The 71,893-nt window shown below is 40.6% G+C and overlaps 9 protein-coding genes and 1 pseudogene across 10 annotated transcripts; 1 reads left to right on the forward strand and 9 right to left on the reverse strand.

The window, feature by feature from the left end:
- Nucleotides 1-1,200: 1,200 nt before the first annotated feature.
- On the reverse strand, nt 1,201-2,657 carry LOC309355539 (olfactory receptor 14A16-like). Its single transcript, XM_081886481.1, has one exon. It carries the CDS (start codon nt 2,249-2,251, stop codon nt 1,316-1,318), a length of 936 nt encoding a protein of 311 aa, XP_081742607.1. The 5' UTR covers nt 2,252-2,657; the 3' UTR covers nt 1,201-1,315.
- Nucleotides 2,658-6,294: 3,637 nt separating this feature from the next.
- Nucleotides 6,295-7,266, reverse strand: LOC309354809 (olfactory receptor 14I1-like; the record flags this gene model as incomplete). Its single annotated transcript, XM_081885076.1, has 1 exon — nt 6,295-7,266. One exon carries the CDS (start codon nt 7,264-7,266, stop codon nt 6,295-6,297), a length of 972 nt encoding a protein of 323 aa, XP_081741202.1.
- A 4,863-nt stretch (nt 7,267-12,129) lies between these two features.
- Nucleotides 12,130-13,101, reverse strand: LOC309354810 (olfactory receptor 14I1-like; the record flags this gene model as incomplete). The annotated part of the gene is made up of 1 exon (XM_081885077.1): nt 12,130-13,101. The coding sequence occupies one exon, from the start codon at nt 13,099-13,101 to the stop codon at nt 12,130-12,132; it is 972 nt and encodes a 323-aa protein (XP_081741203.1).
- A 2,636-nt stretch (nt 13,102-15,737) lies between these two features.
- LOC309354811 (olfactory receptor 6E1-like) lies at nt 15,738-16,739 on the reverse strand (the record flags this gene model as incomplete). Its single annotated transcript, XM_081885078.1, has 1 exon — nt 15,738-16,739. One exon carries the CDS (start codon nt 16,737-16,739, stop codon nt 15,738-15,740), a length of 1,002 nt encoding a protein of 333 aa, XP_081741204.1.
- A 15,798-nt stretch (nt 16,740-32,537) lies between these two features.
- Nucleotides 32,538-33,488, forward strand: LOC309354812 (olfactory receptor 4D9-like; the record flags this gene model as incomplete). Its single annotated transcript, XM_081885079.1, has 1 exon — nt 32,538-33,488. One exon carries the CDS (start codon nt 32,538-32,540, stop codon nt 33,486-33,488), a length of 951 nt encoding a protein of 316 aa, XP_081741205.1.
- An 11,444-nt stretch (nt 33,489-44,932) lies between these two features.
- Nucleotides 44,933-45,940, reverse strand: LOC309354813 (olfactory receptor 6M1-like; the record flags this gene model as incomplete). Its single annotated transcript, XM_081885080.1, has 1 exon — nt 44,933-45,940. The coding sequence occupies one exon, from the start codon at nt 45,938-45,940 to the stop codon at nt 44,933-44,935; it is 1,008 nt and encodes a 335-aa protein (XP_081741206.1).
- A 4,801-nt stretch (nt 45,941-50,741) lies between these two features.
- LOC309354814 (olfactory receptor 4D1-like) lies at nt 50,742-51,674 on the reverse strand (the record flags this gene model as incomplete). The annotated part of the gene is made up of 1 exon (XM_081885081.1): nt 50,742-51,674. The coding sequence occupies one exon, from the start codon at nt 51,672-51,674 to the stop codon at nt 50,742-50,744; it is 933 nt and encodes a 310-aa protein (XP_081741207.1).
- A 4,497-nt stretch (nt 51,675-56,171) lies between these two features.
- Nucleotides 56,172-57,138, reverse strand: LOC309354815 (olfactory receptor 4D1-like; annotated as a pseudogene). The gene has a single exon. The product of its transcript is annotated as an olfactory receptor 4D1-like (transcript).
- A 4,061-nt stretch (nt 57,139-61,199) lies between these two features.
- LOC309354816 (olfactory receptor 4D1-like) lies at nt 61,200-62,147 on the reverse strand (the record flags this gene model as incomplete). Its single annotated transcript, XM_081885082.1, has 1 exon — nt 61,200-62,147. One exon carries the CDS (start codon nt 62,145-62,147, stop codon nt 61,200-61,202), a length of 948 nt encoding a protein of 315 aa, XP_081741208.1.
- Nucleotides 62,148-66,145: 3,998 nt separating this feature from the next.
- LOC309355511 (olfactory receptor 6M1-like) lies at nt 66,146-67,102 on the reverse strand (the record flags this gene model as incomplete). The annotated part of the gene is made up of 1 exon (XM_081886449.1): nt 66,146-67,102. The coding sequence occupies one exon, from the start codon at nt 67,100-67,102 to the stop codon at nt 66,146-66,148; it is 957 nt and encodes a 318-aa protein (XP_081742575.1).
- Nucleotides 67,103-71,893: the final 4,791 nt, after the last annotated feature.

The raw sequence follows: 71,893 nt of genomic DNA on the forward strand, positions 1-71,893 counted from the left end.
GCAAACTTGGCATTATCAGCGCACTGCTCTAACCACTGAATCATCCAGTATACATGAGCTAACAGTCTTCATGAGCTAACTTTCGGTTGATACCCTTACAATGTAGGGATGTGTTGCTGCTCCCTGCAAGAAATGAACCTGCAAACCTGGCATCATGGGCATAGAATTGAGACACACAGGGATTTCTGGGATAAAGAGCTGCTACAATGTGACTAAAGAGCTATGGGAGCTTTAAGGCTGCCACGCTTTGCTCTCTGGGAAGAAGGGTGGCTCATACTTGCCTTAGACACATGGGCCAATGTCCCCCGCAAAATGGCATTGGCGTGAGAATGGGATAGTGACACAGAAAGGGAAGGATGCTGGATGCTCTTCTTCACCCACAAAAGTGGCCCCTGGAGGAAGAAGGTGGCAACAGCCGTGGCCAAGCAAGGATCGCAGGTAAAATACTCAAAAAGGCTGCATTGCTCTGGCAAGGCACCACAAGAGGGATCCTTCAATGAGGCCTCCAGATGGTTGAAGCTGGCTAGGTAGGCAGTGGCAGTGGGCCGAAAACGAGTGTTCTTAACTGGTGCTCCAAAGGACCGATGCCTCCAGAGGTGGGATAAAGATCATGAAGGGATCTAGATCCGATGCTCCTGATGCTCTGGGCCAACTGTGCTGCCAGTGTCAGCTCTGGGCCCCTTTTTTGCTTCTGGAGCAGGCTGCTGCAGATAGGCAGAATGTGAATCGGGTTTGGTGGGAACCCACTAAGTACTGTGGCAGCCAGGAGAGCCAAGCAACGGTTGGCAGAACAGCGTGGCTTCAGGAGGATGAGGAAGTCGTGCCCTGTGCTGCAAACACCGCCCACTTTAGGACCATGTGAGCATCCATTTTCATATAACATGCACTAAATTTAAAATATACTTTCCGAAGTCTTTCCCAAGCTCTATTCTTAGCAATAGGCCCAATACACATCTTTTTATGAAGCACTATTACTATTTTTAATAATAAATGCATTTTTAGTCACTCTTTACCTAAGTACATTCTGAACAACAGGAGATGGGCTGGAAGAGTAGGGCATCACTCAAAAGTGGGCACTAGAAATTTGCACACAAAAAAATGTATATGTGCAAGACACAACTTGAGCACTCATGCGTGAAACATCATGTGTGAAACTTTCCTAATATATACATTTTATATGCAAATTTGCCCAATACACATCTATTTGCAAAGCACTATTATGCAGTATAATACATTACTATGCTATTTTCAATGGCATTTGCATTGTTATGCAATGCACAGGAATTGTGATGTGTATGAGACACAATGCAAGCAATCATGCCAGGAGACTTCTAATTCTTTTCGGTATTTTCAACACGGCCTCTTGGATGTCTTTGTTCCTAAAGCTATAAATAATGGGATTCATTAGTGGTGGCAAAACATTATACAATACAGCAGAGAGCAAATCCATCGTTGTAGAAGAAAGTGCTTTAGGTCTCATATATGAAAACACAGCTGTGCTCATAAATAAAGAAAAGACAGTCAGGTGGGGAATGCAGGTAGAGAAAACTTTATATCTGCCTTGAACAGAAGGGATTCTCAGCACAGCAGAGAAGATATAGCCATAGGAAAGAAAGATGAACCCTCCACAAAATGAATCTACAATAAACCCAATGGCAAAGATCAAAATTTGGTTAACCTTTGTGTCAGTACAAGAAATCTTAAGCAACTGAGGGACATCACAGAAATACTGCCGAATAATATTGGACCCACAGAAATGTAGCCTGAAAGTGATAATGGTATGTAACGATGAATGGATTGAGCTGCTGATCCAGGAAGCAGCTGCCATTTGGATGCAGGCATCCCAGTTCATGATCAGCTCATACTGTAGAGGATGGCAGATTGCAGCATAGCGATCATAAGCCATGATAGTGAGCAAGGCAAGCTCAGAACCTGCAAAAGTGAAAACTAAGAAAACCTGTGCGACACAGCCAGCAAAAGAAATCCTTTTGTCATCTGACAAAGAAGCAGCTATGGATTTGGGGATAGTGGCTGAGATGTAGCAAATGTCTGATAATGATAGGTTGACCAGAAAGAAGTACATAGGAGTGTGCAGTTTGTGGTTCAGGGCAACAGCAATAGTGATTAGGAAATTCCCCACTAAGGCTATTAAATAAATGGAGAGAAATATCACAAAGTAAAACAACTGTTCTTCTCGATTACTGGAAAACCCCACCAGAAGAAATTCTGTCACTGTAGATTGGTTGGCCATCTTAATTCTTTAGTATTTCTTAAAACAATTTCTTGAAGAGCAGCTCTGTTATTGTGTTTTAGCAGCACCAGCAGAGGTGTTTGTAACACCTAAAATTAGAAAGGAGTTAATGCAAGTCTGTTGGATGGGGAAACATGCAGGCAATTGTATGTGGGGTTTGCCCCCTATCCCAATATGAGGTAATGGGTTATGCCAGCAGTAGACATTCAACTGACACCATTCATTCTCCCCGGTACTAATAGAATTTTAGAGTTGAAAAAGAGCATGGGGAGCATCTCTGCAAAGACCCAACTTGCTTTCATGTTGAATCAAGATTGAGAAAGTAGAATCAAATACACACTACAGCTTATCAGAGCAACCTTGCTATTAGACGTAAATAAGCAGATTCTCATTTGTTTGTTTGCATAAAGGATCTTAATGATGGTGTTTTTGTTTGTTTTGTTGCGTACCATAATGCTTCTACTTTATTTTTAAAAAGCAAGTCAAACACTACCTAGCATTAATGAAACATCATTTGGCTTTGATGAGCGTTCAGAGTTTAAAACCAATAACCAGAATTTGGTAACACCCCTGTATTACCTTCTCTTACCTATAAATACTACCTATTTTTTCATAGAATAATCATGTCTTCATTAATCCTACTACTGTATTAAACGTTTTGTGGTCTTTTCAGAACTGAAATATGAGCACTAGATGTAAATAAATTTAAAAATCCTCCTTGGGGTGTGGTTGCATAAAGGAAATTTACACTTGATGTTTCGGTATTTTTGCTAACCATAATGCTTTCACACACCTCCTAGCATTAATGAAAAATCATGAGGCTTTTAAGCCCAATCACCAGAATTTTGAAACATGCTGGCAATTGTATGTAGGGTTTGCCTCCTTTCTTAATATGAGATAATCCTCCCTAACGCCAGAATTTTGAAACACCACTTTATTATCTTCTCTTACCTATAAATACTACCTATTTTTTCGTAGAATAATGTTTTCTTCATTAATCCTACTGCTGTATCAAACCTTTTACAGTCTTTTCATAACTGAAATATGAATACCTTCCAAGCCCTAGTCTACACTGAGTATGAAATAATAGGATTCTACTCACCTCTGTCTTTGTCTGGAAGAAGAAATGTCAAAATGTTGAAGTGTGGTCTGAAATATGAGCACTAGATGTAAATAAATTTAAAAATTCTCCTTGGAGTGTGGTTGTATAAAGGAACTTTACACTTGATGTTTTGGTATTTTTGCTAACCCAATGCTTTAACTTTCTTTTTAAAAATGCAAACTACACACTTCCTAGCATTAATGAAAAATCATGAAGCTTTTAAGCCCAATCACCAGAATTTTGAAACAACACATTATTATCTTCTCTTACCTATAAATGTAATCACTTTTTATCAGAGAAAAATCATGTTTGTATTAACTTACTGCTGTATTAAACATTTGAGATCTTTTCATAACTGAAATATAAGCACCTTCCAAGCCCTTGTCTGCACTGAGGATGAACTAATAGGATTCTACTCACCTCTGTCTTTGTCTGGAAGAAGAAAGTTCCAAAATGCTGAAGTGTGGTCTTTAGCAGATGATTTATAGTTTGTGACAAAGAGGATTCAATTGAGCCTCCCTGCTTTCTGTAGTGTTTCAGAGAGTCCCTCCTTGGAGAACATCACATGCGGACTTGCAAATCCTAATTTACAAAACAAGTGATGCAATTGTCTATATTTCCTACCATTATTTTCCCTCTATCTTTAAACCACTGACCCTTAACTTCAGTCTTATGTAAGGGATGCTTAAGAGTGACTTGCTAATGAATGGAGACAGAACGGCAAACTGATTTCAAAATCTAATTGGTTGTTATATCTTTTTTATTGATGTCAAGCTGCATCTCAAATTAAGAACTGAATCTGATTAACACAAGTAAATTATTCTGACTATTCTGAGCCAGTATAGTGTTGTGCTTAGAGTGTTGGACTAGGACTAGGGAACTCAGGTTCAAATCTCTGTTCAGCCATTAAGATAACTGGATGACCTTTCACCAATTTTCTCAGGCTAAGCTACCTTACTGAGCTGTCTGGAGGTTAGACTTGGGAAGGTGACCTTCAGTTCCTTGGAGGAAAGCTGGGATATAATGACAAAAAGTAAATATTGGGAGCAAACCATCTGAAACAGGTCTATGATTATAAACTTGAACAATAGTTCTGTTTAAAGAAACTTGGGAAGGATCCAAAGCAAAATGTTATGCTTTGAAATAGGATGTCGGTATGTTAGGTGTTCACACCTAGGGTGGAGATGAATTAGGAAAGGCTGAAGGACTCTAGATGGAATGAAGCTGGTTTGAGAAACAATACTGTTATGAGTTTCATCTTTATTCCTAGATCCCTTTCTAATCGCTGGATCTGGCAAGTGTTAAAATCTAAGCAAGGATTTTCATTCCTGGACTAGCCTCTGCTGTACCTCATTCCAAAGGAAACACAAACCCTGTTCATTTTGAAATGATTAACAATCTCTGAATTTAATTTGCATCAATTTATTACACTTTCTGAACACACACCTCCTGTAAAATACATATTTTTCAATTCTTTACATTTTCAATTCTTTACAATTAATTCTCCTATTAAATGTCCACTTTGTACTGTACATAAATATATTTTGTGAGGTCTTCTTGCATTTGGAAACCTCATTGCAAATGGCAGTGTTGGACACAATCGTGGATCGGCCTTAAGTATTGAGTCATGTTGTTGAAGTTATCAATGGGCTTGTCCCTACCTTTTCCAGTCCTCACTACTTTGACGATTGCTTCCATGATCTTTTGATGTGAACTACCAACACAGGAATTTTATTCAGCATTAAATGAGAAGAAATTTCACATAAGATAGTTTTCTGAGAAGCGTGTTGGATAATTTCAGCCCCTTCTCCCCCTCCCATCAGAGGTTACTTATGTTACAAATAAGCACCCACAAACAGCATAAGAGATTTTGGAAGAGCATTTCACATCAGCTTTTATTTCATTCACCAACCACTAAGGAGTCGCTTTTACGTTCGAAGCATTAATGTCTGGCATGGAAAACTATACGTTGACTTTCATTGCTGGAATTGGAAGTGCAACCCATACACATTTTTAAAGCAAAACTTGCTGTTACTAACCCAAGAAAGTGATGGTCAATGAATTCAAGTAACAATGACTCTGATGAATGAATCAAAACAGTTATCAAAAATTAGTTGCCAAAGGCTTTTATTTTTACTATAGGTTTATTAAAAATAAAATAAGAATATTTCTGACTTTCTATCCACAGTCATAACCTTCAAGACAACTGAATTTATAGTAAATATAATGAAATAAAGGTTTAAAAAAATCTGTTCTAGGAACAAGTCAATAGAAATTGTATCTCTTTATCTCTTTTCATACACTACACACAGCCTCAGCAGCAATAACCAGGAAACGCATAAAAAAGAGCCCAGATCATTCCTGTGGGATCCATTTCATATGCATGCTGAAATGTCATTACCGTAGCCTTACATCTAAAGACAAGCAGAGATGAAGCCAAAAGAACCTACCAGTAACACCATGATCTAGTCTAGATTAGTCACAATTACACAATCGTACGTGTCTGCCCACTTTATTAAAAAAAACAAAAAAAATGGGACACTGAGCAGAACAGGGTCATAGATTAAGACATAAGAACATGGGTAGGTATACTTCAAATCAGGGGAGCCGACTTGCCCCCACATTGAGGGAGCCCACTCATGTGATGCATTACATGATGGCACTGGGAGGAGGCAGGATGCATGGAGGGTGATCTGTGCCCTTTGTTCATCTCAGCCCCCGCCTGGGTCCCGGGTGAGGGCAGGGGCACTTGGAGGACACCGGTGGTGGTGGAGACTGGTTGCCCCCTCAATAATGCAGGGCTCAGCCCTCTGCCCACCAATACGGAGGGGGCCAAAGCCCCTTCCGGTCCCTATATGTGGCGCTCCTGCTTCAAATCATCTTATGTATGATGTGCCAGTCAGAAACTTCCACATCTGACTCAGGGAGTAGACATTCCTGTTTACATGTTATCCAACAGACCTATACAGCCACATTTTCCTTTGGTATGCTTTTTCCAGGATCTGCCATAGATTTTCCACAACACTGCTTTGATCTCCTTGTTTCTCATGCTATAAATTATTGGATTCATCAATGGGGGAAGAACACAGTAAGCCATGGCAACTGAACTGTCGAGACCCACCACAGATTTGGAAGTTAGTTTTAGGTTGGCGAAGATGCCAGTGAAAGTAAATAAGGAGACAACGCTGAGATGAGGAATGCAGGTAGAGAAGGCTTTGTCTCTACTCTGTGCTGAAGGAATTCTGAACACTGTTTTGAAGATCTCCACATAGGACACAACTATGAAACTGAAGCAGCCGAGTCCTAGACATGCACTCAAGCCCAGAGCCACAGCTTCAATAAGGTACAAGTCAGTACAGGAGAGCTTTAGCAGTTGAGGTATCTCACAGAAAAACTGATTGATGATGTTGGAACAGAAAGGAACAGCGAAGGTGGCTCCAGTGTGTAATGTTGCGAAAAGGAGACCACTGATCCATGTACTAGTCACCATTTGGATGCAGGCTTCCTTATTCACTACTGTTTCATAATGCAATGGGTCACAAATGGCAACATACCGGTCATACGCCATGACTGTGAGGAGGAAAAAGTCTGATGCCATGAAGAAAAAGAGAAAGAAGACTTGAGCGATGCACTCCGAATAAGATATCAACCTGGTGTTCATGAGACAGTTAGCCATGGCTTTTAGTATTGTGACTGAGATGTACCCAAGGTCCATAACAGACAAATTTGCCAGGAAGAAGTACATGGGATTGTGAAGATGGGGATCTGTGACCACAGCCACAAGGATGAGGATGTTCCCTAGCAATGCTGCCATATAGATCAGTAGAAAGATCACAAAATATACAAGCTGTATCTCCCGAACTTCAGAGAAACCCAAGAGGAGGAATTCCGTAATGGTGCTTTCATTGGACATTTTGTCCTTAACACATTTTGCCCTACAAAAAAAAAAAAAAACACAGGTAACATAACCAAAGTTAGTAAGGCGGAATTCTCTTTTTCTTAATCATATGCCCCCTTTTAAAAGGCTACTTTTAAAGTACACATTCCTCACATACAAAAATTTCATTGCCCCACCCCCACCCCACCCCTCTATTTTAATAGAAATGGATTTGGGGGTAGTGGTTGAGATGTAGCAAATGTCAGGTTATTGTAGGTTGACCAGAAAGAAGTACATAGGAATGTGGAGTTTGTGGTTCAGGGCAATAGCCATGGTGATTAGGAAATTCCCCATTAGGCTGTTAAATAAATGGAGAGAAATATCACAAAGTAAAAAAAAAAACAAAACTTCTCGGTCACTGGAAAACCTCATCAGAAGAAATTCTCTCACTGTAGACTGGTTGGCCATCTTAATTCTTTAGTATTTCTTAAAACAATTTCTTGAAGAGTAGCTCTGATATTGTGTTTTAGCAGCACCAGCAGAGGTGTGCTGCTAAATTTCTAAAATTAGAAAGGAGTTAATGAAAGTCTGTTTCATGAGGAAACATACAGGCAATTGTATGTGGCGTTTGCCCCCTAACCCAATATGAGGTAATGGGTGATGCCAGGAGTAGACATTCAACTGACACCATTCATTCTCCCCAATACTAATAGTATTTTAGAGTTGAAAAGGAGCGTGGGGAGCATCTCTGCAAAGACCCAACTTGCTTTCATGTTGAATCAAGATTGAGAAAGTAGAATCAAATACACACTACAGCTTATCAGAGCAACCTTGCTATTAGACGTAAATAAGCAGATTCTCATTTGTTTGTTTGCATAAAGGATCTTAATGATGGTGTTTTTGTTTGTTTTGTTGCGTACCATAATGCTTCTACTTTATTTTTAAAAAGCAAGTCAAACACTACCTAGCATTAATGAAATATCATTTGGCTTTGATGAGCGTTCAGAGTTTAAAACCAATAACCAGAATTTGGTAACACCCCTGTATTACCTTCTCTTACCTATAAATACTACCTATTTTTTCATAGAATAATCATGTCTTCATTAATCCTACTACTGTATTAAACGTTTTGTGGTCTTTTCAGAACTGAAATATGAGCACTAGGTGTAAATAAATTTAAAAATCCTCCTTGGGGTGTGGTTGCATAAAGGAAATTTACACTTGATGTTTCGGTATTTTTGCTAACCATAATGCTTTCACACACCTCCTAGCATTAATGAAAAATCATGAGGCTTTTAAGCCCAATCACCAGAATTTTGAAACATGCTGGCAATTGTATGTAGGGTTTGCCTCCTTTCTTAATATGAGAAAATCCTCCCTAACGCCAGAATTTTGAAACACCACTTTATTATCTTCTCTTACCTATAAATACTACCTATTTTTTCGTAGAATAATGTTTTCTTCATTAATCCTACTGCTGTATCAAATCTTTTACAGTCTTTTCATAACTGAAATATGAATACCTTCCAAGCCCTAGTCTACACTGAGTATGAAATAATAGGATTCTACTCACCTCTGTCTTTGTCTGGAAGAAGAAATGTCAAAATGTTGAAGTGTGGTCTGAAATATGAGCACTAGATGTAAATAAATTTAAAAATTCTCCTTGGAGTGTGGTTGTATAAAGGAACTTTACACTTGATGTTTGGTATTTTTGCTAACCCAATGCTTTAACTTTCTTTTTAAAAATGCAAACTACACACTTCCTAGCATTAATGAAAAATCATGAAGCTTTTAAGCCCAATCACCAGAATTTTGAAACAACACATTATTATCTTCTCTTACCTATAAATGTAATCACTTTTTATCAGAGAAAAATTATGTTTGCATTAACCTTACTGCTGTATTAAACATTTGAGATCTTTTCATAACTGAAATATAAGCACCTTCCAAGCCCTTGTCTGCACTGAGGATGAACTAATAGGATTCTACTCACCTCTGTCTTTGTCTGGAAGAAGAAAGTTCCAAAATGCTGAAGTGTGGTCTTTAGCAGATGATTTATAGTTTGTGACAAAGAGGATTCAATTGAGCCTCCCTGCTTTCTGTAGTGTTTCAGAGAGTCCCTCCTTGGAGAACATCACCATGCGGACTTGCAAATCCTAATTTACAAAACAAGTGATGCAATTGTCTATATTTCCTACCATTATTTTCCCTCTATCTTTAAACCACTGACCCTTAACTTCAGTGCTATGTAAGGGATGCTTAAGAGTGACTTGCTGATGAATGGAGACAGAATGGGAAACTGATTTCAAAATCTAATTAGTTGTTATATCTTTTTTATTGACCAAGATGTCAAGCTGCATCTCAAATTAAGAACTGAATCTGATTAACACAAGTAAATTATTCTGACTATTCTGAGCCAGTATAGTGTTGTGCTTAGAGTGTTGGACTAGGACTAGGGAACTCAGGTTCAAATCTCTGTTCAGCCATTAAGATAACTGGATGACCTTTCACCAATTTTCTCAGGCTAAGCTACCTTACTGAGCTGTCTGGAGGTTAGACTTGGGAAGGTGACCTTCAGTTCCTTGGAGGAAAGCTGGGATATAATGACAAAAAGTAAATATTGGGAGCAAACCATCTGAAACAGGTCTATGATTATAAACTGGAACAATAGTTCTGTTTAAAGAAACTTCGGAAGGATCCAAAGCAAAATGTTATGCTTTGAAATAGGATGTGGGTGTGTTATGTGTTCACACCTAGGGTGGAGATGAATTAGGAAAGGCTGAAGGACTCTAGATGGAATGAAGCTGGTTTGAGAAACAATACTGTTATGAGTTTCATCTTTATTCCTAAATCCCTTTCTAATTGCTGTATCAGGCAAGTGTTAAAATCTAAGCAAGGATTTTATTTCCTGGACTAGCCTCTGCTGTACCTCATTCCAAAGGAAACACAAACCCTGTTCATTTTGAATTTATTAACAATCTCTGAATTTAAATGGCATGAATTTATTACACTTTCTGAGCACACTCCTCCTGTAAAATACACATTTTTCAATTTTTTACATTTTCAATTCTTTACAATTAATTCTCCTATTAAATGTCCACTTTGTACTGTACATAAATATGTTTTGTGAGGTCTTCTTGCATTTGGAAACCTCATTGCAAATGGCAGTGTTGGACACAATCGTGGATCGGTCTTAAGTATTGAGTCATGTTGTTGAAGTTATCAATGGGCTTGTCCCTACTTTTTCCAGTCCTCACTACTTTGACGATTGCTTCCATGATCTTTTGATGTGAACTACCAACACAGGAGGGGGACGTGGGCTGCACTGTGGGAAAAACCTCAGTACCTAGGACTTGCCGATCGTATGGTCGGCGGTTCGAATCCCCACGGTGGGGTGAGCTCCCGTCGTTCGGTCCCAGCTCCTGCCCACCTAGCAGTTCGAAAGCACCCCTAAGTGCAAGTAGATAAATAGGTACCGCTTTATAGTGGGGATGTAAATGGCGTTTCCGTGTGCTGCGCTGTTGCTGGTTCGCCAGAGCAGCTTCGTCACGCTGGCCAAGTGACCCAGAAGTGTCTCCGGACAGCGCTGGTTTCCGGCCTCTTAAGTGAGATGAGCACACAACCCTAGAGTCAGACACAACTCGCACACACGGGCAGGGGTACCTTTACCTTTACCTTACCAACACAGGAATTTTATTCAACATTAAATGAGCAGAAATTTCACATATGATTGTTTTGTGAGAAGCGTGTTGGATAATTTCAGCTCCTTCTCTCCCTCCCATCACAGGTTATTTATGTTACAAATAAGCACCCACAAACAGCATAAGAGATTTTGGAAGAGCATTTCACATCAGCTTTTATTTCATTCACCAGCTGCTAAGGAGTCTCTTTTACGTTCGAAGCATTAATGTCTGCCGTGGAAAACTGTAGGTTGACTTTCATTGCTGGAATTGGAAGAGCAACCCATACACATTTTTAAAGCAAAACTTGCTGTTACTAACCCAACATAGTAATGGTCAATGAATTCAAGTAACAATGACTCTGATGAATGAATCAAAATAGTTATCAAAAATTAGTCGCCAAAGGCTTTTATTTGTATTATAGTTTTTTTAAAAAATAAAATAACAATTTTTCTGACTTTCTATCCACAGTCATAACCTTCAAGACAACTGAATTTATAGTAAATATAATGAAATAAAGGTTTATAAAATCTGTACTAGGAACAAGTCAATAGAAATCGTATTTCTTTATCTCTTTTCATACACCACACACAGCCTCAGCAGCAATAACAGGGAAAAAGCATAAAAAAGAGCCTAGATCATCCCTGTGGGATCCATTTCATATGCATGCTGAAATGTCATTATCTTATCCTTACATCTAAAGACAAGCAGAGATGAAGCCAAAAGAACGTACTAGTAACATGATGATCTAGTCTAGTTTAGTCATCATTACACAATTGTATGTGTCTGCCCACTTTATTAAAAAAAAAAAGCAATGGGACACAGAACAGAACAGGGTCATAATGAAGGCATAAGAACCTGGGTAGGTACACTTCAGATCAGGGGAGCTAACTTGGTGCCACATTGAGGGAGTCCGCTCATGTGATGCATTACAGGATGGCGCTGGGCGGAGGCAGGATGCATGGAGGGTGATCTTTGCCCTTTGTTCATCTCACCCCCGCCTGGGTCCCGGGTGGGTTGGGGCAGTCGGAGGGCACCCAGTGGTGGCCGAGGATAGTTGCCCCCTCAATATTGCAGGGCTCAGTCCCCTGCCCACCAATATTGAGGTGGCCAAAGCCCCTTACGGTCCCTATATTTGGTGCCCCTGCTTCAAATCATCTTGTGTATTATGTGCCAGTCAGAAACTTCCATATATGACTCAGGAGGTAGACATTCCTGTTTACATGTTATCCCAGAAACCTATACAGCCACATTTTCCTTTGGTATGCTTTTTCCAGGATCTGCCATAGATTTTCCACAACACTGCTTTGATCTCCTTGTTTCTCATGCTATAAATTATTGGATTCATCAGTGGGGGAAGGACACAGTAAGCCATGGCAACTGAACTGTCCAGGCCCGCCAGGGAGTTGGAAATTGGTTTTAGGTTGGCGAAGATGCCAGTGAAAAGAAATAAGGAGACAACGCTGAGATGAGGAATGCAAGTAGAGAAGGCTTTGTCTCTACTCTGTGCTGAAGGAATTCTGAACACTGTTTTGAAGATCTCCACATAGGACACAACTATGAAACTGAAGCAGCCGAGTCCTAGACATGCACTCAAGCCCAGAGCCACAGCTTCAATAAGGTACAAGTCAGAACAAGAGAGCTTAAGTAGTTGAGGTATCTCACAGAAAAACTGATTGATGATGTTGGAACAGAAAGGAACAGCGAAGGTGGCTCCAGTGTGTAATGTTGCGTAAAGGAGACCACTAAGCCATGTACTAGTCACCATTTGGATGCAGGCTTCCTTATTCACTACTGTTTCATAATGTAATGGGTCACAAATGGCAACATACCGGTCATACGCCATGACTGTGAGGAGGAAAAAGTCTGATGCCATGAAGAAAAAGAGAAAGAAGACTTGAGCGATGCACTCCGAATAAGATATCAACCTGGTGTTCATGAGACAGTTAGCCATGGCTTTTAGTATTGTGACTGAGATGTACCCAAGGTCCATAACAGACAAATTTGCCAGGAAGAAGTACATGGGATTGTGAAGATGGGGATCTGTGACCACAGCCACAAGGATGAGGATGTTCCCTAGCAATGCTGCCATATAGATCAGTAGAAAGATCACAAAATATACAAGCTGTATCTCCCGAACTTCAGAGAAACCCAAGAGGAGGAATTCCGTAATGGTGCTTTCATTGGACATTTTGTCCTTAATACATTTTGCCCTACAAAAAAACAGGTAGCATAACCAAAGTTAGTAAGGCGGAATTCTCTTTTTCTTACTCATATACCCCCCATAAAATGTCTACTTTTGATCTGGGGAGAAGAAAATGCCATAATTTTGGCATGGGTATTGCCCCCCATCCCCTATTGCCTCCCCATTAATAATAACTGAATGGATTTAAAGTTTTAGGGAGGGGGGAGAGAGAAGTTTCATCATCTCTTAACACCAGAGAACAGCATAGTGTGCCCCCCTCTCCCCATACCAAGTTTATCCAGTATGCCCGTCTCTCAAATCATTAAAACTACAATAGAATTTATATTATTTGAATCTCATGGCACATACATAGTGCTCAGTGAAGAGCAGTTTATAGTGATGTGGTATTATGGATTGGGGATGGATGCACTAGATTTGAAGGTCCTACTTTTCCTTCCCCAGATACAGAAAACTGCTGATCTGATCACATATTTGGAGTAGGAGGCAGGGGTCTAGGAAGTGTGTGAATCAAATGGCAACATTCATCCTGTCCTCACAGTCCTCAAATGCAAAAAATTCAGTGCCCCATCCCCTCCCCACCCCTCTATTTTAATAGAAATGGAAAGAAAGAAATGTCAAGAAAAATACATGAACTATTTTGATTGTGAGAGCGAAAGGCACTCATTGGTTAAGTGCAGACAGGAACAAGGAAGGAAAGAATTATGAACTGCTTAATTTTTACCTTTCAGTTGGATGACATGAGGTTGCAAAATTTGAATAGGTACTGAACAGGTTGAGGGAACATTCAGGTTAACCCCAATGAAATGCCATGTGTTCAATTTGCCCTACTGAAATCCTCAGAAGCTCACTTCTCCCCCAACAGAGCCTGTTAATAAATGCATTGCAGTCTACAGATGACATCATACATTGTATCTGTGGTCCCAAGAGTGCACAAGACATTGGGAAAGAGACTACCAAACTTATTCTCAGTAGAACTGGAGACTCTCAGGTAGTCTCTAAAGCTCATCAGGAGGGAATACGTGAAATATTGTGTGTGTTTCAAAAGGATCAGAAACTTGAAAGTAATAGCTAATGCAGATTCAGGTTGTGAAGTCAGAATTTTGGAAATTAATTCTTCTCATTTACTTCCCTGTATATTTACTTCTATTAATACATGTGCATACTGCACAAAATACTAGAACATCACCATTCCCTGCATCAGGATGTCAGCATGCCCTCTCTATATGACCCCAGTTCAACTTCATAAAAAGGTGTGATGAAACAGCCATATCATAATGATACGTGGCATTCTCCAGTTGTGTGAAAACTTACATAGCCCAAATAGTACCAAACAGGCACAGTAGGGAGATATCTGTATCCCGTTGGGATACTGCCAGGGAGACATCGACCCTCACTGCCTCCAGCCGGACTTGGGACGTCCATCGATCCCCCGTAGACGTGCAGTATCAGCAATTAGCGACACGAAGCCTCAGAAATAGATTGCCACATTCTTAGGCTGGTGCACACTCTATCAGCAGAATTCACACAGCAAAAGTTGCACAGCAGGAGAGCATATTTACAAGTTTATTCGGCGTTGGTCAGAACAAAGAAAAACATGACCGCCTGCTAGCGTGTTCAGGCACCGAGAGAGAAAACGAAAGCAATAGCAAACATAAACATCCTGTGAACAGGAAATACGCAGACTCTGTGACACAGAAAAGCCTGCTCCCTTTTAAGGTGGAACGGAAATATCCTAACATATCCTTGGGTTTGTAGTTTGTGAGAGAGTGTGTGAGTTTTGTAAAAGAGACAGGGAGGGAGAGAAATTGGTACCAAATGCTGCCTGACTGTTGGAGGAAGAGTAGAAAACCAGAACACTTGAAGGGATGGAATGGCTATCCTGGAATAGGGCAAGGACATGACTTGCTGGAACCGTAATAGAAGCATTACACACACACACACACAAACACACTGTGTGTGTGGATCCCATTTATTTGTGACTGATGGTAATCTCTCTACAACAGAGAATTGTGTAACCACCAAAAACTGAATTGTTGCTTAAGTTTTCAAACGTAACAATTAAAGTTTATCACAAATAGCTTCAAGAAATTCACAGCTGGCTACAGTGTGATAAAAACGTTTGTTGGAAAATTATACTTAACGAACAAATTTAAATTGTAAAATTGATGTCTCTCAGAAATGCAATTGCATAATTGTCATTAACCAAGTAAAACATTTTATATTGAGGTTTCATTTTCTTCATCTGAGACTCACACAACAGAGTTTTCAGATCATTCTCAGCCTCATCATTATCAAAATTATTAATAACAACAACTATATGCCCCTTTTCACAGGAACTCAGAAAGTAAAAAAAAGTGGATTATAGTATTACTGTTTTCAAACCAACTCTCTGAGGTGGCTGAGGCTGTAAGACAGTAGCTGTTCAAAGACTGTCCTGTGAGATTCATCACTGAGTAAATTTTAAAATGAATATCGCCTCACTGAAAGACAGAAGCTCCACCACGCCAACAAAGATTAGATGTTTCCCAGGAAAATGATCTACACATCTAGAACATTCAGCTGAACCATTTTTCCAGTCTTGTAGATGTGTGTACACCTTCCCACCAACCTCCCCACCTTTATCAACTTCCATTATTTAATACTACACAGTGCATAGGTCCATTTTCCTGTTTCAGAAATCTGAGCTTAATTAAGGGGGAAGTCTTTCTCCTGACAAGATGTTTCAGGGCCTCCTTGACTTTCTTGTTTCTCAGACTATAAATGAAAGGGTTCAGCAATGGAGTTACCACTGTGTTCAGTATGCTGACTACCTTGTTGAGGTCCAAAGAGTGATTTTTTTGTGGCTCAACATACATGAAAATGCAACTCCCATAGTAGAGGGTCACCACAATTAGATGAGAAGTACACGTAGAGAATGCTTTCTGTCGTCCTTTGGCTGCAGGGATCCTAAGCACTGTTCCAATGATGAAGATATAGGACAAACCTGTCACCAGTAATGAGCCCAGAAGCAGCAAAGCTGCACTTACAAAATTAATCATTTCAATTTTCCTTACATCAAAGCAGGCCAGCTTGAGTAAGGGGTCAACATCACAAAAGAAATGTTTAATGACATTGGGTCCACAAAATGGCAGCTGGCCTACCAGGATTGTAGGTGGTAGGACTGCAAAGAAGCCCCACATCCAGGAGGCAGCAATAAGCTGGAGGCAAAGGCGCATGGTCATGATGGCTGTATATCTCAGTGGGTTGCAAATGGCAAGATAGCGGTCAAACGACATGACAGCCAAAAGGAAGAACTCACTGGAACCTGCTGAGAAGAAAATGTAGGCTTGCAAGATACAACTATGGAAGGAGATGGATTTTCTCTGACTCGTGAAGTTGACTAGCATTTTGGGGATAATTGTGGTGGTGTAGAGAGCCTCCAAAATAGACAAGTTGGCAATAAACATGTACATTGGGCTATGAAGGCTGTTCTCACAGCACACCAAGGTAATAATGATAAAGTTGCCTACCATAGCAACAGTGTAGGTGATGAAGAATAAAGTGAAGAGCACTGGTTCATCCACCTTAGTATCAGAGAAGCCTAAGAGGATGAATTCAGTTACAATCCTTGTCTGGTTCCTCATTGTGATGTGCTGCTGAAACAGTCACTTGAGGAAATGGAGAGATGGGTAGCAGCTGGGCAGACAAATTCTTCTTCCACTCTGAAATTTTAGATAAGACAAGACAGGCATGAAAACTGAGTTTGAGAAGCATGGAAGAGTCCATATGGCATTCCCAGTCAGACCATGCATGGAGAAATCAATTATGCTTGCTTAAACTAAGGGAAAGATGGGAAGAGAGAAGTATTGAAAGAACCAAAACTGGAATTCTATGTTTCATGAATGCAAAACATTTGCCCTCTATCAAATTACACAATAGAAATGTGCAATAAGGCCAATATTTCATTTTTAAACATAAATAAAATAAAACACTTTAGAGAGTGTTAAACATGTTTATCACCTATTAATTTCAAATGCAAGACATGTGAGTAATTTCCTAAATGTTCCAGTTTAAAATCAATGGTACTGAAAAGCACTAATTGATAACCTGACTCTTATTATTTAATTCATCCAACATGCCCCCAGCTTCTGTTTTAAACTCTTACCGTTGGAATATTTTAATAAAATAAATACACATATTATTATCTCAGTATGTTTCACTTCTTCTACCAGTAGTGACACTGCTGGAATGAATTTTAGAACAGAACAAAGAGAATGAGGAAGCAGAGGGAAAAAGTGGATGGAACATAAACAGTGATGGCAAGAGAAGCAGAAGAGAAAATAGAATCATTTCCACCTCTCTCGGATCTTCAGCAATAAGCCTTTATCTCTTTTCTCTACAGATGTAACTTGCACCCATAGGGTGCCAATGAAACCCCAATCTTCATTATCGGTTTCCCCTTCTTATTTTCATTTATATGTTTGTCAAAATAAAAGGTAATTCATGAAGCATAGTCTAATTAAGCTACAATTTTTTCTGCCTTGCCTCTTTCAGAGAGCTGCAGGAATAACAAACATATATTTCCAAATTGCCAAAATTAAGCAATGGGTCCATCCTCAGCAATATTAATGTTTTTTTCAAGCTTCTTTCAGGTTTTCATTATCTTGGAATCTTACCACCCCCACAGGAGAGAACTGGCTGAACATAGGTGTGTGAGAGGGCAGTTAATACTGTTTTAAAAGTTTCAGTGTAAATATTAGGTGAATGAAGAAGGCAGCAGCCTAGAACATTATAGTCCTTTATCCTTTTCTTCATGATAGAGACCAAATGAACACAGTGTTGTTTACTACAGGATATGTGGAAACAGTTACTGTATTCATCAAAGGGTAAGTATGTATCCCCAAGGAACAAATTATATCAGGCCTACCAATATATCCCTGAACCAGTTCCAAAGCACTTATTTGCAGACATTTAAAATACAGACTGAATAATGAAATATTTTGTTTCTCTGATCACTGAATCTTCCACTGCTACAATAGGTGTATTCCCACACATAATTCAGTGAGTTTAGAATTTGTGTATATAACAGGTGAGCTGTACACCTGTACAATTATTCACATGTAATGTTTAATGAGTATTGAGTCTATATACATATTTACAAAAACTCTGTAGGGAGACAACTTGTGCCTTGGTTCTATGTAATATGTGAACAAGCCTATTGTCATATGGCATGTTTCATTGGATTTGTGTTGGGTGTTGAACCTTTGTGGAGTTATCTACAAAATGTCTTCTAGATTCACATTTGTGTGAATCTGAATGTCTCTCGTCAGGTGAAACATTTGAGGAATTTTGAGGAAAGCAAAAAAAATTCATTACAGCTAATGAGATTTCTTGCAGTAGATGACATAAACTACACTTTGTGGTTGAATATGGCAGTTTAAGGACACTTTCCCAGACTTATTCAAAGCAGTTAGCAAAGAGATAAAACAATAGGATCATGAATAAAACTAGAACCATTCTTTGAAACATGCAAAGGTTAAAATACTAAAATAGTTTAAAATTGCCTCAGTTTCCTAAGCATCTGGGTAGACTTGTCTGAACTAAAATGTTTTTAGCTGGCGCAAAAAATAGTACAGTGAATGCAGCTGCTTGATCTCAATAGGCAGGGAGTTCCATACTGTAGGCACTGCTACACTAAATGATCAAGTTTTTTCTGGCACTTGTAGTAGCGCTGATTTTGCCAATCAAAGTGGTTCAGTGGGCACATGTGGGGTAAGGCAATCTCATGAGCAAAATTGTCCGGGAAGGCTATGGCCACACCTTGCCACCCGAAACACCAACAACACATTCCAATGCCTAACCGCCAAATACCACAAAACTTGTGACGGTTGCTACGAGGTAGGTGAAAAAAACCAAGAGGCCGGGCCAATTTAGCCAATTGGAAAAAAAACTCTTACCAGCCCCCCTGGTTAAACAGGGCGACCAACCAGAGGTCCATAGCAAAGTCTCAGGAACAGCTAATCTAAAGGGAGTGGAGGCTGGGTGACTCGAAGAAAATGTGTGTGCAATGGTGAGGATCGCTGGCGCGGCTGCATTTGTGCAGCAAGCCACACCCCCGTTGAGCTTCCCTATTGGGTGCCCAACTGGGGAGGGGCGTGGCGCCAGCCCTGGAGTTGAAGCAGGGGGCAGAGCGCCCCCTGCATGACGCAGGAATCATCTCCCGATCACAACCCCTCCCCTCCTGGGGAGGAGGAAAGGCTATATCTCAGGGCTATTGTATTATACGTTCCTCCTGCCTTGACTTTGTACCAGGGATGGACAGATCAGTCTAATCCATATAAGTTATCAGTTATCAGTTATCCATACCCATGTGCAGAATGTTCTTACCGGGCAACCTTGCCTAGTGCTAACACTGATATCTGATCAGCACCAAGCAGTCATTTTTGTTCTCTCAGGCGTTTGGGTGCTGACATGGACATAGTGCTGTTTCTTGCAGCCATTTTAGGGGACATTCTATTGGTTTATGTAGTAATTATCCTGTTTATGGGATGAACTGTGTACTTATTGAATAATCACTATTAATGTGATAATGTGCAGTGATAAGACTCCACTTCCAATATCAAGGGTTATCAACGATTCCTATCAAAAATGTACACTGTACTTCGCATGTTTTATTGGTTTATCCTTTCTGGCCAAACTAGAAACAACATTGCACACACACTTAGCAATTGCATGAGTGTTGTTTTTTTGTTTTTTTGTTTGTGCTCTCTGATTTGGCTCAGACTGTTATGTTGAGTGTGGAAGTTTTACCCTTTGCTTCTTTGCTGTACACCTGGGCAGTGTTCACACAGCAGTTTATTTCATTTTCTGGATGTTTCCCTGCTAATTTGTGCCTTATATTCAAGCTTTCACATGACATAAGAGCCACTTCTTAGAAATCTAAGAGAACAACTTCAGTGCTTCTTTCCATGTTATTTGCTTCAAGGAAGTTGTAGAAGAAGAAGAAGAAGAAGAAGAAGAAGAAGAAGAAGAAGAAGAAGAAGAAGAAGAAGAAGAAGAAGAAGCCATGTTTCCACGTTTGGAATCCATTTGCAAGCCTGAAAGCTTCTACAGGGCTATGTACCAGCTGAAGTCCCACAGAGTGTTTCACAAGCAAATTTCCTTAGAAAAGCTGGTTATGGAGCCTCACTCCCCAAACTGCCCCCTCCCCTCAATAGGTGGATCAAGGAGAGGAAGGACACTTGAGCACTCACATACCCAGCAAAGGATTGCTCACTGCATAACAGCTGTAATCCTGCAGGATACAGATGACACTCTGAAATTGGATTTCCTCACTCACCCACCCCAGGATCAACAGCTGTGTAGGGGAAAGGGCAATCTTTCAGATTCTGAGTGAGGCTTTGCCAATGGCTTTCCTAAAAGAAAGCTTCTTGTGAAGCATGGCACATCCATACCAGACTGAATGCTCAATTGTTGGGTCAATCCTGGGGTGGAACTTAAGGTTGGAAACCACAAAACTAGAAGGGATGTAATGGAGTACCCTGGAAAAGGATATGTCTGACTGGCTGGCTGGCACCTTAAACAGAAACATTCCACACCAAAATATTTAGCTGCAGATTCCATTTAAGAGAGACAAATGGCTTTCTCTCTACCACAGAGTAGTAGTTGACTACGCAAAAGGAAATTGTTGCTTAATTCTTCAATGTTTGCGATTAAAAATCATCATAAATAACTTCAAGTATTTCACAATTGGCTTCAGCATGACCAAAAAATCCCCCAGAAAATATTTGTGGAATATATTGCTGCTGGAGTTCTATAAATTCAAATATAAAGTACCAGTCAAAACATTAAACAAAACTCAGAAATGCAACTATATAATTGTAATTAGACAAGTAAAACAGTTTCTTTGAGGATTTATTTTCCACATCTGACACTCACAGAATAATTTTCAGTTTATTTTCAGGTTTGTCATAATGTATATTATTAATAACAATGATATTGGTTTTCTGCTGCTTTCCAAAGGAGCTCAAGAAACCACAAAATTGTGAGAATGTGTGACCCTGGGTGAGAATGTTCACTCTGGTCTTCTCAGTAAAAACTACAAACTCAACCCCACCCACTACTAAGAGTTTTAAAGCTGTAATAAAGATTTATTTTATACCAATAGTCCCCATTTACTTTCATTGTTATTTAACACTACATAGTGTAGGGAAACTTTTTCCTGTTTCCAGGACTTGGCAATTAATTAAAGGGAAAATCTTTCTTCTGGTTAAATGTTGCAGGGCCTCCTTCACTTTCTTGTTTCTCAGACTATAAATGAAAGGATTCAGTAATGGAGTTATCACTGTGTTCAGTATGCTGGCTACCTTGTTGAGGTCCAATGAGTGGCTTTTTTGTGGTTGAACATAAATGAAAATAGAACTCCCATAGAACAGTGTCACCACAATTAGGTGAGAGGCACATGTAGAGAATGCTTTCTGTCGTCCTTTTGCTGAGGGGATCCTAAGCACTGTTCCAATAATGGATATATAGGACACACTCGTCAACAGTAATGAGCCTAGGAGGAGCAAAGCTGAATTGACAAAATTAATCATTTCAATTTGCCTTACATCAGAGCAGGCCAGCTTGAGAATTGGGTCAACATCACAAAAGAAATGGTTGATAGAATTGGGTCCACAAAATGGCAGCTGGCTTACCAGGATTGTAGGTGGTAGGACTGCAAAGAAGCCCCACATCCAGGAGGCAGCAATAAGCAGGAGGCAAAGTCTCAAGGTCATGATGGCTGTATATCTCAGTGGGTTGCAAATGGCAAGATAGCGGTCAAATGACATGACAGCCAGAAGGAAGAACTCGCTGGAACCTGCTGAGAAATAGATGTAGACCTGCAAAATGCAACTATGGAAGGCGATAGATTTTCTCCGACTCATGAAGTTGACTAGCATTTTGGGGATAACCGCGGTGGTGTACAGAGTCTCTAAAAATGACAGGTTAGCAATAAACATGTACATTGGGCTGTGAAGAGTCCTCTCACACCACACCAAGACAATAATGATAAAGTTGCCTACCAAAGCAAAAACATAGCTGATGAAGAATAAAGTGAAGAGTACCAGTTCAACCCTTTTAGTTCCAGTGAATCCTAATAGGATGAATTCAGTCACATTCCTCGTCTGGTTCCTCATTGTAATGTGCAGCTGAAAGAGTCACTTGGGATAGTGGAGGTACAGGTATTGGTCATACCAATTCTTCTTCTGCTGTGATAATTCTGGATTATGTAAGAAAGGTATAGAAACCATGAGCCAGAGAAGGACAAAACTTCCCACATGCCTGTTTCTGTGAGATAATGCATGGAGCTATGCATGAGAAACATCAGCTGTTTTTGTTTAAATCAAGGGAAGAAATGGACCACGAGAAACTGAAAAAAATACAAGATATTAGGACTGATATACTATTTTCATAGATTGGAAACTAAGCCCTTTATTGTACTAAACTAAATAAATGAGGTAATAAAGAAAAGTTTCATTAAAAAACTTTTAAAAAGCTTTACAGACAATAAAAATGTTTATCTCCTACAAATTTCAAAAGGGGGAAGCATAAGCAACCTCCTAAATAAGTATGAAACAAGTGGTACACACAAGCTCTTACCTTCAACTTAATTCTTACTTTTAGCTTAATGCTTAATTTAACTGTTTGAAATTGTTCCTGATGAAATATTTTAATAAATAATGAACCATATCTGATGCTGCTGCTTTGGTAGCACTGCAGACTTCCACTAATGCCACAGAACCTTCCCCTCCTCTCCTCCATAGTCTCTCCTGCATCCTCAATAACTGCTCCAGAGAGGAGGAAGACCCATTAGAGCAGATTTAAAGAAACACAGAGAAGACAGGAATGAAAGTTCAGTTGTTCAAACTGAACTCCCTACATGAAGCATTACTCAAAACCCTATATTTATGTATATTGTTATGGAACAGGCTTCCCTCCCCAGCTTGAGTTTTGTTCTTTGTTTTTTGTTTACTTCTTTTGGCAGTACAGTGGTACCTTGGGTTAAAGACTCTTCAGGTTTCAGACTCCACTAACCCAGAAATAGTACCTCGGGTTAAGAACTTTACTTCAGGATGAGAATAGAAATCGCATGGCAGCAGCGGGATGCCCCATTAGCTAAAGTGGTGCTTCATGTTAAGAACAGTTTCAGGTTAAGAACAGACCTCCAGAATGAATTATGTTCATAACCCAGGGTACCACTGTAGTAGTATTGCTGCAATACCGTTTAAGCAAAACACAAAAATAAAATGTGCACCAGAAAGTGGATGGCACATTAGTAGAAAGAGCAAGAGAAGTAGGAAAGAAAAGAGAACTGTTCTGCAACCCTCTCTCTTTGCAAATATAATTTGCACCCATAGTGTGTCAAGGAACCCTAAATTTCCCATCCTTATCCTTTGCTCCCTCTTATCTTCCTTGATTTGTTTGTTAAAGTAAGAATTAAATCACGTTACCATGCATGGTCTCATTGAGATACATTATTTTTATCTGTCTTGCCCCATTCAGAAAGCTATAGAGATTCATACTAGAGACATACCCCTCACAGTCGTATTTGCAGTTTGACAGCAATAAGTAATTTGTTCATTCAGGGTCATATTGCTTCTTTTCAAGTTTCTTTTATAACTTCATACTGTTAGTTTTGTGGGCCATGGAATCATTTTAATATTTGAGGCAATTGGAGGAGGATAATACAGTGGTACCTCGGGTTACATATGCTTCAGGTTACATATGCTTCAGGTTACAGACTCTGCTAACCCAGAAATATTACCTCGGGTTAAGAACATTGCTTCAGGATGAGAACAGAAATCGTGCAGCAGTGGCGCAGCAGCAGCAGGAGGCCCCATTAGCTAAAGTGGTGCTTCAGGTTAAGAAAAGTTTCAGGTTAAGAACGGACCTCCAGAACGAATTAAGTTCTTAACCCGAGGTACCACTGTACCCTTTTAATTTTAAAAAAGTTGCAGTTTAAATATTATAAGAATTAAGCTGCCACCAACCTGTGTCATGCCCCACTCTTCTTTTCTTAATGATAGAGACTGAACTAGTACAACTCTGTTTCCTACAGAATATATGGAAAAAATTGTTCATCATTCAGCAGGTATGCATCCCAAAGGATCAAACTATGGCAACACTTTCCTGAGTCAATTCCAAAGCACCTTTATGCAGAACTTTAAGAGTTCTCTGACCTCAGATTCTATGTCCTAACATAAAGTATAATGTTGCTCCCATCGCTTAAAATCAGGCTGATCTCACATTACATTTAATGTGTGTGGAACATAAGAATTTGAGTTGTGCACTTGTTCTGTTATTCTCATGTAATGCTTATTGAGTGTAGAGCCTGTCCTCGTGTGTAGACAATTGTTGAGCCATATAAATCAACAAGGGCACACTCTTAAACACAATGCGGTATAGAGACAACCTGTCCACAAGCCTATTGTCATGTGGGGTAGTATTGGGTGCTGCCTTTTTGCTGGGTAACCTCCAATATGACCCCTTTTGTGGAATTTGGATGTCTCTCCTCAGGTGAAACATGTGAGGAACTTTGTGAAAAGCTCCAGGTATTTCATTACAACCAACAGATGAGCCAACTCTAGGGGGCCAATGTGTCTCCAGCTCCCTCAATCTTTAATGGAAAGGGCACCTCAATGTTGAGGGGATCAGACACAGTGCACATGCATGACGTCACAGGGGTTGCACATTGCATCAGAGTTTCCAGAACACTCAACCTCCTCCAGATGTTGCAATGTCCTGCACGCCGCTTGTGTGACACCACACGTGTGTGATGCACAATGTGTGTGATGTCACATACATGCAGTGTGTGCTAGGCCCCCTCAATCTTGTGAGCAACCTGGAACCTCTGACAACTAATCTGATTCACTGAAGAGAGATTACACATTCCACAATGTAGTGCTGGAATAGTGTAGTTTATTCTTCCGAGCCCCTACAGGTGCAATGACACTCCATTGGGGTCAGGGAAGCACCCAGCACCCCTCTATGGGATTGCCCAGTGTTGACCACTGGGAGGGTGCAAACCAAGCTACCAGGGTGTCACTGGGCAGCTAGGGGAAGAGATTCCAGACTGGCAGAGGCTCTAACCTGAGTTTAGTACATGGCTCAGGCCCCTTATGGGGGCCCTTATTCTATGCTGATCCAGCCCACTTCCATTTCCTCCAAATTATACAGAACTTCAGAAATTCCTAACAATATTAAGCCTTTTTTTAACTTAGGGAAAGGCAAAAAAAAAAAAAAAAAGAAGGAAAGGCAAAAAACAGCAACAATTGAGTTAATGTCTTCGGACGGCGCCAGCTCCTGGCCTCTTAAGCGAGATGAGCGCGCAACCCTAGAGTCGGTCACGGGCAGGGGTACCTTTACCTTTACCTAAGAATTTGAAGCTCAATGCAAAGAAAGAGACACTGTTTGGAGGGGGTTCCTCAGTTTGTTTTGGTAGGGTACATTCTTTTCTGTATGGGGTCACCCTCCCCCTGAAGTTGCAGTTGTGCTCCTTACAGGTACACTTGGATCAATTACTGTCCTTAGATGCACAAATGGCATCTGTTTTGTGGAGTGCTTTCTGGATGGACATAGACTGACTTCAATGTTCTGTGCTCTGATAAACCCTAGGCTAGATTACAGCAGCTGCATTATACACGTAACTTCCTTTACCATTAAGAGTATATGAAGCATGTGCTGGATAAGACCAAAGTCCTATCTAATCTAGCATTCTGTTCTCCCAGTGGCCAAGCAGATGCCCATGGGAAGCTCACAAGCAGAAACTGAGCACAAAGCACTCCCTGGTCTATGATTCCCAGCCAGAGGCATATAGTCGCTGATAGTGAAGACCATTGATAGTGTAGAAACTGCAGAGACTTCCGGGTTAGCGCGATCGACTAATGGCGGATTCCCTCTGAGCTCCGGAGGGAATCGGCTCCGCAGGATCGGGTGTTGCCGCTGCGGCGATGCGGGGACCCTTAAAAATCACAGGCGGTGAAGCCTGTGAGCGTGGTGACTCGGCGGGCACCATTTGCGCCCCCCAAGCTGCGAAGGAGCCTTTTTAAAGGCTTCAGAACAGGGAAGGGGTGAGTGGCGCGGTGCTGAGAGTAGACTGCTCCTTCTGCGGAGTGAAGCTGCATTGCCATTGTCGGAGAGCGCTGACTTCTTCTTGTGAGCAATTGGACTGTAAAGTAACAACCCATGAGTAATACGGAAATTGGATCTTTAAAGAATTTTTTTTGAATTAGGCACAATCGGGGAAGGCTTAAACAGGAAGTCCACCTCCCCGTGTTGTAAATAATTTAAAGCAAAGGACCTGCTAACTAGGGTCGAGAGAACTTTCCTCTTTTTTTTTTGTTAAAGATTTTAATTTCACGGTTTGGCCGTATAATAAATTTTACTGGAGGATAAAGAACTAATTTTGGGAGCTGAAGTGTCACCCCCCCAGACCCGGGAGTGCCCCGCGAGAGAGCCTGTTGATGAGGTATTGAAGAGTTTGACAGCTGTCAAATTAGCTGTCAAGACGGAAAAAGAGAACTTTGTTTTTCTTGTTTCTGCTGGTTACAATTTGAAAATATTGGTTACAATTTGAAAATAAGGAAGAGCTGATGCAAACTAACTTGACTGTTGGATTTGAGCTGAAAGGAATATTAAGGAACAGAAATCCCTCTAGAGGGGTTTTTGGGACATTACAAGAATGGCTGAAGGAGGGAAAATCCAGGCAGAATTGGACAGAGCATTTGTTCTCTTGGGAAAGATACAAGGCCAACCTGATGTTTTGGCTACAAATGTTACAACTCTGGACTTAACAGTAAACAACATTATTGAGTTTGATAAGGATTTGAATCTCAGAACAAAAGGCTAAACTGATAGTGAACAATGTGGTGACGGAAGAGTTTAATATTGAAAAAGGAACACGACAAGGTTGCCCTATTTCCCCTTTACTATTTATTTCGGTCTTGGAGGTGCTCTTGAATATGATTAGAGGAGACCGGTTGGTGGAAGGAATTCAGGTCGGAGCGAAACAGTATAAGCTTAAAGCATTTGCAGATGACCTAGTTTTGACTTTACAGGAGCCAGAATCTAGCACGAAAAGAGCATTACAACTGATTCAGGAGTTTGGTCGGGTGGCGGGATTTAAACTTAACAAGCAGAAAACTAAAGTGTTGGGAAAAAATTTGACACCTACAGAATCAGAAGGGTTTCAGAAAGAGACAGAGTTAAATGTGGTTAAAAAAGTAAGATACCTAGGGGTAAACATAACAGCGAAGAATATGAGCTTATTCAAAGATAACTATGAGAAGTGCTGGTCTGAAATTAAAAGGGACTTAGAAATTTGGTCAAGATTGAAACTTTCCTTGTCAGGACGAATTGCTGCTATAAAGATGAATGTTTTGCCAAGAATGTTATTTTTGTTTCAGACTCTACAGATTGTGGATAAAATGGAGTGTTTCGGGAAATGGCAAAGAGATATTTCTAAATTTGTCTGGCAGGGCAAAAAGCCCAGAATTAAATTTAAGATACTAACTGATGCGAAAGAAAGAGGGGGCTTTGCCCTGCCAGACTTAAAGTTGTATTATGAATCAGCTGCTTTTTGCTGGCTGAAAGATTGGCTGCTTCTCGAAAACACTGATGTTTTAGACTTGGAAGGATTTAACAATGCTTTTGGATGGCATGCATATTTATGGTATGACAAGGTTAAAATTCATAAGGCTTTCAAGAACCATATTGTCAGGAAAGCAGTGTTTAATGTCTGAACAAAATATAAAGACTTGTTGGAAAATAAGACCCCAAGGTGGCTATCACCAATGGAAGCTAAGGCTCGGAAAAGACTCAATATGGAGGCCGAATGGCCGAAATATTGGGAAATAATAGAAAAAGATGGAGATAACTGGAGGTTGCAGAGTTTGGAGAAAATAAAAGGCAAAGTGCGAGATTGGCTACACTATGCCCAGATCAAAGTTTTTAAGTTGGATAAAAAGATAGGATTCCAGGTGGAAAAATCAAAGTTAGAAACTGAATTGTTAGAACCTAAAACTAAGGTACTTTCAAGAATGTATAATTTGCTGCTTAAATGGAATACACAGGATGAAACGGTCAAATCAGCTATGATAAAATGGGCACAAGACATTGGGTACAATATTATGTTTGCTGACTGGGAAAGGTTATGGACCACTGGGTTGAAATTCACGGCATGTAATGCTTTGAGAGAAAATGTTATGAAAATGATATATAGGTGGTACATGACCCCTGTCAAGCTTGCAAAAATATACCATTTGTCTGATAATAAATGTTGGAAATGTAAAGATGCTGAAGGAACGTTCTCTCACCTCTGGTGGACTTGCCCTAGGGTCAAGGCTTTCTGGGAAATGATATATAATGAGTTGAAAAAGGTATTTAAGTATACCTTACCAAAGAAACCAGAGGCCTTCCTTCTGGGTATTGTTGGCCAGAGGGTGCTAAAGAAGGATCGAACATTTTTTATGTATGCAACTACAGCAGCAAGGGTACTCGTCGCTAAGCATTGGAAAACTCAAGATTTGCCCACACTGGAAGAATAGCAGATGCAACTGATAGACTATATGGAACTGGCAGAAATGACTGGCAGAATCCGAGACCTGGGAGAAGAGACCGTGGAGGAGGACTGGAAAAAAATTAAGGACTATTTACAAAAGTATTGTAAACTGTATGAATGTTAAGAAGGATGTAAGATTAATAATAATATGGTTCCATTAAACTAGTTAAAGGGAATTTGAAGATAAATGGAAAAATTGGATAAGACAAATTTTGGATAAATATGAAGTTAAAATTTAAGTTTATAAGGTTTGGGTAAAATTATCTGAAATTTGGGATATAACAATGGGAAACTTCAATATAAGAGTTGATACAAGTTAACAATTTGCTGAGTAAAGCTTGAGGAATTGGGAACGCAGAAATGAGAGATGTGAGGAAGTCCAAAGAAGCGAAGAAAATATGTTTGTGTAAAAGTACATGTTATTTGGTTTGTTTTGTATAAACTATTGAAAAAATTCTTAATAAATATTATAAAAAATAATGATAAGGATTTGAATCAGGAAGCCCATTCAACTGGGCAAACAGAGAAATTTGAGAGCTTTGAGAATCTGGAGAAGGAGATAGATGTTGTCTTTGAAGAAAAAGAAGGAGGAGCTGTAATTCTGCAGGTGTTAAAGGAGAGCGTGAGGCCTGACATGATGGCAACAAAGGAAGATAAAAATTTGATGTGGAAAGTCTGGCCTGAATTGGAGATTGAAAAATGGAAAGATCTCCTTATGTGGAGATCTGAAGACCTAAGGATTACAAATTTGATGGTGGAAGTTGAAGCTTTGGGGACATTTGGTTTTGAAAGGAGTAAGAAACAAGACTTGGACTACCCCATAGTCCCCACTTTTAAGTATGGAGGTCTGGCTGGAAGAAACATGGATCCTGTTGGGCCGGAGCCTCTCTGAGATTTGGTGTTCAATATTAAGGACTATCAAAAAGACCGGCAGAGAGGAACTGAGAGAGAACTAAGAGCCTCGGATGTGAGATCCCCATGCTGATAGTAGATTGAGACTGATGGATACTTGTTGGGGACTGAAACCGGGAGAGGGGGGGTGGAGTTTGGGAATCCAAAGGGGACATAATTATAATTTGTTCTGTTTTTATTCTGTTTTGTTATTGGCATGAAAATTGGGAAATTCGTGGAAGGGAATATTGGTTGTTCTTAGGAAAATGTTTTAAGAATGAGTATTGATGTATAAGTATTGATGTTTAAGTTTGGATAAGGTAAAACTGATTTAAGATGAACTAAATCAAATGAAAATAAGGCTAGCAAAATAAATTGAGGAAACGGATTAAAGAGTAAAAGTAAAATAATAATATGTTAAGATAAATTATTAAGTTAAGGCTGAGAAACAAGTAATAAGGATTTGCTGAGCTAACACTTTAAATTGGAATACAAGAAGGGGAGGTGTGAGGAGGTCTGAGAAATAAGGTAAAAGAAAATAAGTAATTGAAATATTATGTGTTTTTATTTTTGTATGTTGGTTATTTTTTTGTTTATTTTTGGTTTTTGTTTTATATATATGGTTTTTACTTTATATATATATATATATATATATATATATATATATATATATATATATATGCTTTCGTAGATTTTCACGGGTACAGGAATGCAGGTTTTGGTGTCCTCGGGTGTCTTCCCGTGTAAAAGTTGGGGTGTCGCCTAGACACCCCAACTTTTACACGGGAAGACACCCGAGGACACCAAAACCTGCATATATATATATATATATATATATATATATATATATATATATATATATATGATAGTGTAGAAACTGCAGCTAGTGCATAATAAAGCAGGTGGATTTCTGATGGCCTCTAGGGAGCTGAAACATTTACTTTCTTCTTTTTTCTTCAAATCACTTTTGCAAGAGCTGGCAGATTTCTAAACAGAGAAGCAGCATCAAATTCCTCAAAGGTCACCACACACCCTTGTTGCAAGCTACCTAACACTGTATGTGACCAACTAGCACAAACACACTGCATACCCTGATACATTTTCAGCTAGAAAAGAATGAAATGAGAATCAAATTTGGAGAAGCAATCATGCAACTGGTCCACTGATGCAGCTTTCCTTACATAATGATACCTCTGAAACCTTTCTAGGAAGAGCTAAAGCAGTAGCAGTTGAAGACCCAAGAGATGTTATGGTCTCTTGCTAAAATAAATTTAGGCAACAGCTTCAGAGACCACATGGGGAAGCCAGAGTTGACTGTGTTTTCTCACAGAAGTAGGCTAATTTTCTCTCCTGCTTATTACAATACCAGTGATCACATCAAAAGTGTAAGTACATTAGATTTTCGAAGGCCTTAGTGAAATAGAATCTCAGATCTTGGACACATCAGGTATTTATGGTGCATTTATTTCATTTTTTTTTTAAAAAAATTTAACATGTATCAATTCAGGAGTTTAAGGCTTGCTTCCCACACAATGTTATGACAACTAAAGTGAAGCATTTTATTTTAATGGCAGATTTCAGGTTTTCCCATTGACGTTATGGGACTTTAATTTGCTTCCTTCAGACTGGATTCCCCCCCCTCTCTCTCATCTAGCTAGCTAGCTATCATCTTAATTGTTTCTACTTACATTTAGTGTGAATGCCACAAAAAGTCCTGTGAGATTGGGCAATGGCTTTTAGATTCAATAATTCATTAAAAATGATTGGACAAACAATGAGGGCAGGTCAACATACCAATTAAAAACTCTATGTACAGATGCATTGTACTGCTAAATAATACATTGAGGGACATAACATATAGGATGAACAGCAAATTTTCATATGTGTTGAATATATTTTTGTTTTCTTTTGGGGAAAACTAGGCTTGTCTGCTGCACAATTGCCTTCCAAAGAAGGTACATATCCTTCTCTAAAAGGCATTGGACCACTTCTAATTGCTTCTTTGTTGAATCCTTTGTTGTTGTTCTAAATAGTCACATCTAAATGGACACAATCCCACTGATTCCAGTGTCAACACAGAAAAGCAAAGTGGGAGAGCTGCTTTGCAGCCCCTTAAATGGAATCCATCTGTCTCTTCTACAACAGGCACAGATAACTCAAAAAACACGGTGGTGGTGGTGGTTAATTTATTCCCCACCTATCTGGCTTGGTTTTGCCAGTCACTCTGGGTGGCTCCCAGCAGAACAGTAAAAACAATATTATAATAAGGATTTTTGTTATACCTCAGCCTATTCCTAATAATGAAGAGCAGGGAGGTGGGGGAGTGAAGAGAGATGCACAGATGTGCAGATTAGAAGAATAGCATGGAAAGCAGAGTGTGATTAAAATGGAAGCAAAGGTATAGAAGTTATCATTTGATAGATGTAATCTGCGTATGGTTGGAAACTATTGAGCCCAACTTACCCCCTCAGTGTTTTTATTATTAACATGGATGTTGCTGGACAGCAGGTAATATTAGCCTTCTTATGGATGATGATTATTATATATATTTTTTTTACTTTTTAGCGTAATGGCAGTAAATTCTTTCTGCAGAGTTTCTGGCATTCAGAGTAGACAATATTAAACTGGATGGATAAACATAAGATCATAGGAGGGCATAAGAAGGCACTGCTGAATCAGGCGCATGGCCAATCAAGCCCAGTATTCTGCTTTCCAGTCACAGCAGCCAAGCAGATGCATAGGAAGTCCAAAAGCAGGAGACAGATAAGATTTTTTAAGGCCAAATTTAAGTTCCTGAAATTTTTCACGAGGTAAAGTGACCCAAAATAGAAGCACCCATATGCTTTGAACATTGCGAAGAAATAAACCGATAACCAAATGAAAATGTGGATAAAATGAAATTAAAAATATATTATTTCCTCCCTCCAGATATTTGTCACAAGTCTACAGAATGGCAGTGGATAACTTCACAAGCAGAGTTAAAGAATTTGTATTTGTAGGAATGTCACAAAATTCAGAATTTGAACAGTTTTTATTTTTTCTGTTCCTGACAGTTTATATAGCTACTTGGTTAGGGAATGTCACCATTATAATCACTGTAATAACAGACCACCATCTCCACATGCCCTTATATTTCTTACTGGCCAACTTGGCTTTTCTGGATGTTAGTGAATCTACAGTAACTGCACCTAAATTGCTGCAAGTGCTCTTTCCCCAGAACAAAACCATCTCCTTCAATGGATGTTTGACACAGATTTTCTTTTTTCACTTCATTGGGGGTACAGTCGTTTTCTCTCTTGCAATGATGGCAGTTGATCGATATCTAGCTATTCACAAGCCATTGCAATACATGATCATCATGAACAAGAAAACCTGCTTTGGGATCATTTTGTGTGCATGGCTAGGTGGCTCCATCCACTCCATGGTCCAGGTAGCACTGATCCTGCAGTTACCATTCTGTGGTCCCAACATACTGGATAATTTCTACTGCGATGTTCCACAGGTGGTCAGATTGGCCTGCACAGACATCTATACTGTTGAACTACTTATGGTCTCCAACAATGGACTTGTTGTGACAGGAACCTTCATTGCTTTGCTCATTTCATACAGCATCATCTTGTACAAGATAAGAAATCATGTATCAGAAGGGAAGCACAAAGCTCTTTCAACATGTGCAGCCCAGATCACAGTAGTGAGTTTACACTTCATCCCATGTATCTATATTTATGACCAGCCCTTCAAGAAATTTACAGCGGATAAGGTGGTCTCCATTCTCTACACAGTTATCAGCCCAGTGCTGAATCCAATCATTTACACATTAAGAAATACAGAGATGAAAAATGCTATAAGGAGGCTAGTGAGGAAAGTGCTGAGGTTTTATCAGAAAGATTCAAAACTGTAATGTTATTTATATGTATATTGGTTCTTTTTAAAACATCCTTGCATATTGCTTTAAACTTATTTAGTGATGAAATTACAAAAAATTGAAAGTTATTATTATATTATATTATATTATATTATATTATATTATATTATATTATATTATATTATATTATATTATATTATTATTAGTTTCTGCCTAAATGCCCAGGAAAAGAGAACTGCATTTACCTGGCACTGAAATGATGAGGTGCGGTTTTCTGGGGAAAGCATTTTTAAAAAAAAAAAAAAAATGAGTTACGACTACAAAAAGGGCCTATTCTCTTGTCACCACCTTCTGGACCTCCCTCAACAGTGGCACAAAGAGAAGGGTTTCTCATGATGATGTCACAGGCCGAGTAGTTTTACATAGGGAAAGTCAGTCCTTGGGGTCCTGGGCCACATAAGGCTTTTAATATCTAAACACCTCAAATTTGGCATGGAAACAAATGGGCTGCCAGTGTATATTAAGGCCGTAAAATATATTTATGGTTAAGGACATAATGAGTTGGATTTATGTAGTAGTAGTAGTAGTAGTAGTAGTAGCAGTAATACTGGATCGAGGGCGGGTCGGGGCTGCTGATTCTTCTAGATCTGTCAGCAGCTTTCGACATGGTTGATCACGAACTCCTGGACCACCGCCTTGCCGACGTGGGGATTCAGGGCACAGTCCTTCAATGGCTGTGCTCATTTCTCTCTGGTCGGGGACAGAGGGTGGCGCTTGGGGGGGGAATTGTCATCGTGCCACTCCTTGGTGTGTGGAGTACCTCAGGGTGCGATACTCTCCCTGATGCTTTTCAATATCTTTATGCGCCCCCTCGCCCAGCTTGTCCGGAGTTTTGGGCTGGGTGGCCATCAGTATGCTGATGACACCCAACTCTATCTGTTGATGGATGGCCATCCTGACTCGGCCCCAGACACACTGACCAGATGTTTGGAAGCTGTGGCTGGATGGTTACGTGGGAGCCGGTTGAAGCTAAATCCTTCAAAGACAGAGGTCCTGTGGCTGGGACGGGACGATATGGGATCGGGGGGGCAACTCCCATCTCTTGCGGGGGTGCAATTAGTGCCAGCACCATCCATTAAGAGTTTGGGTGTAATCTTCGACACCTCCCTTTCCATGGAGGTGCAGATTGCAGCTATAACAAAGGCAGCATTTTTTCATCTCCGCCAAGCTAAGCAGTTGGCTCCTTACCTCTCTCGCCCTGACCTAGCCACTGTGATCCATGCGACGGTCACCTCCAGACTGGATTATTGTAACTCGCTCTACGTGGGGCTGCCCTTGAGACTGACACAGAAACTCCAGCGGGTGCAGAATGCTGCAGCGAGACTCCTTACGGGGTCTTCACTGCGAGACCACATTCACCCGGTGCTATACCAGCTGCACTGGCTCCCGGTGGAGTACAGGATCAGGTTTAAGGTGCTGGTTTTAACCTTTAAAGCCCTATACGGCCTAGGACACTCGTACCTACGGGACCGCCTCTCCTGGTATGCCCCACAGAGAAACTTACGGTCTTCAAATAAAAACATCTTGAAGGTCCCAGGCCACAGAGAAGTTAGGCTGGCCTCAACTAGAGCCAGGGCTTTTTCGGCTGTGGCTCCGATCTGGTGGAACACTCTGTCACTAGAGACTAGGGCCCTGCGGGACTTGACATCTTTCCGCAGGGCCTGCAAGACAGAGCTGTTCCACCAGGCCTTTGGCCAGGGCACAGCCTGACTCCCTCCCTCGGCAATCTTCGTGGAGCTCTGGCACAATGGTTGCCAGTGGCTTGATTTGAATCAATTTTATAATGAATGATTTTAGAGTGTTGTTTGTACTGTACTTTTGTACTGTTTTATTTTTGTTAGCCGCCCTGAGCCCGGCTTTGACTGGGGAGGGCGGGATATAAATAAAATTTAATAATAATAATAATAATAATAATAATAATAATAATAATAATAATAAATTTTATTTATATCCTGCCCTCCCTGGCCAGGACTAGGCTCAGGGCGGCTAACATCAGAGTATATAATACATTAAACATAATGTAGGCCATTTCAGGAAGTTAAAATTAGTTGAATGAGTAGTTCTAATAACAAAAATGAAATATGCAATGCCTGAAGGTGCAGCTTCAGGATTGAAAGCATTAAAACAAGAAAGACTCACTGTGTTTATAAAAATTAATGCATGGGTACTCATCTAACGTACTGATCTGCCCCCTGTCACTATAGCAGTGGTGGTGTTGATATTTTATACTGTTTTTAGTTTATTGCTGATTTTATTTTTTAAGATGTTTTTTAAGATGTTTTCAGTAGTTGTTTTTAACCCCTTTTACTGTTGATGTTGTTGTTTTATTTTCTTCATAAACTGCTTTTTACAACCAAGTGGTGCATAAATTTGTCCCCATGAAAGCGGCAGAGTGCCATGGGGTCATGTGGGCCTTCAAAAGGCTACTCAGCTGTAAGTCTCAAAGGATAGCATGATCTAATGGGGCTATAATCAAGGTATGGCTCTTTGACCTTTACTCCTGACCATTAGGTCCAGTCGTGACTGACTCTGGGGTTGTGGTGCTCATCTCGCTTTATTGGCCGAGGGAGCTGGCGTACAGCTTCCGGGTCATGTGGCCAGCATGACTAAGCCGCTTCTGGCGCACCAGAGCAACGCACAGAAACACCGTTTACCTTCCCACCAGAGCAGTACCTATTTATCTACTTGCACTTTGATGTGCTTTCGAACTGCTCGGTTGGCAGGAGCTGGGACCGATCAGCGGGAGCTCACCCTGTTGCGGAGATTCGAACCACTGACCTTCTGATCAGCATGTCTTAGGCGCTGTGGTTTAACCCACAGTACCACCCGTGTCCCTCTTCTTTGACCTTTAGAAAAGCCCTATTTGCACTTGCAGTGGTGTGGAGAGGTGTTTGTGCTTATTGTTTAGCAGCACTTTCTACAAAAACCTCATGGGACATGGTGACATTCTCTGGATTCTATGAAGTGTTACCCGGCTCTCAGCCTGTTTGTGAGAAGCCCTGAATGGCCGCATGTGTTTGGAAGACATTTCTGTAAAGGCTGGAGTTTGAAAATGACCCTCAACCACTTGAGATATTTAACATTTTAGGTGCAATTTCTTGCCCCCACAATCAAATTATTTTCAAAGTTTTCCTCTCTTTGGCCCCCTTCAAATATCTTCTTGTTTTGCTGCCAACAGCTCAAATTTTCAAAACCCCACCCTTTTTCTATACAATTTTTGACCCACCAAATAATCTTTGGTGGGACACCAGGGTCTTGTTAAGCCTTGTGTTTATGCTGTGTACACTTGATTGTGGGATGGTGACAGTGAGGGGTTAAGCACTTGGGATGCCATACTTAAACTTCTGACAGTATTTCACTGCATTTTCCTGATGTTTTATTACCTGATAATTTCCATGTTTTATGTGATCTTTCACATGATGTAAAAGTCACTTCTGAAAAACTAGCAGAATCTGTTTAGCACTGTTTAGCAGAATAAGTTTAGCACTCATTTCCATGTTATTTGCTTCCATAAAAAAATCATTTGCAACTCTGAAATCAGAAAACCACAGGAGTTTTGTGTTGTAATTTCAGGGCTCATCCACAATTCTGTTTGTCTGGGAACCCCTTGATGGGGAATCCACACAGAACAGGGTGACATGTGGATAGCATAATCACATATGCAAAGCCAATCACAATCCAGCTGTCATGAATCCTGGGATTGAATTGACAGACTATGATGCTGAATGGGGAAGAATGTGTGTGGGATTTGTGTGTGTGAGAATACTGGAAACCTCCATTGGAGGAAGTGGAATTCCCCCTTTCCATATCAGCTTCAGCTGCTTTGGAAGTGAAGAATACATACCTGCTCTCCCTCCTGTGGAGCAGAAAGCCCTGTTGAAGGGTGGCTGTGAACTAATCAGGCAAAGGAAGAAGGCTAAGTATAAGGCAGGGGAGGGGAGGGGAGCCGAGCAGAGATACTTAGTGAGATAGACCATACAGTAGGGCTGTCATCCATCATTTTTTGGAGTTTTTGAGAAGAAGAAAAAGGCTCAACAGCTTTTGGGGTGTCCTGGTTATTACTTTTTGAAATAAAACCAATTTTGGAAAGAGCAAAAAACAAGCACAGCACTACTGACATATCGGAAGTGGACTCTTTATTTACTGCATTCAGAATTATTTAAGATAAAATCTATTTTGGAAAGAAGCTACTTTTGCTGTTTTATGGGTTTTATTGTTTGTTTATAGATAGTTGCCTTGGTGATATTAACTTGTGTCTATTGCAGTAGAGACACCACCCTCTTTATTGTTTTATTGTAGGTGTTTGTCAGGCAGGATAAACCCATTTCATTTCGTCAGTCACACATACGTTTGCACACTGCTGAAGACTGAAGAATCTGTTTTCCATCTCTTATTGTGTGCCAAACTAAATATAACATGGTACTTGCAATTAGCAACAACATGAATTCATTGTCATTATCATCATTATCATTTTTTGCTGTGTGTTGTGTGCTGAGAGAGAATTGCAGACGGGAATTTAATGGCGAAGTCTGGATAGTTCACTCTGCAATTTATTTATGGCTGTGGTTCACAAGCTAGTTTGATAACAGTGAAATGCAATTAAATGTGACCTTGTACCACTCATACCAACACTGCAAACAATAAGAAAAAGAACTGAACTCTTTCAACACACCAGGTCTAGAACAAAAATGAAGATGAAAGATTACACACGTGTAATGGATTATAAATATATACGTAAGATTTAACCAAGGTTGCTGTTTGTAAGGTGAAAACGTGGACAGCTGGAAGAATGGCTTGACGACAAGTGAAGGATGTCAACTGGAGACTAAATAAGAAAGGAAATAGCGAAACAGTTCTAATAACATATCTTGGACATACAATTGCATCGGAAGTGGGAAAGCTGATTTTAAGAAATTGTATTAAATTAAAATAATTTGGTTTGATTGGAATAGTTTGAAAATTAATAAAAATATTTTCCTTAAAACAAACAAACCAACCACAACTAGATCAGACCCTTATGTTTGGATGTTGACCTTTAACCATTTGCTTCATGCTGTAGTCTTGATCAGATATGAGTCTATGGCGCTATTTGCATTGGGAAGAACTTCCATTGGCCCAAGTTGGTGGTGGGATTGGGAACCAGAAAACTAGTAGGGGTGTAATGGAGTACCCTGGAATAGGGCATGGTTGGGTGATTGTCTAGACACCTAAACAGGAACATTCCACACCAAAATATATTGCCTCAGATCCCACTTATGTTAGAAAAACAACAGTCTATCCACAACAGAAAACTGTGTTATCACAGTTCTTTAATTCAGTATCCTTAATTCTTCAACTCTAAAATTAAAAATGATCAGGAATACTTTCAAGGAATTCACAGCTGCCTCTAGAGAGCTAAACGTGTTTGTAGAAAAAAATACTGTTGTAGATCTATAAATCATAATTAAAGTACAATTTGAAACATTAAACTTGATGCCACTCAGAAACACAGTTACATTATTTTCATTAGCCTAGGAAAACAGCTTCTAGCGATGGTTAATTTTCTCCTTCCAATAATAACATATTATAGTTTTCAGGGGCTTTTTTAGATTCCCAATTATAGAAATTGTTAATAACTACCATATTTGTAGGCTACTGTTTCCAAACGAGCTCAAAGAGTCATGAGTGGATAGTTTTTGTAGCAACTTACTGATCTGGAGTTGAAAGACAGTGGCTGTTCAAAGAATATACTGTGAGAGTTATCCATGAAATAGGATTTTAAGTTTTAAACACCACGGAATTTCAATAGTTAGTTTGAAAGCTGTAATTAAGGTTCAATATCTCCAAAAAGAATGACCTACAGAATATTTCCAGAACTTTCAGCTGAACCATATGTCAGGGAACTGCCATCTAAAGCGCCGGGGGCGCAAAGGCTCACTGAGGTTGAGAGAGGAGTAGCAGCGGAAGAGGGAACCAGTAGAGGGCGAGCAAGAACTCCAAGGGAAAGTGAGTCGGAGGGATGGCTCAGAGACGCTTCCAGCGAAAACAGTGGGGAGGTCTCAGGACCTCCTATAGGGACACCCACACCTCGCCGGAAACTGTCACGCCGAGAGGCCAGACGACGTGTTTCTGTTAAAGAGCTTTTATGTTGGAAACGATTCCGAAAGCAGCCACTTTCGGATTCTACTAGTGATTGACGCAGCCATGCTGGAGGGGCTCCGTCACAGGCAGAGGTTTGAAAACCTGATCAAACTCTGAGGGACTTGCATTTTACGCACAAGCAGCTCATCGTCCCATCACAGCAATCCGAAAGTCACCGAAAGCCAGCTTGTGCAGGGAGAAGCATCATGAGCAACCCAGCCGGAACCGGAGGAGCAGGAGCAGCTGGAGGGGGTCCAAGCCTGGAAGAAAGGTACAGGGCGTTGGAGATCCAGTTGGCGCTGCAAACGGCGAGGCTTGAGGAGAGGAGGGCTCAGGATGCAGAAAAGGGAAAGGAGAAAACCACCCCGCTCGCCAGAAAGGTGCCAGGATTGGTGCAGAAATTCGGGGGGGATCCCAGGAACTATCATGCCTTTAGAACAGAGATGCAATACGCTCTAAACTTGCAGTTTGATGACTTCCCCGACGAGGAATCGCGAGTGGCTTTTGTGATTGGCCATCTCGAATCCGGGGCGAAGGATTGGGTTAGACCCCTGATGGCAGCGAATAATGAGATCCTAAAGGACACGAGGAAGTTTTTTCGTGCCATGGACCTGATGTTTTCCAGCGATATTGAGCAGGGGGTGGTGCGAAGGCAGTTAATGGCTTGCCAGCAAGGAAGCAGATCTGTCCGTGAGTACTGGACTGAGTTTACTATGCTGATTCATAAATTGGGGTGGGACCTATCGGCGGAGCCCATCCAAATGCTTTTCGAAGAGGGGCTTTCTTCAACCGTCAAAGATGAGCTTTCCCGGGGGCCCAGGGCGGAGTCTATGGATCAGTTAACCAAATCTGCGCTGTGCATAGGAGCGCGCCAGGAGGCGAGGGCTTTGGAAAAGCGGGAAGGGAAAGGAGACCGTTGGAGGGAGTTCCGCATTCCAGACATTCCAGAGCCACCTTTCCCGCCGGCAGAGCCGATGGAAGTTGGAACAGCGCGGGCGCGCACAGTTTCAAATCCCAGTGAAGGGGGGAAGAAGGAGGGAAGGAGCGCCAAGAGATGTTATCTCTGCCAACAGCCAGGGCACTTTGCCAGAGTCTGCCCACAAAGAAAGGAATGGCAAGGGATGGCAGGAGCTGTTGGGGGAAAGGAAGAGGAAGGCAAGGAGCAAGTAAAAGCCAACGCCTGGCTGCCACCGTCGGGGCACAGCAGCCAGGCCAAAGAGCAGTGAAAGTGCCCATGCCGGAACCTCCCAGACCCGCTTTAGTGATAGAGGTGTTACTAGAACTGCCAAACGGACACCCACTAAAGATCAAGGCGCTTTTGGATTCAGGCAGCTCCTGTAATTTCATGAGTAAGGAGTTTGCAGCTGAGCACCAGATACAGACCATCCCTTTAAGTAACCCCTTGCAGGTGACTACGATTGACGGCAGAGAGCTGTTGGGGGGAGAAGTTAGCCAACAGACTGTCCCGATGATAATGAGGGTGGCAAGGCACACCGAACAGATAGCGTTTAATGTGGCCATCCTGGGAGGAGCGCCCATCATTTTGGGGATGAGCTGACTGGCGCTACACGATCCGCTAGTGGGCTGGCATCAGAGGGTGGTCTCCTTTGGGTCAGCGCATTGCCTAGAACACTGCAAGGAGGGGAAGGTTTCGAGAGGAGACAGAGTCACCCTAGCCGGGATGGAAGTAATGGACAAAGGGAAGGTGCCCCCGCAATACGCAGATCTGAGCAACGTATTCAGCGAAAGGGAAGCAGACAAACTGCCACCGCATAGACCCTTTGACTGTCAAATCAACCTACTCCCTGGGGCCCAACTCCCAGTAGGCAAGCTGTACGCCATGTCAGACAGGGAGATGCAGGAGCTGAGGGAGTTCATTGACAAAAACCTGAAGCGAGGTTTCATCAGAGAGTCCCGAGCGGTGGGGGGCAGCCCAGTGTTTTTTGTGGACAAAAAGAACACAGACAAACCGAGACTGGTGTGTGACTTTAGGGCCCTCAATGCAGTGTCGGAGCCCCTGGCTTTCCCTATGCCCCGAATTGATGACATTTTGACCAGAGTAAGGAAGGGAAAGATTTTTACAAAGCTGGACCTGCGGGGGGCGTACAATCTGATACGCATAAGGAAGGGAGATGAATGGAAGACCACCATGTTTACCCCTTTGGGAGCCTTCGAATACCTCGTTATGCCCTTCGGTCTACAAGGGGGCTCCGCGTGTTTTCAAGCTTTTATAAACCACGTTCTGGGACCTTTGCTCTACAAGAATTGTGTGGCCTTTTTAGACAACGTGTTGGTGTATTCGGAAGATGAGGAACAGCATGTGAGGGACGTTCGAGAAGTGTTGGGCAGGCTGCAAGCCAACCAGCTGTGGGTGAAACTGGAGAAGTGCCAGTTTCATACCAAGGAGGTGGAATTCCTGGGGTACCGCTTGTCAGACAAGGGATTGGCCATGGATCCAGGCAAGGTCCAAGCGGTACTGGAATGGAAGACACCGAAGACCAAGAAGGACGTGCAAAGATTCTTGGGGTTTGGGAACTTTTATCGGAAGTTCATCAAGAACTTTGCCCACTTGACGGCGCCCATCACCGACTGCCTCAGCAGCAAGAAGAAATTTGTTTGGACGGTAGAGGCGGATCGAGCCTTTGAAGAACTGAAAAGGGTTTTCGCCTCGGAAGAACAACTTCTGCATGTGGATTTACGAAAACCCATGAGAGTGGAAACCGATGCATCCGACCGGGCGGTAGGGGCGGTCCTTCTTCAACCGGGGAGGAGTGCGTCGGAGTGGAGACCGTGTGCCTTCTTCTCGCGGAAGCTGAATAAATCCGAGAGGAATTACACGGTGTATGACAGGGAACTACTTGCCATTCACGAAGCATTCCGGAGGTGGAGACATTTATTAATTGGGGCACAACACAAGGTGCAAGTGTGCACCGACCACAAGAATTTAGAGTATTGGAGAACAGCTCGAGTGCTCAACCAACGACAAGTGAGATGGGCACAGGAATTCTCCAAATTCAACTTTGAAATTTGTTATGTGCCAGGCCCAGAAAACGTCAGGGCGGACGCGCTCTCACGCAAACCAGAGTATTGGGAAGGGGAGGGGGTGATCGAAGAGAGACATGTCATCCCTGAGGACCGCTGGGTGTGTGGGGCGGCGCTGGTGGGGCAACGAGAACTGGTAGAGGAAACGGAAAATGATGAATATGCCCAGGATAAGCTCAGAGGTCTCAGGGGGGAGGGCGAGAGCCCCGGAGGTTTTGAGGAAAGAAATGGGGCATTGTATTACAAAGGGGCACTGTATATACCCGAAGGTGAATTGAGGGGGAGAGTACTCAAGCAGTTGCATGATAGCCCCACGGCGGGACATTTTGGACAACACAAGACCATGTGGTTGGTTACCAGGGAATTTTGGTGGCCTAAGGTGAGGGAAGATGTAAGGGAGTATGTAAGAGGGTGTGACCAATGTCAGCGAGCCAAAGGGGAAAGAAGGGCGCCGGCAGGGTTATTAGAACCATTACCCACACCAGAACGGCCTTGGGAAGCGATATCAATAGATTTTATGACGGATCTGCCAAAGTCCAAGGGGAAAACAGCCATCATGGTAGTAGTAGACCTGTTAACTAAGATGTGCCACTTTGTAGCATGCTCACATGCAGTCACAGCGGAAGAAACAGCGAAGTTGTTTGTAGAACACATCTTTAGGTTGCACGGGGCTCCCTTGAGGGTGATCTCAGATCGCGGCAAACAATTTACTTCCAGGTTCTGGAGGAAGCTCATGAGCTTGCTGCACGTGGAAGTCAATTTTTCAACTGCCCGGCACCCTGACACCAACGGGCAGGCGGAAAGAGCAAATGGCATTCTTCAACAATATCTGAGGTGTTATGTCAATGACAGAGAGAACGATTGGGTCGAAAAGTTGGCGTTGGCAGAATTTGCCTACAATAATGCGGAGAATGTGTCCACAGGGATGAGTCCCTTTTTGGCTAATTACGGGTGTCACCCCAGGGCATTTCCAGGGGAAGGAGGGGAGAGATGGAGCGTCCCAGCGGCTGAACATTTTGTAGAAGAGATGGAAGCGATCCATCATCAGCTCCAGCTCAACTTAGAAAGGGCTAAGGCACAATATAAGAAGCAGGCAGACAAGAACAGAAGGGAAGGTGAAACCATAAGGGTGGGGGATCAAGTGTGGTTGTCAACCCAAGGGTTGCCGTTCAAAGGGGGTTGTAAGAAATTGAGGCCCAGAAGATTGGGACCCTTTGAGGTCATTCAGCAGGTCAACCCGGTAGCTTTCAAATTCCGATTACCCAACCACATGAAATTGCACCCAGTGTTCCACAGGTCGTTACTGTCACCATACAGGGGGGGACGTGAAGGGGAGTACGTCAGGGGACCAGCCTTGGAAGAGAGGGAACGCCGCAACCATGTAGCGGAAATCCTCGATTCCAGGTGGAAGGGAAATCAGGTGGAGTATTTGGTGGCGTGGGAAGGGGAACCGGAGTCAGAAAACACCTGGGTGAATGCAGAGGAAGTCAATGACGAGGTTTTAACAGAAACGTTCCACCAAAGGTTCCCGAGGAAACCTCAGCCGATAGCAAGGTTTAGGAGGGAGTATTTCGGCACCACCGATGAGGAAGAGGAAATGGAAGGGTTCGCGGAGTCGGAGTTGGAAGAGGGAGTGGACTCCGATGACGAAGATTACCGAGAGAGTAGGAACAGCAACAAGTGGAGGGAAGTGTTCGCGACGTCGGAAGACGAAGGAGGTTCTTTCAGGGGTTTTACCTCCTCACCGCCAGTAGGGGAGGAGACGGGAGGGGGTGAAGGGGGCCCTGGAGGGGAGGTGGATGTCAGGGAACTGCCATCTAAAGCGCCGGGGGCGCAAAGGCTCACTGAGGTTGAGAGAGGAGTAGCAGCGGAAGAGGGAACCAGTAGAGGGCGAGCAAGAACTCCAAGGGAAAGTGAGTCGGAGGGATGGCTCAGAGACGCTTCCAGCGAAAACAGTGGGGAGGTCTCAGGACCTCCTATAGGGACACCCACACCTCGCCGGAAACTGTCACGCCGAGAGGCCAGACGACGTGTTTCCGTTAAAGAGCTTTTATGTTGGAAACGATTCCGAAAGCAGCCACTTTCGGATTCTACTAGTGATTGACGCAGCCATGCTGGAGGGGCTCCGTCACAGGCAGAGGTTTGAAAACCTGATCAAACTCTGAGGGACTTGCATTTTACGCACAAGCAGCTCATCGTCCCATCACACCATATTTCTTTCCCATTCCAATGCATGCATGTAAACCCCTACATAATCTTCATTTACTTACATTGTCATTTAATACTACACAGTGTTGGGACCCTTCTTCCGTTTTCAGGACTCTGAGGTTAATTAAGGGGAAAATCTTTCTTCTGACTAAATGGTCCAGGGCCTCCTTGACTTTTTTGTTTCTTAGGCTATAAATAAAGGGATTCATTAATGGAGTTATCACTGTGTTCAGTATGCTGGCTACCTTGTTGAGGTCCAATGAGTGGTTTTTTTGTGGCTGAACATAAATGAAAATAGAACTCCCATAGAACAGTGTCACCACAATTAGGTGAGAGGCACACGTAGAGAATGCTTTCTGTCGTCCTTTTGCTGAGGGGATCCTCAGCACTGTTGCAATAATGAATATATAGGATACACTTGTCACCAGTAATGAGCCTAGGAGGAGCAAGGCTGAATTGACAAAATTAATAATCTCAATCTTCTTTACATCAAAGCAGGCCAGCTTCAGAACTGGGTCAACATCACAAAAGAAATGGTTGATGGAATTGGGTCCACAAAATGGCAGCTGGCCTACCAGGATTGTAGGTGGTAGGACTGCAAAGAAGCCCCACATCCAGGAGGCAGCTATAAATTGAAAACATACATGTGTGCTCATGATGGCTGCATATCTCAGAGGGTTGCAAATGGCCAGATAGCGGTCGAATGACATGATAGCCAAAAGGAAGAACTCTGTGGAACCTGTTGAGAAATATATGTAAGCCTGCAGGATGCAACTATGGAAGGCGATAGATTTTCTTTGACTCATGAAATTGAATAGCATTTTAGGGATAACTGTGGTGGTGAATATAATCTCTAAAAAAGACAGGTTAGCAATGAACATGTACATTGGGCTGTGAAGGCTGTTCTCACACCACACCAAGGTAATAACGATAAAGTTGCCTACCATAGCAACAGTGTAGGTGATGAAGAATAAAATGAAAAGTAGCGGTTCCACCCTCTTAGTCCCAATGAATCCTAGGAGTATAAATTCATTCACAGTCCTTGTCTGGTTCCTCATTATGCTGTTCAACTAATACAGTCACTTGAATAAATGGAGAGCAGCAAGATGAACAATTCTTCTTCTATGTTGAAATCTCTACATAATACAATGGTAGGGACACCATAAGTTATTTAAGCACAAAAGATGCTGGATGGTGATTCCTGTGGGATAATGCATGGAAATATGCATGAGAAACATCAGCTATGCTTGTTTAAACCCAGAGACAAAGTGAAAAGAGCGGTGTAAAGATGGCTGCTAATTTGAACCTTTTTAATAGTTTGTTACTATAGATCATGGCAATTCAATATAAAAATTAATCCCCATTATGCAATGTCTTGAATCTGGTCTTTGTTCTTATCTTAAACACTTTAAATAAATTTTAAAATGTTTATATCCCATTAATTTCCAAATGAAAAAATGTTTTCAATTTCCTAAATATTCCATTTTGAAATCAAAAGCACACAAAAGTGCTCAAATTTGACTCAGTTCTGATGATCATTTAATTTATCCAAAGTTATTTCATCTTCCATTTGAAATTGTATTGTTGAAACATTTTTTATAATGCTGCTAACATTACAGACTTCAGCTTGCCCCCTCTTTTCCTCTGCAGTGCTCCCCTGGCATCTGCTGCAGAGCACTGAAGGCTCCATCAGAGCAGATTTTGAGACCGCAAAGTGATAAGAGAGGAAATGGAAGCCCAGTTCTGCAAGTGCAGCTCCCTGCATGAAACTTTAGATACAGCCCAAAGTATGGCACATGAGTACAGATAACAAGGGAAGTAGGAAAGAAAAGAGAATCATGTGTACCTCTCTCAGGTCTTTCCTCTGTAACCAGTTCCCACAGTGTCTCATAGAAACCCTTAACTCCCATCCTCATGCCTTTCTTTCTCTTATACTCACTGATGTGTTTGGAAAAAATAAAAATTAACTCAGCTTATCAAAGACATCAACACCAACGACAACAATGTGGATAGTCCCATCGACCTCCGTGTTCTCTGTCTTGCCTCGTTTAGATAGCTGCAGAGATGAAAACAAAACACTTATTTGTTTATCACAGCAATAAGTAATTTGTCAATTTTGTGTTCTTCGGTTCTGTGGGCCATGGAACAGTTTTAACATTTGAAGCAGATTGGGCATTGGTCTGAGAGGAAAAGAATACTTCATGCTCCTTAAATTTTCAAAAGTTTCAATTTAAGTATTAGCGAAATTAGGAAGCCACTTACCTATGTGTACCTTATGTTCTTTCCTTGCTGGTAGAGATTGAATCAGTACACTTCTATTTCCTACAGAATATATGGCAAAGATTGTTCATCATACAATAGGTATGTATCCCTAAGGGTCAAATTATGACAAAACATTCCTGAGTCAATTCCAAAGCACTTATATGCAGAATTTTATAACATGGAGTGAATAATGAAATATTTCTGTATTAGGATTTATAGATCAGTCCAGTGCTTAATCCTGTATGCAGTGCCCCATCATACAGTTTCTGAGCACAATTCAAAGTGTTGGTGCTGACCTTTAAAGCCCTGAATGGCCTCGGTCCAGTATATCTGAAGTAGTGTCTCCACCCCCATCGTTCTACCCGGACACTGAGGTCCAGCGCAGAGGGCCTTCTGAAGGATCCCTCACTGCAAGAAGCCAAGTTACAGGGAACCAGGCAGAGGGCTTTCTCGGTAGTGGCGCTCATCCTGTGGAACGCCCTCCCACCAGATGTCAAAGAGAACAACTACCAGACTTTTAGAAGACATCTGAAGGCAGCCCTGTTTAGGGACGCTTATAATGTTTGATGCATTGTATTTTAATATTTTGTTGGAAGCTGCCCAGAGTGGCTGGGGGAAGCCCAGGCAGATGGGCGGGGTATAAATAAATAAATAAATAATATTCCCAATGTTTAAAATGTTCCAGTTACAGATAGGTAGCCGTGTTGGTCTGCCATAGTGAAAACAAAAAAAATTCCTTCCAGTAGCACCTTAAAGACCAACTAAGTTAGTTCTTGGTATGAGCTTTCGTGTGCATGCACACTTCTTCAGATACGTTGTTAAAATGTTGTCCAACATAGCTATTAATAAGATTCAATTAATAATATTATACTGTATTAGTAAGATACAAAAATGGCATTTATTCTCATCAGCAATCTTCTCTTCATTTTCCCCACAGCAAATAATTTCATTCTACCCTAAAGGTGTAACTGATATTCAATTAGCAGTTTAAATGAATCACTGTGGTCCTTGAAGGTATTATATATCAATTATTTCAACCACAAGAGGCAAAAAGGAAATGCAAACGCAAGGATTAATATTATTATTTCTTTATTAGTATCATTTTTATATTGCTACATGTTACTATTATAACTGAAAATGTTGGCAAAATATTGATTCAATGTAATAAAAATAATTCTTATGAAAACCAAATGAAAAGCATGTTGTCTGCTGAACATTGCCTATGTATTGAAGTCTCCAGATAGGAGCTGATAAATAGTATGTTCATTTATTGCCAGCAGCCAATTTGGGGTAGTGATTTAGAGTGTTGTATGAAGGCATGGGAGACCAAGGTTCCAATTCCCACTTAGCCATGAAGCTTACTGGGTGTCTCTCTGCCTAACCTACCTCACAGGGTTTGGGGAAGGTTTTTTGGGAAGGGAAAGAATCATGTATACCACCTTGAGCTCATTGGAAAAGGTGGGATAAAAACATAATAACTTATTATTATAATAATAAGGAAGGAAGGAAGGAAGGAAGGAAGGAAGGAAGGAAGGAAGGAAGGTAAGGTAATAGTGGGGAATCTCTGAGCCAAACACATCCATGTAAGCCTCTCTGTCTGGTTCTCAACACCAAATCCGTGAGGCGGGGTGAAGCACCCACCACAGGTGGCAGAAGCACAAGAGGCAACACCCACCTCATCACTTCCACCACCACCAGAACACCTCCCCTCCTGCCAAGTTCAGCAAAATGGGAGGGCATTGCTGCTCATCTTCCCCACTCCTTGGTTGGAGAAGATAAGCATCAATGTCTTGCAGAATGCCACCCCTCTTGCTGAGTTTGGCATGCAGCAGAAGTGGGGGTGGGGTGAGAGGTGGGAAGCAGCAATGAAATCGGATGGGCCACCCCTGCTCAAGACTACCCAGGCCACAACAGCATCCACACCCTCAGGCTACATGGACACTCCAGAAGTGCATTGGCCTAGCTCACGTAGCTCATTGTTTACCTGGATGGTGGGTGGGTGCAGAGATGTGCTTGTATGGGTTAAGAAATCTCTGATGCATTAGGCTTGCCATACGCCCAGAAAATTCCAGACATGCCAGGAAATCGGAGACCTAAAATGGCATCCTGGGGGGAATTTTGAATTTTAAGAGATGTCTGGAATTTCCCGTACATGTATTTTTGTTAAGGTTTTCTGTTGTTTTTTTCCAGGAACTGAGTGAAGCAGTGCTCACCACAACAATAGTTTCTAGCAGCTGCAGAGACAGAACATAGTCATAGCACAGAAATTTTTCTAAGCCTGTTTCAAAGCCACCCAGGACTCTCCCATTCTACTGCCCATTTACCCATTTTAATGCCCATTGTAGAGATCCTTTGAAACTCTTTACAATTTATTTTGTTTTAATCACTCTGAACAATTTGGTTTCAACAGCCACCGCTCACTGCTAACACTAGATCATTTATGTACAAGTTCAAAAGCACATGTTTAATACCAAACATTGGGGGATTCCAGTTGCTACCTCCCTTCATTTGGGAGAACAGACTATTTATCCCTAATCTTTGCTTCCAGATCTACAACAGTATGTGAGATATGTGAGCAGAATTCCCTGATATAACTCAATAAGCAAGTTGTTTCTTCTACATGCTAGTAGGAAAGGCCCAGACACGCAAGGATGAGTCATCAGTTAACATAACATTGAAACAAAGTCATCAATTAACAAAACATTGAAACAAAGGCTGAATCTAGACACATTAAAAAAAAATGTTTCAGGAAAATGCACTGTAAACCTCCTAATGGGAAATCACATTGCCCAAAGATGGAACTCCACAGTGCCATCTGGTGTCACAGTGCTATAACACATTTAAAACACTTTTTTTCTTTCTTTTTACTAATGTAGCTGATTCCAAAGACTCCATCTTCTTTTTTGCAGCTCTAACTGCACCAGGACCTTTTGCACTTGGTACAGTTCTCTGCGAGGCATCTGCAAATGCAAACCTCCACACAACCTTTATGCACGTTAAACACATATTTCACAAAGAAGATCTCTCTTCTTTTTCTATCCTGCTAAGTTAACTCAGGAACATTTGGTGAAGTACATTTTGAAACTTTAAGTATTATTATTATTTAAATACGTACACAATGTTTTATGGATTGCCTTTGTCTGTTTGCTTCTTGACATTCTCAAATAAGCTTAAAGGTTTGTTAAGACGAGTCTTATGCTTGCAGAAGCCATGCTGCCTCTACTTCAGCAAGACCTGTCCTTCTATATGCTTGTCAATGCTATTCCCATCCTTGAGTGTAGGCCAGTTCCAGCATCTCTTAGTTCCGGTGCCTCTCAGGTGGGCATCATTGCCATTATAAGAAAACAAGGGAGGCATTCATGGTGAGTTGAAGCACCTCTTTTTCTAAAAAAAAACCTGTACTGACAGTAACAATTATATTATGCAAGTCACATTATTACTCTATAATAACACAAAGAAGCAAAATGGGTCTTTTATATTCAGATGAATCACAGCTCCGAGGCCTACAAATTATAATAATGATTGGAAAATATTTTATTTAAAATGTTCCAGAGCTTGCATCCTCTATGGGTGTCTGTGATGAACACAAAGTGATGGTTAAGTCCTTTTGAAAAGCAAAAGTTTTCTCATTATTTTCCCAACATTGTTTTTCATATCTTTGTTACGCAGAGTAAAGATCATGGAGTTCAGCATTGGCGTTAAAAGGCTGTAGAGGACTGAGGCAACCTTGTCTCCTGGAAATACCTTGAAAGGTCGGTCGTAAACAAACATTCCTGGAACAAAGTTTAAGCTCATGACCATGATTTGTGCCGCACAGGTGGAAAGAGCTTTGTTCTTCCCTTCTGTGACATGTGCTCTAATCTTCACCAAGATGACAGTGTATGACACAAGCAAGATGAAGAAGATCAACGTGAGGAGCAGTCCACTGTTGCAAACCATCAGCAACTCTGGGATATACGTATCAGCACATGCCAGTTTGATGAGCTGTGGAATGTCACAGAAGAAATTATCCAGGATGTTGGATCGGCAGAAAGGCAGCTGAATGAGAATTCCAATCTGGACAATGGAGTGAGCAAAGCCACCCAACCATGACCCAGCTACCAAACCTATGCAAACTTCTCTGTTCATGATAACTAAATATCGCAGTGGCTTGTAGATGGCTATGTATCTGTCCACTGCCATCACCACGAGTAAGAAGACCACAGCACCCCCAGTTAAATGGAAGAAGAAGATCTGTGCAATACACCAATTGTAGGAGATGGTATGAGTATGGGAGAAGAGGTCCCATAATATTTTCAGTGATGTGACTGTCGATTCACTGATGTCTACGACAGCCAAGTTGGCTAGCAAAAAGTACATGGGCGTATGCAGGCTGGGGGTGATGATCACAGTGACTATAATGGTGAGATTTCCCAACCAAGTTGTGCTGTAGACAGTGAGGAAAAGGAGGAAGAGAAGGGACTGTATTCTGGGATTCTGAGAGAAGCCCAGGAGGACAAATTCTGTTACTGCTGTGCTGTTTTTCTCCATGTGAGCATCCTACTGAGGCTCACTAAGGACCACTAAAAGTCATGTCATCAAATTACTTCCTCAAACAACTCTTGACATACCCATTACAGGTCCCCCACAACAATCAAATCATAAATTTGGGTTGTAGATAGACAATTGGACTTTATCAAGTATCACTTCATCTGTCCAGCATCACTAAAAAATATAAACTGTTTCCACAGTTCAAATCTCAACCTTGTCTATAGAGAAGTAAATCATATTGAAGTAAATGGGTCTTATTCCCCAGTAAAGGGATAAGGATTGCTTTACTTATTTTTGCAATGGTCATGTGCCATATTGATATAATCTTACGGCAGTTTATTGTAGCAAATTTGTATGAATTCAAATTTGTTTTAGTCTATTATATGGTGGTTTTAACTTTCTGTATGTTTTAAATCATGATGTACATATGTTAGTGATAATTTTAGTGTGTTATCCTTTTGGAAACAACTTTCAGGTTTTTCCCCCTACAATCAAGCAGTATCTAAATGTTATGAAATAGAATAAATAAAAAAAAGTCCACATTTTATACCACAACAGTCCAATTAGCTGGGAACTTTCCATTTCTAATTACAAAACAAGTTGAAAACTGTCATCTTAGAGAAGCACAGTTATTTCTCCTTGGTGAGCATCTGTTCAGACGAATAATGAAGTTCAGTGCAAAAAAAAGTCTATTATACCATCACCAACGTATAGCGTTCAACTCATCACTATCTTTTTAAATCATCAGTAATCCATGATAAGTTGAGCATTAGAAATCATGAAGGCAGAATATTGAAAAAAGGATCAAGCCCTATTTTTCTTTCTTCCAAAATTATTTCATTCCATTTGCTAGAGTCTAGAGCGTATTACTCCAAGAACGCCTTCTTATCTTCTATAGTGAACAAATGAACCTTCAGTGCTTCTGTTTTTAATACCAGAAATGAACACAGAGACAAGAGTAAGAAAAGAGCTATAATGAAATAGTGACTCCAGAAACCTGCACCTAAAGGATTACCTTTGAAGGAGAATAACCCTACAGTCTCCTGAAATGATAAGCAAGGCTTATTGTCTCCTAGTAATAATATGAGGTGACAAAGGATTTGTATCCAAAGGGGCTCTGGTGTTGGACATGTAGTCACTCCTATTCATACGTCTTGCAAATAATAGAGATGCTATGAAATTGCTTATGAGTTTCAGCATTATGTGAAGAAGGCTGTACTAGGCAAAACTGGGGAATCAAAACACAGGGGAGATCATTAAGGTCCAATATGTGATTTATTCAACAGAGGCTCAGCTAATGCCATGAGATAAGCTGAGTCAGGGGCACAGTCCACAAGATTTGGTTTATAAAATCTAAATGAATAAATGTCAATGAAAATAAATTAATACTCCTGATGCCAGCGGAATTCTTCTTCACCCACACATCCAGGGACTTGGAACCCTAACAATAAATAAAACAAAATAAATGTGATTTTTTTTTAAAAAAATATAATGTTAATAAGATGTGCAAACCGATTTGATCAAGTCAAAGTAGGAAGCCTGTACAAAATAATTTCAAGAAGCAACAAGAGTGTCTTTGATTCAGACATATAGTGGTTTGGAACTCTACAAACAATAATAATGATTGGAAAAACTATATTAGTAACACTATAGTGGAGCTTGCAGAGCTCTCAATTGGCCTCTCTGATGAACACATAATAATTTAATAATAATTTATTATTGACACCCCGCCCTTCTGGATGCGTTTTCCTGTAATTGTGACAGTGTCATCCTTTTGGAAATTAGTGTTATCATCATGCATGTACAATATACAATAATGATTCAGATCCGCTAAATATGACATAAAAAATCACATGGTTAGTACAATTTTTCAGAAAGATGATATTTTAAGTTTATTTAGTCATTCATGCAAAAGGTCCAGAAGACGTTTTCCAAGCTAATCCAATAAATGCCAATAATTATTAAGCACATTAACTTTTCTTCCTGCTTTGTAGTTGCATGTTGAGGTCCCCAAGGCCACCCCAATAACTCACACATCACACAGAATTTTTGTTTAAGATTTTTGGCATAATTTTGGCCACAAATTTATTAAAATACAAATTTGTGAGTGGTTGCTTAGGCATTGGTTGCAACTATCTGCCCCACCATGGGCGACAAACTGACATTCCACACGATGCGAAAGTCAGAATAGGGGAATACACTTGGGGGTAGCGTCGGAGCAGGGAACCTGCCCTCAGCCCTCCCCAAATGCAACCAGGAGCTCATTGCTATGGCCCAAGCCCCCTTGACAGAGTGGACAAGCAATAGTTAGCCCCCAATTCCTTTAAAGGAATCCCTTGCAGCAGCAGCATTAGAGGGGCAGGCAGAGCCAATCCATGTCCCTCAACCAACCAAACCATAAACCATTGCCTAACCATGAACCTTACAAGTTGTGACGATTTGCTACGCAGTAGGCAAAAACCAAATGGCACCAGCCAATCAGCCAGATGGACAAAATTCCTATTGGGCCCCTGCCCCAAAGCAGACGACCCCGTGACAGGCATACAAGGTCAAAGCGAACAATCCTATTCTAGGGAGAGAAGGACGGGCAATCCAATGCACGGGCGAAAAGAGGAAGCCCTAGCCTCGTGCAAGAAGTTTTAGCATTTCTGGCTGTCAATCAACAAATGGCAACATTAACTTCTTCCCAACAACAAGGGAAGCCCCAATCGCATCAGTGGCCAACGGTCAATTAGCCCACCCCCAACTTTGGAGTGTCCTGGTGGCTCCCACCGCAACACGTGCTCTCCGTGAAGGAGAACACGCTATATCACAGAAATAGTAAATAACACATTAATAAAGAAATACATATAGGTCAAACTAGGGTCACTTTATTTATTTATACCATAAAAACCGCTGCAGAGGAAACACTATTGGTTCAGGAGCAAACCAGAACCTGAAAGAAACTTTAGCTTAGGGCAACAAAACCCCTCATGCAAGAACTGGAGGCTTCACTATCCAGCCTTCATCCCATTCCTAGGCCACACCAAGAAGGTGAAGAAGTTAATGTTGTTTGTTATTATTTACTACTTATATGGCGAGTGTGTTGGTCCCCCCCCCATAAATGTTATGTTAGATGATACATTGATGTATTGAATGATCCCCCATTCCTTTCCCCCTTCTCTTATGATATTTTTTGTGTCTCTGTGTTATAGGAGCCAACTGCTAAGGGCCATGGGGGCTTCACCCCTCACAATAAAATATTTGAGGGGGCTGTGCCCCCACAAAGTTAGTGGGCATTCCCATTCAAATAGTGTGAGTGTACTGTATCATGTGATCGATTATGCATAGCAGGGCTTGCCTGAGCCCCCACAATATTTTACTCAAGTTGGAACTCCATATATAAGAGGGTCCCCAGGTAGTGTCACATTAAGACCTTTAGAGGCCCTAAGCACTTAAAAGATGTTGGTGCCTCCATATATATCTAATTCAAAATATAAACAATAATAAACCACGAAATAAAATTTTATTTTTTGAAATGAAACGAAACCTTCCATGTGATGGAAAATGATATTTGGTTTTGTATAGTCTTCTGCTTTTTAGAACTGCAAAGTTTTTGATCAGATCCTCAGAACCAATCTTACATAATTTCTGTGCCCCCCCCCCACCTCCTTGGTGCTAATTTTGCTTAATAGGTAATCCAACCTTGTCCCCAGGCTAAAAAAAAACAACTACTCCCCTTCCCACACCTGAACTTCCCAAAGTGACTAAATTAAAGACCTGGTTCGTCTAATCAATATAGGGCTGCCATATGTTCAGAATTTCCTGTACATAGCCGGGATTCAAACATTGAAAATATCGTTGGGGCAGAATTTTGGTAAAGCAGCTAAAACGTCTGGGAAGACTCAGGCATATGGCAGCCCATATAGGGAGTGGGTTTTTGGATGATTTTCCTTTAAAAGCCAAGATTTTGCAATGGGAACCCTAAATTAATAGCACACCAGATCATCTAATGCCCACCACCCAATTATTCAGTATGGAGTAGGTGAAAAACAACCACACCCACAAACAAGGTGGATCAGCAAAAAAACTTCCTACTTGGCCCCAAAACAACCAGCAAGTCACATTGATAGCTCAGACAGGCAGGTGCTGCTGCAAAGAGAAGAGGGAGAGGTGTGGATGCCCAGCTCTTAAACAGGGATGTCTGCCTCAGCCCCAAGCATAAAACATATGAGTGATGCAGGAGCATCACACAGGCTGTAGCAGCCTGGACAGGCTGCCAATATGGCTTACTGCCCATAGGTGGAATACGCAATAGAACAGGCCTTTAAGGGCAGGGAGAGAGAGAGAGAGAGAGAGAGAGAGAGAGAGAGAGAGAGAGAGAGAGAGAGAGAGAGAGAGAGCGCACTCCTGGGGGTGATTGAAGTCATCTTCACATGCATTGGAATAGAAAGCAAAATGAATTTTTAAAATGTAGTATATACTTTTAGAAAAACATCAACAAAAGGTGCTTAAGTTCTATGTCTCTCTTTCATGAACACATAGTGATGGTTTTGTCCTTTCAGAAAGCAGAAAATTTCTTGTGAGCTTTCTAATTGTGTTTTTCATCTCAGTATTACGCAGAGTAAAGATCATGGAGTTCAGCATTGGTGTTAAAAGGCTGTAGAGGACTGAGGCAACCTTGTCTCCAGGAAATACCTTGAAAGGCCGGTCATAAACAAACATTCCTGGAACAAAGTTTAAGCTCATGACCATGATTTGTGCTGCACAGGTGGAAAGAGCTTTGTTCTTCCCTTCTGTGACATGTGCTCTAATCTTCACCAAGATGACAGTGTATGACACAAGCAAGATGAAGAAGATCAACGTGAGGAGCAGTCCACTGTTGCAAACCATCAGCAACTCTGGGATATACGTATCAGCACATGCCAGTTTGATGAGCTGTGGAATGTCACAGAAGAAATTATCCAGGATGTTGGATTGGCAGAAAGGCAGCTGAATGAGAATTCCAATCTGGACAATGGAGTGAGCAAAGCCACCCAACCATGACCCAGCTACCAAACCTATGCAAACTTCTCTGTTCATGATAACTAAATATCGCAGTGGCTTGTAGATGGCTATGTACCGGTCGACTGCCATTGCCACAAGTAAGAAGACCACAGCACCCCCAGTTAAATGGATGAAGAAGATCTGTGCAATGCACCAATTGTAAGAAATTTGTATTTGTATGGAAGAATAGGTCCCACAACATTTTCAGTGATGTGACTGATGACTCACTGATGTCTATGACAGCCAGGTTGGCTAATAGAAAATACATGGGTGTGTGAAGGTTGGGTGTTCTGATAACGCTGATTATAATGGTGAGGTTTCCAATCCATGTTGTGCTGTAGACAGTGAGGAAAAGGAAGAAGAGAACAGACTGTACTCTTGGATTCTGAGAAAGCCCCAGGAGGATAAATTCTGTCACTGCTGTTCTGTTGTTTTCCATGTGAGCATCCTGTTGAATGATGTAAAGAAGGGTGTTTTGTTTTGTTTTTGCAATGATACTAAGGGGCAATAAAAATCACACCGCCAAATATTGTCCAAAGCAACTTATCAAGTACACCTGCCAGAAAATGTTACATATTAGAAGCTCTTCCTGATTCTAATGATAATATAGGTCATATAATACACTGGGTAACTTAGGTGGACAAAATTTAAGTCCATGTGAATTCAACCATACCTTTATATTGGTAGTATTTACGATCACTGTTATGTTTCAAAATTGGGCTTCTGTTAGATCATGTCATCAGATAACCAATAGTTTCCTATTGTGGCTTGAAGGTTAGAGGCACAGATCATGTTATATTCTAAAGACCAAAACACTAACTATAATATCATAATATTTTACCATTCCTTTAGTACTGAAAATATTGCTAACTCTGCCATGAGTAGAGCTACTACTACTGTTGCTTCTACTCCTAATAGGATGACAACTCTTGGCACTCTTGTTACTGTATTTCTTTTCAACACTCTTATAAACAGGATTCTGTACTCATGGGTTTTTCTTTCATGTTGTTGTTGTTGTTGTTGTTATAATATCTGTAACAATGCTTATATATATAAGGGAGCTGTACGTCGTATCAGTTCTGTGTCTGATAGAACATATGGTTAGTTGGCCGACACATATTCCATTATGTAGCTATTATATTGTTTACATTTTGGGGAATTGTAAAGATAATGGAAACATGAGTATAAACTACATTCCCTATGTTGGTCTTCCTCATCTCCATCAAATATTTTTAATATGCTGCCTAATATGCTAAAATGATAATATGCTGCAAAGTGTATTCATATGAATACACTAACCTATATTTCTATATAGCAAGTTTAATCTTCAAATAATAAACAAAAATATTGTTGAATTTTTTTCCCCTCAGGGGCACAGTTTTAGACCAGAATATTTAATTTTCTACAACTATATTTCGGAACCAACCATAATTTCAATATGCTTTTGATACCACAACATTCCCATTAGCAGAGCATTTTCTGATTACAATTAGAAAAACCAAGCTGATACAGGAATACTTCCATTTTCTTTCTAGAAGCACAGATTCTTTCATTTGGTGGACACCTCTTCAAAGCACACAATTCAGTGCATATAGCCAGTCAAACCATTCACCACCAACTTTTAAAATAATCAGGATCAGGCATCCAGAAACTGAAAAAGATCCAAGTCCTATTTATTTTGTTCTTCTTTCCAGAAGCAGATGGGTCCCAGTTGCTAGAATGCACAACATATTACTCTGAGATCTTTAAAGTCATTGTCTTTGGTGACCAGGTGGAGAATAGCTCTACAATATCCTGAATAGGGAACTGGGGCTCATTGTCTCTGAATAACAAATGAGAAAATGGATTTTGTGCACCTTGGTGGTGTTGGCTATGACCTTCCCTCCTTGAAAAGGAAGCTTGCTGCAAACTGAGAATGTAATTCAATGGAATTGAATTCCTCAATATATGTCCTATAAATCATCTTTATCTTCAACATACCTTTAAATGTCATTAGACAACTTATGTAGTAGTAAAAGCCAGGAAATGTGGACTAGTTCTTTGGAAGTGGGAACTTCCCAAAAAAACCTCGTGTCACTATTCAGCAAAGCACCTCATGATTCTTCAAGAAGTACGCTAGGATCAGAAGTTACAAAAAAGTGTTCTGTTCTTTATTCTCTATAATTTCATAGTCCCAGCTTTAATAAATGAAACTTTCAGTATGTCAGAGGGAGTGAAGTTAAGTAGGTTTCTCCCTATACAGAAATCACTAACACCTCCAGACATCCTGTGATACCTAAAACAAAAAACCATCACCATCAACCTCAACACCAAAACTATTGATTGAACTATGTACCTAAAGCTACTTAGTACAGCCAAGGTAATAATAATGCAAAATAATTCCCCAAAAGGCTTGTCTGTGAATCCAGCTGGATTCTTATTAATCAAATAAACAATGGAAGACTCCAGCCACTGCACTGCACTCAAGCTTTATCAGACTTCGGAGAATAATGGTATCTGCACTGTGAATCGGGAACAAAACCACAAAGGGGATCATTAAAGATTTTCAAAGCTACAATCAGCTAAATATTGGCACAGACATTGCAACAGATATTGTTTGTTTCCTTTTCCTTCTTTTTTGTGAGCAAGACATACACATACAATTTAACTTACAAGTAATACATAGCTACAGTATTTCTGTGTTATGTACTTATGGTACCTTGGTCCACGTTTATTAGTTGTTTCTGTTTAAGAAGGTATATTTTCAATTTGTTACCTGCTCTGCTCTAAAATGTGGATATTTTAGTGGGGATTTTTATTATTTGACTTTCATTTGTGATATTTTAGGGTATTTTGAACCACGTAGAGATTTTAATAGAAATACAAAGTGGCATATAATTTACCTAAATATTTTTTTTAAAAAAAAATACAGCGAAGCCAGTATGGAAAAGAAGTTTAACAGTTAGAGAACCAATCAGAATGTTTGGACTATGACCTGGAAGATGCATATTCAAATCCATACTCATATATGTGGATAACTGGAGGAACTTGGGTCAATCGATATCAGCCTAAACCATCTTACAGGGGCAGTGTGAACAGTATATATTTAAAACCCATTATTTCCATGAAATAATCTTGTGAACTGTAGTTTACTCCTCACAGAGCTACATTTTCAAAACCCTTATCAAACTATACTTCACAGGATTATTTCAAGGAAGTAATTTGCTTTAAATATTCTTGTGAGAATAGGTGCAAGGAGGAGAACCATGTTTACACTTTTTAGAGGGAAAGGGTACACGTGTGTGCAGTACACAGAAAGTACATAGCTTTGTTGAAAGCCATTTTGTCTTTGTTTAAAATTCTTCAGAACCCTGTTCCATGCTAACACGAGGTCCTACACTTGATTCAAAAAAATTGCTTTAGGTAAAACTCAGTGACAACTTAGGAATGCATGAACTCACCACATTAAGTCATTAAGTCATTTCATACACCTGTCACTGTTTCATGATTGCTAGTGAATGGGACAAAGAGAGGCCAAAAGTGGGGTAAAACAAGGCAACAACTTTATCTGTTATTTTATTATGTGTTGGCATGGCATACAGGCAGGGATCCTGGCATCTGCTGCTGGCTGATGCCTCTTACACACCCTAGCCTCACCCTAGACTCAGAACTCAAAGAGGAAGGGAGTGGGTCACATTGCAAAGGCTATGCTTGACGGGGCCCAACCCATGACGTTGGTGTGAGGCAACCATTCTCAGCCGCCCTGAGTTGAATCTGAGACTGTACATGACTCCACCCAAGACCCCTTATCAGGGTTCCTTTATTTGGCTATGTATTATGGCCCATACTTCTCCCATGCCAAAAATCAAAAGTTGTGACACAGTGTTACTTCAAACCATTTTTTTTAATTACAAAGCTGTATATGTTGTTATAAAGAATATACTAAAAACAAAGCAAAAAATAATAATATGCAGATACCAACATCCAAAATTGGACTTAGACACAGATTTGAGGGAGGGCAAAGAATGTATATAACATGCTGTTGAAATGTGTACAAGAATAACATGTAATTTTAATCCCACATGTAGATAGTGTATCCCCAAAGACTACCTTCCTTTCTGCACCTCTGTCAAAAAGTCACCCACTGTGACAAAGTGTGGGCTCTTGCCAAAAACAACTTGTCTTGAAATTATTCAGATATTTCCTCTGAGGAGGAAAATATATAGCCATAATGGATGTTTACTTCAGGTAAAATTGAGTGGCAAATCTAAGAGTACCCATTCCCAGTGAATTTTCAAACTGGATCACTATAACACTATAACACCATATAACTATAATACTATAACATCTTCAACAGTCCCTGTAAAACCGAGACTATTTTGGGCACTGCAATCTCCCCCTCCCTCCAAAAAGCACTTTTTGGGCCTATGTTCAAAAAAAGTGTATCTTTTGGGGCCACAATTGGTTATTTGACTTTTGTGGGTTAGGGTTCTGAGAACAGCAGTCTCTATGAGAAAGATGTCATTTTGATCCAGTTGTTTTGAATAACATATTATTCCCAACCAATTTTCTAATGCTGTTTTTCATTTCTGTGTTCCTCAGAGTGAAGATTATTGGATTTAGCACTGGAGTGATTGCAGTGTACAAGACTGAGGTTATTTTGTCCACTGGAGATACCCGGAAAGGGCGGTCATAAATGAACATTGCTGGAACAAAATGTAAGCTCATTACTATGACCTGTGCAGAACATGTAGAAAGGGCTTTGCGTTTCCCTTCTGTGACATGCATTCTAATCTTCACCAAAATCATAGTATATGATACAAGTAAGAGAAAAAAGATCAGTGTGAGAAGCAGTCCACTGTTACAAACCATCAGTATTTCTGTAATGTATGTGTCTGTGCAAGCCAGTTTGATTACTTGCGGAACATCACAGTAAAAGTTGTCCAAAATGTTGGGCCCACAGAATGGTAACTGAAGTACCAGTGCTACCTGAACAATAGAGTGAGCAAAGCCACCCAACCATGTTCCAATAACCAAGCCTATGCAAGCTCCTTGGTTCATAATAAGTAAATATCGCAGTGGTTTATAGATAGCTATGTACCTGTCAACAGCCATAACAACTAGGAAGAATACCACAGCACCTCCAGTGCAATGGAAGAAGAACATTTGGGTGATGCACCAGTTGTAGGAGATGGAATTTGTATGAGAGATGAGGTCCCACAGCATTTTGAGTGCAGTTACTGTGCAATCACTGATGTCTATCACAGCCAGGTTGCATAAAAAAAAGTACATAGGTGTGTGGAGGTGGGGTGTGTAAATCACTGTAATTATAATGGTGAGGTTCCCAAGCCAGGTTATGATGTACATGGTGAGAAAGATAAAGAAGAGAATGGACTGAACCTTTGTACTCTGAGAGAAACCCAAGAGAATGAATTCTGTCACTGTTGTATTATACTTCTTCAGAGCCATTTGGTGTCCTTACAATATAGCTGCAAAGGAAGTTATCATAGTGAGAGCATTCACTTTTTCAATAATAACAAAAATATTTGGAAAAAGAAAGTTTCTTTATGTCCATGATTTATTTCTATCAAATATTCATTGTGAATGGGAAATTCAGTGTTAGTTACAGCAGTGGGGGAAAAAAAGGCCTTCCAGTATTATTTAAAGCACTGGCATCTATGAAGTGGGCCTAGACCCACTACAGTGGTACCTTGGTTCTCAAGCTTACTCCATTCCAGGAGTCTGTTCGTCTCCTGAAACCATTCAGAAACCAAGGCATGGGTTCCACTTGGCTGCTGGAGCTTCCTGCGCTCAAGCAAAAGCCGTGTCGGATGTTCAGCTTCTGAAAAACATTTACAAACTGGAACCCTTACTTCCGGGTTTGCGGTGTTCAGGAGCCGATTTGTTCGGCAACTAAGCTGTTTGGGAACCAAGGTTCCACTATACTGGGTTACAGCTGGACCTAAGGTAGGTTGCATCAGCAGCAGCACTACAACCATATTAATATATAACAAAAAGGATGTAGATCCCCAAATACATGAAATAAAGTTGGATCTTGGCTCTTAAAATGTTGAAGAATGCCATTTTCAAGAGCACCAGTAATTGCCCAAAATCTAGGCCAGCCCAGTAATTTTTTTTGCCTGTGGTGAAGGACAAGATGATCAACATTCCAGTATCACAAGCCAAACATTGAATCTAATTTCATATCCGGTTATGGGGCTGTGGTCATCACCACACCTCAGGACAGTACATTAGTTTAGAAAGCACAGGGCAGGTTTGAATTTACTTCAACCACTCACTACCACTCCCTGCCCCTCAGCATATGCCACATAAGATAGCTATCTCATTCTACCTAAAGGTAGTTCTAGCCCTTTCCAGAATCCACCTTTGTGTGTGTAAGTAGTTCCTCAATATTGATAGACTATATATTGTGATACTATTACTTAGGCTACTTGAAGGAGCAGGGGCCACAGGACATTTAGAGAAGCAGTGCTATGTTCCAGGAAAGGAGAAGATCCTGCATTGACACACTTGATGATGGAAACTACAGAGATACATATTTGGAAGAAACCTGAGAAACCTAATACTAGCTCTATTCTTATGCCATCATTTAATTTAGCGGTCCAGTCCACAAATCCTTACTTCAGACTTTCACAACCTGGTGTTCTACCAACGTTGGATTCCCACTTCCATCAGCCCAGCATGTCCGATGGTTAGAGAGTTAAGAGTCCATCAACATCTAGAGAACACCAAGTTGGGCTAATACACAGAGAGCAGTGCATGACAAAATTTGGTTTGCTCATCTTAATGCAAACTGTGAGAGGTGATTCAGTTTTCTCTGGGATTCAAAACATGAGAAATACAGAATCACCCCTAGCTTGTATCTCAAGCTCAGGATTAGAGGTCCTGTGGCCCTCCAGATATTGATGGAGTCCAGTTCTCATCAACTTCAGCTTGCCTCACTATTTGTCAGGGATGGTACAGCTACAGACCAACAACAGCTGTTCTGGAAAGCACAGGTTCCCCATCCTTGCCATAGATTACAATTTCCAATTGACAAAGTGAGGTTCAGATGATTTTCTAATTAGCAAAAAGGAGATGTTCTGTTGTCTTACCTGTTTCAGCTACTTCACATAAGATTTAGAAGTGGCTTCACGGTGGGTGAGTTTAAAATCCACCTCTATCATGGTTCCAACAAATTATCTCTCTTGTTATGACTTCAGATTGTTTGCTTCGGTTCATCATATTTCTTTAGCAGCTTTAGAGACCATACGAGTATAAAACCTTTTTACTTCAGTTTCCATGTGCATTTTCTTGACAAATGTGTGAGAAGCAGGAAGAGAAAGCAAACTTTTGAAGACAAAAATCTTATGGATAGAAATCATTAGCTGAGAGTTACATTTTGGAATGCAATTTTCATTCAACTGTATAGTGAAGCAGCATTTCGTAAACAAGGCCAAGCTGAAAACTCTCTAAGTTTCCAATGCAGGAGAAGAGAGATGAACTGATAAACATTTGTTTGCAGAAAATTTTGAATTCTGCTATATTGTTGTATGCACCACCAATCTCTGAGTAGATTCAGGGGTTCTGGGTGCTTACCTAGGTTTTGGCGTCACTGGAATGAGGGACAGTGGGGACTGTGGTGTCTTTATGATATATGGCTGTTTTTACATATATATGCAACCTGAGCCTATGATGTAGCATTAACACCCCATTATGGTATTGCTTCTCCCATAGCCACAACCTTGGATTCCAGCAGAAATCAAGCATGGCTCTGTCCCTGAGCTGCCTAGCCTGCAGCCTCCTGCTTCTAGCTTCTAGCTCTCTCGCACCTTAACTCTGGTTTTTGTCTTTGTAACTACCAGATAGTCGAGGGAGGGTGCCTTCTGGTGAGAGCCACTTCCTTTGTTACCTTAACAACCCATACTCAGGCACGGTTACCAAGAATCATGTCTGGCTGTTTCAGCAGTGGGATCCTGGTTGGATCCAGGAATTAGAAGAGACTCAGCCATACAGCCTATCCACTCCACCCCCCAAAAAAAGAACCACCTAACAACAATATTCTTCTCAAAGGCAGCTTTGAAAGTGAACAAGGCACACAACTGAGAGCTTCCAGCGTCCTATCTAGGTCCCCATTTCCTAGATCAATGATGCAATACACTCATTCTCTATTCATTTGTTCCAGTGTTCATCCATCACAGTTTTGCAAAGTAATCTACAATCCTTCCTGACACAATGGAGTTATCAGAGGCTGCCTTCAGTGTATAGAGAGATAACAAATAGCTGTTTTCAAATGGCATTATGGGGGTAGAGAAACATTCAATGAGCACATTGTGGTCTTCTTATTCTCTTACCTTTTTAGAGAGCAGCACTGAGCTTCCCCAAATACCCAAGTTATTGCTTTCAGGATTTTTGCCTTGGACCTCAAGGGATTTCATTAACAAGTGCATATATTTTTAAAGGTCCCCTCTCCCATTGTATTTTATGATAATTCTCAGGTGTGCTGATATGAACTTCCTGTGAGAATGTGCAGAGCCACACACTTGCACCTCAATGAGTTTTGACAGAATATAATGCTCTTCTAAAATTAGGGATACTTCTTTGGCAGCTCCACACCTATACAGAATATATCAGTGCCACGATTTAATTTATTGGCTCAGTCCACAAATCATTACATCTTTCCTTCATTACCACTGACACCCTTCTTGTTGGTTACCCACTCCAGTAAGCTCTAGCCAGCATGTCCAATGGACAGAGAGTTGGAGCCCATCAACATATGCAAGGATACTGAGTTGGGAAAATAAGACTATACCCACAAAACTGTGCAAAATACAATTTTGTTTGCTCAACTGAGAGGAAGTTATGTCTGTTGTTTCCCTCTGCAGGAGCTTTGTTATGGGTTTAAATAAGGAGGTCCAGGTTCACCCCAGGTTTTGTTCCTGTCTCTTGATTTGGCCTTGAGGTTGCAAAAGATCACGATACTTTAAGGCTTTTACTTTTATTTAAAACACTTATAATTAGCACCAAAATGAAGAGCTGGTGTATAACTCTAGTAAATAAAAAAGACTTAGATTAAAATATGCCCCCCAACCCTCCCCTTTAAATCACAAAAGACATGAGTCAGTCAAATTTAGCCACTTTAATACCATTTAAGCAGAGGAGTAAAAGCACCTATTTATTTATTCCTTTTTTGAACAAAAATATTCACTTTCACTTCTTCCAGGTTACACACAGAGTGGGAAGGCACACATATATGGTAATAACTACATTTTATCATTGCAACAACCTTCAGAAGTAGGCAAGAGTAACAGAAATTAAGGAACCCAAGTAAGTTCTCTGTCTAGGTGGAGATTTGAATCTGGTCTTCATGGCCTATGTCCAACATACTACAAGCTGTCTTATACTGACTCTCTCCCATTTAAATAAAAGAATCCTAAAACTCCAATTGATGGAATATCCTGTAACATTCATTTCTTAAGAAACATTATGATTTTACTGAATGAAAGTTTCAGACAATCCTTCACCTTCTCATTCCTGAGACAATATATGAAAGGGTTTAGCATGGGTGTCACTATTGTGTTCAGTACTGTGCCTATTTTGTTGAAATCCAGAACGTTCCCTTTGGTCGGACGGACATAAATGACAATTGAGCTCCCATAATACAATGATACCACAGTGATATGAGAAACACAGGTTGAGAAAGCTTTCTTTCGACCTTGTGTTGATGGTATCTTCAATACAGCAACAATAATATAAATATAGGACACAACTGTTATAAGAAGTGAACCCAGAAGCAATATGCAAGATGTCCCAAAATCAACCTTTTCAGCCAATGATGTGTCAGCACAGACAAGCTTGAGCAAGGGGGCACTGTCACAGAAGAAGTGGTTGACTATATTTGGGCCACAGAATGGAAGGCCAGCTGTTACAATGCTGGGAACTAGAATAATCAGAAAGCCACCAATCCATGATCCCAAAAGGAGCTGGAAACAGGCATTTCTGTTCATGATGGATACATAGCGCAATGGGTAGCATATTGCAACGTAGCGATCAAATGACATTACAGCCAGAATGAAGAATTCAGTTGAGCCCATGAGGAAATAGAAGAATGACTGAGTAAGGCAGCCTACAAAGGAGATTGTCTTCTTCCCCGTGATAAAATTTATTAGCATTTTAGGCATGACAGCTGATGTGATTATGAGTTCCAGGAATGAAAGGTTAATCAAGAAAATATACATAGGCAATTGAAGCTGGTGATTGGCCAGGACTAGTGCAATTAGTGTAACATTACCGGTAATGGTCAATGCATATATAATCAGGAAAGTAATGAAGATCAGAATCTCAACAGAGTGGATTGTCTCAAATCCCAAAAGGATGAACTCAGTCACAATAGTCTTATTATATTTCTCCATATTTTCATGCATTCTATTCTATAGGAAACAATATATTAGGAAAAGAAAGGAAAAGAAAGAAACAGAGTTGTTCACTAGGCATGTGCAGCAACCACAAGATTCACTCTTAATCCATATTTATAGCATTTGGAAGCAGCCTGATTGGTGCTGCATCCAAAACAGTTATTCTGATTCTGTGTTCTGCTTTGATTTGTTATTTGGAGCAAAATCTTATATGAAGCTCTGTTTTGCTCCCATTGAGTATAATGGAAAATCTCCCACCAGGAATCAGCCCTACCCTCTCTTCAACATCCCTTCCCCATTTGATTTCTGGGTGTTTTCTCAGTCAGCTTCTTTGTATCTCAGAAGAGAAATGAAGTTGTCATTGTTGAATGTCGAATCAGGAACTCAATGCCAAATTTGATGAAACAACCAAATTTTTTGAACCAATGTCCTTCTCATGTCCTTATGAGGGGGTCAGCTGATATATTTTTGAAACCAATTCTTAACTGTTGATGGATGATCTTGTACATTGGTTCTGTAGCAGGTGGATTTCTTGGAAATTACAAAATTAAGGAAACATTTTTTTAAAAAATCATGTTTTATTTATAATGCATTTCTAACTCAAGAACAGAAAGTTTTCTTATGTTTCAAATTGATTATTTGGGTCATCAAAGAGATACATGTGTTAGTTAAAGGGTATGAGAAAACCCAGGGGGTAATTTTAGATTCTGGATGTAGTGCTGTTATGAGGTCCTCATTAAATTATCAGGAATGTTACTTCAGTTGTGAAACACCCTATTAATATTATTTTCTCTTCCCTCTCCCTACAACATTCTGCTTAATTCCTGATGAGTTGTTGAATGGAGCAATACAGCCAGGACCAGTGGAGTCTAAAACTCCACTTGCCAAAGAAATAATATTTATGTACTAAATGTTTTACAACCCAGACCTAAACATGTATACAAAAGCTATGTTGCCCCAGCCTCATGATTAAAGTGGCAGTGGTGGTGGTGGGGGAATAATTCAGTTCATGTTCAAAGCAAATGTACCTAATTCACATTTCCAAAACTATATGAAAACTAAAACACAGCCATCCTTCATAATTCACATGTTTTTTAATTTCACAGTGCAGTTAATCAGTCAAGTATCATTAGCAAAAAAAGAAGTATGTACTAAGGTAAATAGTGCATGAAAATGCATATATGAGTGAAAATAGCATTAAATACATTATAAAAGAAGCATATTGAGCAAAGTTTCACATAAAATTGTTTATGTTAGGAGAAATGGACACTAAAGTGGTGATAAAATTTCATGAGATCTTTTTAAATAGAAACTGATGCGGAAACATGGAGAACTGAGAAAGTGAGGGAAACCAAAATTGGTCTATGAAACTACATTTGGGCAGAGCTTGTGTATTCAATCTCAGGCTCCTCTTTTCTAACATAGCAATTATCAGCCTACCTCTAATAACTCCACATAAATCTCTAAAAGTCATCTGATGGTACAGAAAGAGATCATATTCCCATAGCAGGATTTATGATGCTTACCTTTACAAATTCCAGCAGGAAAAAAGTGGAGGGACAAACAGTGAGAGTCTTATTTTTGGATATTCCAAATATGTCCCTGCAGAAGTTCTAACAGAAGGAGAATATCAGATTAATGGAACCAAATGCTCCCTATACCCAATAATTTGGAAACTCCTCTGTATTTCTCATCAAGTTTTCTTTAAGAGTGTGTGTGTGTGTGTGTGTGTGTGTGTGTGTGTGTGTGTGTGCATTACTGATATTCAGTGTGTTAATTATTTCAGAAGTTATACTACTATTTAATGATTCAAGCCAAATTAATGCTAATGATGATGATAAAAATGTACACTACAATGCCTACTTGTTTCTATTCAACTTCATCCATAGAAAGACAACATTGGCCCATAATTCAAGATACTCTGAGTCTGCAAAGAGGATGAAAAGATAGCACGTTTCCTTATATTATCACTGACAAATCCAAAGTATTAATTATTCCATCTTCTAAAATCATGCAATGAACCTCTGGGAAGCAATTAAAAAACTGCTATCCAGAGATTAAGAATTTCATATTCTTTTTTTAAAGTACAAAATGTACAATTATTATGGATTGAATCAAGATTAAGGGCTCTTCCACTCGACCTGTGCGTAGAATTATGGGTCTGAGTAGTTTCCCTCTTGCTCCACAAAAAACCCATTATTTAGCTCTAAACTGGAGCAACCCTCAATCTGGAGAAACTCCAAAATGCTGTTTGCTCTGCTTGAGCATTAAGAAGTGGTTTCCCCCTGGTGTCTGCCCCAATCAGCAGTCTAGCTGTTGCATTAAGCACCAGCTGGAGCTTCCAGAACAAGCCCATGGGCAACCTCACACAAAGTGCAATATAAATTTGCAAATACATCACATGGGTTTCATTAACTATAATGTGAACAGATAAATATACCAGTAGGGGACTGAATTTTTGAAACTGAAAGTTCAGACCTGAATATTAGAAGGGGTTGATAGGTTGGCAGGAATGAGAGTTTCAAATCAATACCCTTCTATTGCACTTCAAGGGGGCAAGCAAATTTTTGTAAACCAAGGCAGTGTGGTTGCCATTTTCTGCTCTATTCCAAGGAGATGTTTGAAAATATATTATGATCATCCCAATGAAAATGATGGCAATCTGCCCAATGGAAATAAGGTTTGACTCCGACAACATTGAAATTTGACTTTTGTCTCAAACAGTAGCCAATTTTGTGTGATATGATATCAGTCCTGCAATGAACAGAAAGTCAACTAATAAGAGGTTACATTTAGGATTAATAACTCTTTTTTTCAATTAGGACCTTTCTTGTGTTCAGATCAGATCTTACAACAATGATGTAGCATTTTGGAAGAAATATGCAAAGGAAGAGGCCAGTGTTGGAGGCCAAGATGGCAAAAACTTCCACAGCCACTATGTATTTCCCCTTGGTGCTCAGGTAACCCGGAATGAAGGAGATCCAAACACTGCAAAACACCAGCATGCTGAAAGTGATGAACTTGGCTTCATTGAATGTATCTGGCAGTTTCCTGGCCAGGAAGGCTACTGTGAAGCTGATCATGGCCAGAAAGCCCAAGTAGCCCAAGACACAGTAGAACATGGTGATGGAACCTTCATTACATTCCAATATAATATGTCCAGCCTGTGAGTGCATGTCAGCTTTGGGGAAGGGAGGAGAAGTTAACAGCCACACAATGCAAATACCCACTTGAATGAGTGAGCAGAAAAAAACAATGGAGGTGGCTACTTTCTGCCCTAGCCATTTCCTCATGCTGTTGCCTGGCTTTGTGGCCAGGAAGGCCAGGACCACCATGATGGTTTTTGCCAACACACAAGAAACTACAACAGAGAAAATGATGCCAAATGCTGTTTGCCGGAGCAAGCAGCCCAGCTTCCCAGGCTTGCCAATGAAGAGAAGGGAAGAAAGGTAGCAAAACAAGATGGAGGCAAGCAGAACACAGGTGAGGTTCCGGTTGTTGGCTTTGACAATAGGGGTAGTCCAGTTTTTTAGGAAAATGTGCATTACCAAAACTGTTAATGCAGCAAAAAAGATAGCAAGGACAACCAAGACAATGCCCAAGGGCTCGTGATAGGCAAGGAAGCTCAGAACCTTTTGAATACATTTGTTTTTGTTCCTATTTGGATATTGATCTTCTGGGCATTTGAGACAATGAACTGCATCTGAAAGGGATCAAGAAAGTATCAGTAAGTGTTGTCATTGCTATGCCTCTATTAGTTTGCATAAAGCTGAAGGTGTGTCAATTTAATGCTAGATAATAATGACTCCCTGTTTCACATCTAACTGAAAGCAGATGCTCCCAACCAACATTATACAAACTTTGCCTAGTGGTAAGTCCCCAAAACATATCCATGGATAGGATAGAACTCTGAATATCCATGGATAGGATAGAACTTTTAGTCACTAGTGGGCATAAGTGTACCTAAATATGTGCGGTCCATTTCTTTGAAGATATTTCCCTTTTGTGTACATATTTAATTGCACTCAGCTCATGTAATTATAGAATTCAATTTATAGTATTGTAGAGACAGAAAGAACCATGAGGATCATCTAGTCCAACCCCCTGCAATGCAGGAATCTCAACTCAAGCATTCATGACTGATGACCAACCTATCTCTGCATAAAAACCTCCAAGGAACGAGAGTCCACCACCTCCCAAGAGAGTTCGTTCCACTGTCAGACAGCTTGTTTAGCTGGAATCTCTTTTCATGTAACTTGAAGACATTGGTTTGGGTACTACCTTCTGGGAAAGGAGAAAACAACCTTGCTGCTGCTTCCATGTTACAGCCCTTTAGATATTTGAAGTTGGCTATTGTATCTCCTCTCAGTCTGTATATCACCTACCTGTCTCATTAGAAAACATGTCTTCTGGGCATGGATTACAGCCATAACAACAACTTGGTTTGCCTTCTTGAACCATCCTTTGCTGTCCATGGTGACAGCTCTCAACACACCTAGAACTTGGTGGTAACTAATGATTAGAAAACGGATATTATGTCACATCCAAATTTTCATACAAATACAGCTATATTTCTATTCTACCTGATAACCCAAGAACCTCTTGCTCTAATCAGCTAAATAATTATTTAAAGTCATTGACAATACATTTTCAGGGGAAATATCAGTGGGGATGGACAAACAACCACCAATGGCTCAGGGATTTATATGATGATTGAAGAGTAATTTCAGGAGGATGGGCAAATCTTGGGGTTTCTTGCAGTATCAACTACAATAGAGTGTTTGTGTACACAGTCATGTT

The sequence above is a fragment of the Podarcis melisellensis genome (genome assembly GCF_964234715.1).
Source record: "Podarcis melisellensis genome assembly, chromosome: 13".
Classification (NCBI taxonomy): domain Eukaryota; kingdom Metazoa; phylum Chordata; class Lepidosauria; order Squamata; family Lacertidae; genus Podarcis; species Podarcis melisellensis.

Bases quoted from the DNA above. Each gene is read 5' to 3' on its own strand.
- LOC309355539 (XM_081886481.1), bottom strand. From the start codon at position 2,251: ATGGCCAACCAATCTACAGTGACAGAATTTCTTCTGGTGGGGTTTTCC.